The sequence below is a fragment of the Manduca sexta genome, chromosome 22 (assembly GCF_014839805.1).
Source record: "Manduca sexta isolate Smith_Timp_Sample1 chromosome 22, JHU_Msex_v1.0, whole genome shotgun sequence".
Lineage (NCBI taxonomy): Eukaryota > Metazoa > Arthropoda > Insecta > Lepidoptera > Sphingidae > Manduca > Manduca sexta.
In genome coordinates, this window is record NC_051136.1 from 2,307,879 (window position 1) to 2,379,967 (window position 72,089).

At 36.1% G+C, this 72,089-nt stretch overlaps 3 protein-coding genes across 3 annotated transcripts; all 3 read right to left on the reverse strand.

Moving 5' to 3' along the window:
* Positions 1-20,263: 20,263 nt before the first annotated feature.
* LOC115448782 (fatty acyl-CoA reductase wat) lies at positions 20,264-28,777 on the reverse strand. Its single transcript, XM_030176349.2, has 10 exons — positions 28,590-28,777; positions 27,766-27,856; positions 27,029-27,151; positions 25,146-25,270; positions 24,182-24,340; positions 23,936-24,045; positions 23,272-23,339; positions 22,577-22,766; positions 20,835-21,033; positions 20,264-20,688 (listed from the first exon to the last, which is right to left on the reverse strand). Exons 1-10 carry the CDS (start codon positions 28,757-28,759, stop codon positions 20,334-20,336), a joined length of 1,590 nt encoding a protein of 529 aa, XP_030032209.2. The 5' UTR covers positions 28,760-28,777; the 3' UTR covers positions 20,264-20,333.
* A 1,163-nt stretch (positions 28,778-29,940) lies between these two features.
* On the reverse strand, positions 29,941-40,824 carry LOC119190174 (fatty acyl-CoA reductase wat-like). Its single transcript, XM_037441454.1, has 11 exons — positions 40,741-40,824; positions 37,673-37,853; positions 37,455-37,545; positions 36,717-36,839; positions 36,372-36,496; positions 35,265-35,423; positions 35,034-35,143; positions 34,391-34,458; positions 33,365-33,554; positions 32,531-32,729; positions 29,941-30,316 (listed from the first exon to the last, which is right to left on the reverse strand). The coding sequence occupies exons 2-11, from the start codon at positions 37,840-37,842 to the stop codon at positions 29,959-29,961; spliced, it is 1,593 nt and encodes a 530-aa protein (XP_037297351.1). The 5' UTR covers positions 37,843-37,853; positions 40,741-40,824; the 3' UTR covers positions 29,941-29,958.
* A 7,785-nt stretch (positions 40,825-48,609) lies between these two features.
* On the reverse strand, positions 48,610-53,160 carry LOC115448781 (fatty acyl-CoA reductase 1-like). The gene is made up of 6 exons (XM_037441479.1): positions 52,911-53,160; positions 52,670-52,760; positions 51,891-52,013; positions 51,195-51,319; positions 49,094-49,498; positions 48,610-48,674 (listed from the first exon to the last, which is right to left on the reverse strand). The coding sequence occupies exons 1-5, from the start codon at positions 53,078-53,080 to the stop codon at positions 49,336-49,338; spliced, it is 672 nt and encodes a 223-aa protein (XP_037297376.1). The 5' UTR covers positions 53,081-53,160; the 3' UTR covers positions 48,610-48,674; positions 49,094-49,335.
* Between the last annotated feature and the right edge of the window lie 18,929 nt (positions 53,161-72,089).

Genomic DNA, 72,089 nt, shown 5'->3' on the forward strand with positions numbered 1-72,089 from the left:
AGTTCTTTACACATACGACACAGTCAGACTTGCAAGCTTCAAATTTTGCAGAAATCTTACCATGATTGTTTACACGGTACAAATTGCAGAAGTCGATATGAAAGTTTTCTCGCTAATCTACACCTCGCTTTAGAAGCAAAATTCCTTCGCACTTCAAAAACGAAAACTACTCGAAGATTCCAGAACGTTCGAACATCGATAAGGCCGATGTCACACGCTCTCGTTCAATAAATTTCTCGGATAACATTTTCATATTCATAAAGTGCAACCAAATCCTTTATGACGAAAGTTTAAAAATCTCCCGTCTCTGAAGTTCGCTTATGCCTCAACTTTTAAATTTACACGCGCTGTATCCGCTCTGTTATTAGTTTAGTAGTTTGAAGTCATTATAGCGTCCGTTGTTATATGATTTTTATATCCATTTATTATCTTTACATTCTAGCATGTACATACTTGATATAATACTTCTTGAATCATAATTACGGCTGTAGTGATGCTGTCAAAACGTTGCTGAAAAACCTTACTATGAAACTAATTGCTTCGGAAAAGCAGGTATTGTCAGTTTCATGGTGTTTCTCGGTAACTACAGCGTCTGTGCGATGCCTTCAGAAATAGTTAAATACTTTTTAAGTTATTTACAAAACAATATTGAATAGGATATCTCTTTATTGGGTAAAAATTATAAACACTATTAAACAGGATTTTCTCAATTTTATTTATTATTTTCTAAGCATTTCGTGACGTTCTTCTACGCTTGGCACCATGAGACAATGTTATGATAGCTGGTAAACAACTTGAGCATATTACCGCGTAGTGAGCCAGGAGCTATACTAATATTTTTTTTATTGCTTTGAATGACGAGAGAGCTTGCCATTCGCCTGATAAAACCACTGACACGACCGCTCATAAATAGTAGAAACACCATCCAATATATTCAATTACAAAGTATCGTTTGGTATTCTACTGCGCTCGCCATCCTGAGACATGCGTTAAGTCTAAATATGCCCAGTAGTTACACTGGCAAATATTACAAAAAATCTCCCTAACTATTAGTGTCTTCAAGATTTATTGGCCATCCTATTCTCACAATATCAGCTTAACCTTCCACTCAATACAAAATGCGTATCCCAAAAACCTCGTGTTAACAAAGGAACATCGCAGTGCGGCCGGTGTCAGTGAATTTTAAACTCATGATCGCGCCTCGCATAATCCATCATGGAGATACAGTAAAAAGTGATTTAATACCAGCTCTCGTTATCGATTGGAACACGCGGATACACTGTCGACGCCTGTGCGATTTATAAATTCACTTGAAAAAGTTGAATTGAGCGTTTGGTCGATGCTTCCAGCGATAATATTGTTGCTTTTGAGTTCATGTCGACGGGTATTTTTTAGTTTATACAACAGAGTATTAAATGTGATTTTAAGGTTAAAAATTAGTAAGGTATTTCATTCTACGCATAATTAATTAGAAAATGCGTTGACGCTACAAAAAGTTGTTTTTTTACCAGTTAATACGGTTCAGATTTGGTTTAGTATAGGTAATCCACTCCGAAATCCTTGTCATTTTAGAATTTTGACGTAGAGTTAATTAAGAAATAGGTTAATATATTGATTAGTCGGTTATAGGTTATAGTGATCTTAGTGTGTATGTTGCTTTTAGAAAATCTCTAATATTAAAAACTACCGATTGACTCTGTGCTTGACTATCTCGGTAACGTAGTTATACTGCATGCGCAGTACGGCAGTTCTTTGAGGTCCTGGGTTCGAATTCCGGGCGGGAAAAGTGATATTTGGGTTTTTCTGCTCAGTATCAAGTCGGTGTCTGAAATTAGTGCCCAATATGATAATAGGCTCGCCCCCTATCACCCAATTGGACGGAACACATTTGACAAAAAGTGGGTACTCTGTTTGCGCCTCTACATAGCTCTTTGGCGAAAAATGCGTGATGACGTGTGTGTGTGTAATACTAATAATATTATTTTTTTATTAAATAACGTATGCACATTGCCTAAAATAAAATGCGCAGACCGAACGCTCGTCACAAAGCGGCGTATCGTGTTTATGTTCATAATTTATTGTGGATCGTTGTTGCCATCACTACTTATAATTTATCTGTGGCTGTCGGCTTTGTTCCACTCTGCGCTGGATTGTATTGTGGTGTATTCGAGCTTGCTGTTACAGTATTATATCATTTCTTGCTTCTTTTATGCCTATAATAAGAGTACAATAGCATCTTTGTACTGAAACTTAATTGGCTTGTGATTTTTGCTAGTAATGTCGTTAAATTCTGGGTAGGTTGATGCAATATTATTGTGTTTCATAGGTTACGCATTTTATTACTAGACATATAAGATTTCTGAGAATAGCACAATGATAGTATATTCAGGCGATAAAAAGTAGTCAATACCCTGCAGGATAATGTCATCATAATCGGATCAGAATTTTCAAAAGTACATTCGATTCAATCTTATGAATGGTATTTGCGTATGGTATTATTTTTATGTGAAGTCACAATAGTGTATTTCTTTCATTATTTGTTGTGATTGAGATATGAAGAGTGTTTGGGGATAGGGGGAGCTTTAGCTATTTAGTACGCAGGACGCCCAAATGTTTTTTTTTATCCGAGCATGGCAATGTGTCCAAAATAATGTCGATTAACGAAAGATGATTACCCCTCGGAAATCGACACAATTATACTGGCTTGGCTGGCTGATTCCAGAGCGCGACACACTTATGTGGGCCACTATGGCGGGTTTTGACACCTCGTGTACGCTGATCGCTATCTGATGTAAAATATACTACCAGCAAAAAAATATTAACAAAACAAGTTATTTATCCAGTATAAAATATAGACCTTAGTTAAGACTTAGTGCATATTGTATTAGTATAAAAAAACACTCAATAATTCAACATTAACGTCACAAAAGGAGCGCACCAGCCGTCTCGCCATAATGCAGTGCAACTCCAGCGTGCATGTTACCGCCGCTCGGTGGACGTGCAGTGACGCTCGCTGAGTGCCACTACCAGAATCAACGGACATTTTTGTTCAAATAATGCATGGTTATTAAATGTCGCTAATGGATATTTTAATTTATAAATAAAACTCATGCGCATGCTGTCAAGTTATTGCAGGGAAACACAACGACTATGAAACTGATAGTTGATGAATCGGTCCTTTCCAATCGCTCAATAGGCCTATAGTTAAAGTATGTTTTAAAACAAATTTTATCTGATTATTTCCGTAATACTTTCAAAAACCCGTAAAAAGGGTACCAGTTTCCAGCAACAAATTAATCATATCATAACTTTAACACGTTCGAGGACAGAACGTGATTATACGTCATAATTTGAAATTTTGATATGACACAACGTATAATGACGTTCAAATGAAAAATAGTATTTATGACAGGACGTTCATTTCCGATGAACTTTCAAGTTAAAATCCTATTGGATGTACCATGTGTCACAACATGTAAAATAGCCGACACTCTACAGTCACGTGAGCAAGTTTTAGAGCATTCGAATGAGTGTCGATGATAGTGTGCGGTAACAGGTACGCACACCCGCACACAAAGAAAAACAAACCACATAATAATTACAGACGTATAATAAAGAATACTTCTAAGCATCCTTTATAGACAAAAATCCCCTACTCATGCCCAGAGCGTCTCCAATGTCCTCATCCCCAGGGTAAAGTATAAAGGCGCGTAATAAATTCAATTGAACGAGTGTCGCCGGCAGACATAGCTTGCGTCCCGGTTCCGCCCGCACGCCCGATTTCCTTGCTACAGATTTCTTTAAAGAGGCAATGTTGGGGGTTTGTCCATTGATGGAGGAAACGCTGGCGTTATTTTATACGCTCAAAAACAATTCAACTTAATACGAAGACAAAGTTTGTCGTATAGATATTGTGATCAGTGTAATAACTGAACATTGTTATGTAGCATGCATTGTGTCTCTGTTGAGGTCAATAAATGTACATAGAGTTGGTCATGGTGCATTACGAATAATTTAATACACTGGGATATTGTTCCTATATTTTTGAAACTGTTACACGTGAGGGTGCTCTTTATTTTACAATATGCAGTGGTAATGATCTCTAAAATGTACGCGAATGTTAGACATAAAACTATTTTTCCGCATTTTATCACAGTTTTTTATATTATAATTTTTTCCCGACGTTTCGAAGACTACAGCCTTCATGGTCACGGGGGGGTCTGAGGTGTTGGTTGTCCGAAAAGTCAGTTACAATATTTGTCTAAATTTTACAAAAATATAAAATTATAAAATAAAATCCGCTGTAAAATCCGGAAACAATTTTATTTAATGTAAAGCATTGATGTTTTTTACTTTCATTTTACAGTTAAATAAAATTATAACTTAAAAACAGCAATAAAATTTGGAAAATTTGTTTTATTTCAATGTAAATGCAGTGATGTTTGTAACATTGTTCATTCAATTTTAAGAAATAAATAGATTTCTCATTCGGACAAGTCGGATACATTGGTCCGAGCTTATTAGGGCGAATTTTATTCTTAAAATTTTTAGCAATAAGACCGTTGCCTCACGTATGGACAAGCCCCTTAAATTTTGAAACGGCGGAAGCATTTTATATAAAAGTTTGCGTTCGTATTATTTCTCGTTTTCGCTGAAGCAGTAAATCTGGGTTCATGACAATTTGTAAGCAACGGTTTTAATAACTTGTTACTAAATCGCTTTATTGGTCTAGTAAGGGACAAATAGTGGAACGGAGAGATGTGGGTTCGATTCCCGGAATTGCAGAGATTTTAGATTCCAAAAATCATCACCAATATAGTTAATCTAACTGCTGCTAATAACCTCACTGCTCTCATAAGTGAGAGTCCACCTGGGTAAGTAAGATGGTAATGTCTATTTCAGCCGCCAAACATCAGTGTTTAGTCACTGTTGTGTTCCGGTTTGAAGGTCATTGTAGCCAGTGTACTGGACATAATAAGACTAAACATCTCATGTCTTAATATAACGAGCGTAGAGGAATATCAAACAATACTTTGTAATTCCAGGTGTTGAATCGTTTTTACTATTTATGAGCGGTCGTATCGCTTAACATCAGGTGAACGGCAAACTCGTCTCGTCATTCAAAGCAATAAAAAAAAAATCATATTTTAAAGACAGAGTTCCAAGTACATTGTACTATGCTATTCTAGGATGAATAACACCTACACCTCATATGTGAGATAGACCAATATTGTATCCATTTATACAGAAAGACTTGTTATAAAGATATTTGATTAGGGCCGGCAAAGTCATGTCACGCATCAATACCGTTTCCGACTTTCTGCTGAGACGAAGGTATTTTGTCCTTTGCTTGAGTTCTTTTTTTGTGATTGTTGAAATACCTTATGTAGAGATGGTTTGAAGAGGCCAGTACTACTACTACCTTAGCAATGATAAGGTTACACCTTTTACTCTTAAGGTATAGGTAGATTCGTAAATAACATTGAGTTTTCTTATCGTACTCATACACGTGCATTGCAGATATGTGATTGAGGAATAAAACCCAAAACTTCACGGTTCTTCCCAATTATGGTAAAGCCAGGCTAAGAAGGCGTTGAAAAATATTTTATAAAGACATAATAATTAACTCTACATTTCATATGCAGCTTCATATTTATTTCATTCATTTTTGTGTCACTACCAATGAATTATGCATAAGACCGTCATATAATTATTGTATGTACAAGACAATAATATCACAAACTAATACCCATCATGGAATAAAGAAATGATTCCCGAATTTCTCGCTCAAAATATGCTCCATACTTCAAAATAGCCCTATTTTCTAAAACCATCCGCAATAAGGTTAAAGCGTTTCGAGCGTGGTTGTCAACACGGCGGCTGATAGATTGGCTCCACGTGCCGTCCTTTACCGGTAATTACCGGAATAATTAGTTATTTCGCGTACGTAACGCTGGCCGTTCGCCAGATTTGGGAAATATCGGCCACTTCAGTTTCTGATGGTATTCGAGAGATAGGTTTTTTTATTGCTATGAATGAGGACAAGCTTGCCGTTCGCCTGATGGTAAGCGATACGACCTCCCATAAACAGTACAAACACCATTCAACACCTTGAATTGCAAAGTGTTGTTTGATATTCCACTGAGCTCGCCATCCTGAGATATGAGATGTTATGTCCAGTAGTTACACCAGCTACAATGTCCTTAAAACCGGAACAGAACAGTGACTACGCAGTGCTGCTTGGCGGCAGAAATAGACATTGCGGTTGTACCCACTCAGGCGGAGTCACATATGAGAGACCTACCGTCAGTAAGGTGTATAATAATACTAATAATAATATCAGCCCTGTATTACATACTTGCCCACTGCTGAGCACGGGCCTCCTCTACTACTGAGAGGGAATAGGCCTTAGTCCACCACGCTGGCCTAGTGCGGATTGGTAGACTTCACACATCTTCGAAATTCCTATAGAGAACTTCTCAAATGTCCAGGTTTCCTCACGATGTTTTCGTTCACCGTTAAAGCGAACGATAAAGCGGCGATAGCCTAGTTGGGTGTGGAACGGACTGCCAAGACAAATGTCCGCAGGTTCAAATCCCAAACGCACACACCTCTGACTTTTCTGACAAAAATCATGTGTGTATTCAGTAAGGTGTAAGGTTAAGTCATTACTTTATACCACTTATGGTCGACTGGTGTGTCCCGCAATCAGTAGGATCTCCATGGATTTTAACAAGGCATTGTGTGCGGCTACGCTCGGCACGCTATAACAAAAAATCTTATTTATGAACGCCATTTTGCGTTTCCGTTTTAAAGTTAACGTTGTCAATCAAAGAAATTACATGACGAGGCATTTATTTTACTGGTCAGGCTATACATGTTATTAGGAATTAAAAAGTGTTTACAATTTTAATTTTGTATCACGTATATCAAGGTTTTGATTAATCAATGAGATTTAAGATTTATTAATCAAATAATAAGACTGCAGATAAAACTGTATACACTATACACCAACTTCATACCCAATGGGTATGAAGTGTTTGATTTCAATTTTTACTTATTAGATATAAGCGTTGTTGTTTTATGACATCATTACATCGTAATTGTCAAGTCATTATGTATAAATCTCTATTTTCTATGACACCTCCTTTGTTACACTTCAAAACATAACAAGTATATTTAACGAACGAAATATCTAATTAGTTGTAATAATAACCAACAATTGTTCAAATTCACCTGCGATAGCAATAAAACAGGAGATCTTAGTAGTTCACGATTATAATTTCATAATTTTGTATGGTTACAGCACACCCTGGGACACTAATAACAAATTTAGTAACTATTATATTTCGTTGCCTGCCTAATCCAGCCTTGCAAAGGTCGTTCAATTAATAAACAAACCTGTGCTGTACGTAGTGCAAACTTGCGTTACATCCTCAGCGAGTTTATCTTCTCAACAGCTGTGTAAGATAACTTTGTGAAGGTCATTGTAGCCAGTGTAACTACTGGACATAATAAGACTTAACATCTCACGTCTCAGGCTGGCGAGCGCAGTGAAATACCAAACAACAATTTGTAATTCAAGGTGCTGGATGGAGTTTCAATTGTTTATGGGCGGTCGTATCGGTTACCGCCAGGCGAACGGCAAGCTCGTCTCGTCATTCAAAGCAATAAAAAAAGACATTGCAATGTAAGTTGACTTATAGTTAACATTATTTTACTTTATACAATTTAATTTAATATTCCATAATTTGTATGTATTTTATTATTTATTGTATATATTTTAGGTTTAGTTTCTATCGATCTTGTTTAGTGTAATCGTAATTAGCAATTTATTTTTGTTTTTATTACTATTAGTTACCGCTTACCGTCTTTTCGTATGTATAAGTTTTGGTGGAATTTTTGTTGGATTTTTATTTATATTTCAAAGATTTCGCCATTGGATCCTTTGATCTACGTAAACAGAACAAGAATCCCTCGCCGCAATATTCAGACTAATTTAGTCCAGATACCAAATACTTTTGCAAACTACGAAATACCTCTTCAACAATCCTGTTAATTAATCAAGCCGGTCTATTTGATAAATTGAAACTTGCAGCAAACATTTTCGACGAATTTGCTTCTTATTTCGTTTCAACAAACTTCTAAATAGCTTTGGTATTCGTTTAATTAAATTGAGTCGTGAAGGATGGACTTATGACCTGGAGATGTAGTCAATATGCCTTTCAACGTGTTGTATGGTGTGTACCATACAGTCTTTCAATATTGTGGAGGTGGAGTTGAAGTCAAAGACGATCACTTAGCGATCACGTTGCTTATTTGAGTTCACAAAAGTTGATTGTTAAAACATTTAAAATGTAAGTAATATTGATTGCATGATGGCGTTAGGTGAACTGAAGCGAATACATTGATATAATGATGCAACTATGGGTACACGGCGAGTTAGAATGTGTGGTTTGTATAGCATAAACCGTACAATCGTCGCTAACTTTATCTATGTGAATGACGTATTTAATATCGTAGCGATGGATTTATAAAGTCCCGTAATATATTTTCCTGGAATAGAAAGTAGCCTATGTCCATTACAGGGTCTCAGACTATCTCCATACTAAATTTCATCGAAATCTGTTGAACAGTTTTGAGTTTATTTTATGTTTATGACTTTTCTTATAATATATTTTTTTGAACTGTTTAAGAGGAACAATTCCGTCATACTTGACTGTTGCGTAACTGTAACCGTTTACGCAGCGCACGCAATGAAAGCCTTTATAAGGAATGTTTTTTTCCCGCCTTGCAACATTTTTCATTACTGCTCCGCTCTTATTGATCATAGCGTGATGTTATATAGCCTATAGCCTTCCTCCATAAATGAGCTATCCAACATTAAAATTATTTTTAATTCGAACCAGTAGTTCCTGAGATTAGCGCGTTCAAACTCTTCAACTTTATATAATAGTATAGATTAGATATAGGTATAGCGATTATTACGCCGAAGTAATTATCGTAAATAGTCCTACCTACAGCCCATATTGAAATGGCAGACTAATTGAATTTACCTACGACTGCTGGAACGGTTATTGATATTGTAAATGGTGTTAGTATTCGATGTTAATTAATCTCTATGAAGTTATTCCAGTAGACAGCCGATAGCTGAAGACTTGATTTATTTATACATCTTTATATTATACTATACTAGGGGCCGTGACAGACGTTGTCCTGCCTTAAAAGGAGATAAAGTATAGAACCCGAATACAGCGCCATCTATCGCGTTCAATTGTGAATCTAAACCATCTAGAAAAGCACATAAAAATCATGAAAGGCAAACTGATATTGGGTTTTCTACTCAAAATCGCCTCCTATCACATCATTCGACGGAATACACGCGGCAGAAAGTAGGTGCACCAGTTACACTTCTACCTACCCTTTCGAGGTTTCAAGGCGTGATAAGTGTGTTTTAGGTAGCTCCGTTTTTGCTTGATTTTATACTTTAAATTTTCGCGAAACGCATGACTGGCTAATAAACGAAGAACCATGGCGATAATAAAAAAGCAATCATCCCCGTAGACTACTCAACTTCACACTTGCAACGGCTTACTAGGATTAATATTCGCTTCACTATCATAATTCCGAACTCTGTCAAGGGAGACCACAAATCTAGAGCTTGCATGCCAAGCATTTGCATCCATGCATATGCATATATTGATATATGTGGCATTATGTTATTAGCCGATTGTGATTAGTTCGCGGCGCATCTGGTGCGATTGATACAAGGTGCTTATTGTTAATTAGCATTATCTTAACGCCTGTTTGATAACTGTTCTTTGCAGAGCAAGTATGGCCATTTTACTAAAACTTCTTGGACAAGGCGCCTTTCACCGAGCCATTTATATTAAAAATGAGGTGCATGCCAAAGCAGATGTTTTGATGTCACTTATCTATTGGAGTCAGGCACGTGGAAGTTGCGAAACTTGCCAACGTATGATACCAAAGTGCAACTAGCTCATGTTCCCACAGAGTAAATCAAATTAGTTTTGTAAGTGTTTAGGACTTGACACATAGACTGTATATACCTGTCTATAGTCATAATTATCGACAAGTCAAAACTAAGGGCCGTATTCACTAATGTTATTTTTTTTTTGTGTATGGGACCCTGTACTCAACACCGGGGGAATCTGCGAAAGGGATACTGGAATCCCCGGCTTAGTGACTCCAAGGTCCTGGAGGAAAGTTAGGAGGGGATATCCAGGGAAGAAGAAGGAACCTTCTTAGTTTGGGAGAAGGGGAGAAAGCCAGGGAATGTTCGCGAGCTCTCATAGGACTCAATGTGACTTGGCAACATGAGGTATAGACAGATATACTGTGTGCCTAAGGCCGTGATAAATATCCCTTCTTGCATAAGTGTGCACTCGGCGTGGAGTCCTAGCGCACAAGAATTGGCTCGGGGGACTAATTCTACTTATCTAAGTACAGAGTAATGGATGGAATAAAAACTGTTTCTCAGTGCTTTCGGTTTAAAAGCTTTCGCAGTGCGCAGACATAAGATAGAACTCTGCGCTATGATTGGGTAATACATCTTAAATTCAGTTGGCTGTCAGATAAGCGAATGTGAACGAATCCAAAGAAAAATATTAAATTGCCAACATTTTGACTTCACCCTTCACAATAAGTTACTCGAACTTTATAAGTAATTTAAAAAAGTGTTACGTTTCCAATAACATAAATATCAATAAAAAGTAACTTTAATATTGTAACACGTCGTTATGCCACTATTAATACAATACTACTAATCTAAAAGAATTACATGGAGCGGCGACATCATACTTTCAGTCAGGAATACACTGACGCATACGCCATATTCGCACTAAACTATAGAATCATCCAAAAATCAGAAAAATAAAACCGAGATATTTGATGAAAATAAATGTTATTCATGGGTTTTTTTGCACAATGTCAACAGAGGTACAGACGTATAATATGTGGTTTCATTTATTAACAATAAAAATAAACAATAATATATCAGCCCTGTATTCTATACTGTCCCAATGTTGGGCATGGGCCTCCTCTGCTACTGAGAGAGATTAGGTTAAGACCTAGGACCTAGGAGGACCAAAGTCCACCACGCTGGTTTAGTGCGGATTAGTACTCTTCACACATCTTCGAAATTCCTGTAGAGAACTTCTCAGATGTGCAGGTTTCCTCACGATGTTTTCCTTCACCGTTAAAGCAGTGTGCGCAGTGGAAGCGTGCTGGGCCTATTTATTAACGCAATGTCGAAATGAATCTGTTTAGTATGGAATCATAATATTATATAAATATACTGAATCCCTAGTAGAAATTTCTCTCATGCAACACGATATAACATAATAACAACCCTATTCGACATCAAAGACATTGCCACTTCCTGTCTCTCATCAGGGCGTAATTAGGGTCTAGCAAAAAAGGGCTACATGATTGGGGTTTAATCAGGGCCCGTGGCCCAAGGGTCCTATCGACCTCTGTCCCTAATGAACGATCGCTTCCAAGCCTCGGAGCGTCTTTGTCGCGCATTATGCTCTTTATGTGAACATGGTTGGAGGTAGAAGCTGTGGCGTTTTTTAATTTTTTTAATTTACATTTGGATACTGATAGTATAAATTCTCTGGATTTGTATATATATTTTAAAGGTTAGTATACAGATTTTTAGAACATTATTTATTATTATTTATTTTACTCTTTATTGTACAAACACACACAAAAACAAAACAAACAAACAAAAAAAAAAACGGCACATGTACAAATGGCGGTCTTATCGCTCTAGGCAATGTCTTCCAGACAACCATGGGATGGATATAAAAACGAGAAATAGAAAGAGAGGGTAGTGCAGTAGATTATATTATATTAATAAATAAAAAAAAAACAAACAATTTATAAACATTACATACATAAATACACATATAATATATACCTACATATTACATACATACAAAAGAAAAATAATAATGATAGTAAAAATAAAAACACATGTATAATACATACATACACATCAATGTATCTGTTGAACATGTGATGAAAGATATGAATGAAGAAGGAAAGAAATGGTGTTGAACCTTTGCTACAGTAACGAGAAGGTCGTGACGTAAGTTAGTTTTCTTTGACTGTTATTTTTTTCCCTTTCGCGTCATTTTGGCATTATGCCAGGGTGTATCTTCTTGTTAAGTATTATCTACTTCCTCTGTCTTTCCAGTGAGCCTATTAGGTTGCATGTCTTACAAATATTTGGTGAATTCTCACACATGTATAATTTTGCAAGGAAAAGAAACTCATGATGGTATGCATTGGACCCTCTAACTATTTACAAAGAAAGGAATTCTGCAGGTTAGTACGAAAACAAATTATCATACTATAGAAAGAGACACACATTACATTTATGAAGAATTGTCATGAATTTATATACTATGTAATACATTTCGTGGTTTATAATATTCATACCACTATAAGCACGATATCTTATAAAAAAGGAATAGACGATTAAAAATAATTCCAACAATATATCTATAAGTTGCCGAACTCTTATCACTTACACCACGACGAATATTAAAATGTCTTTGTGATACAAATTACTTGGTTTCATGCGAGTGAGTGCAGAGCGAGTAGCGTTGCGGCGCGTTGATTGTAAGTGACAACGAGTCACTCTGTCACACCGTCACATTTCTATGTCACTGACACGTTATATAAACACTAACATTATCTATATAGTCTATATTGCGATATGCTTTGATGAGCTTACTCAGCCCGTGGCCATATTCTGTATGTTTCTATGCATGATGTTTATCTTGAGTTCCGTCTTCTATTTCTATTTCATTTCAATGTGGGGTCAGCATAATACTTTTGCAAGCACGTTGCAGTTGGTTTATTTATTATGACCTGCCGCCTTCCTGGCGCGTAAAATCCCGAGGAAGTTCCACTTGGTTTCCAATAATCTTGCCGTAGGTATATGGATCACAAAGCCTAGTGTGACGTAGCAGTTGCGTTTTCGGATTCTGATTCATAAAAAAAAAACAGCTTGTTTCAGGTTCGATTATTCTGTACATAGCCAGGGATCGTAGCTCAATTGCCTTTATATAATCATTAACGCTAATATACATAAAACATGTATAGGAATGATATATCCAAGCGATAGACTTTTCCACCGATAGGATAGGTTAATTCCATACATATTTTTGTTTTCTATTAACCTAATTCCAAAATAATTGTGACTGGGTTTTTCTATCATAAAAAATAATTACTCAGTTACAGCACGGAGTCAGGAAGTTGGCGGTGTGATACCCCGTGCCTGGGAAAGCCGTTGCTCCTGCGGTGATCTCTCTCCGGTCATTTCGAATTGTTTCACCGGACTATGAGAGTGAAGGAACAGAGAGTGCTTGTGTATTGCGCACACACTGCACTATAATATCTCCTGCGTACGTGGCTGACCTCCGTTGAGATTAGCTGTCGTGTCCGAAATTTGGTTAGGAAGAATCATCATCATAACGTAATCGATTGTGGAAAGGCGTCGTGGCTCTACCCTCTGATCAGTTTTGTTTTATTGCTTTGACTGACGGGGCGAGCTTGCTGTTCGCCTGATGGTAAGCGGTACGACCGCCCATAAACAGTAGAAACACCATCCAACACCTTGAATTACAAAGTATTGTTTGGTATTCTACTGCGCTCGCCATCCTGAGACATGTGATGTTAAGTCTTATTATGTCCGGTAGTTACACTGGCTACAATGTCTTTCAAACCGGAACACAATAGTAACTACATAATGCTACTTAGCGGCAGAAATAGACATTGCGGTGGTACCTACCCGGGCGAACTTTCACATTTGAGAGACCTAGCACCAGTAAGGTTAATCTGACGTATACAGTTCAGTTTGGTCTTTATGTGTATAGCTTAAAGCAAAAAGTTACATTAACACGAGAACAGTTTCTCTTGCCCCTCAGTTTATAACACATGTCCAAAAAGGGGTTGTTAATTTGTAATAGCCTTAATTACTTTATGAATAACATAATTTACGTGAAAGTTTCGAATCTGTATACCCCGGCCTAATTAGAAACGCTGCGGTAAAAGTATAAACAAAACATTGGCCAAGTCAAATTCGAAATCTGCCCAACGGGCCAGATGGTTTGAAAACGTCGCTAAGACTTAATTAAACGAAGTTTGTGAAGTTTCCTAAATATAATGTGAATGTAAATCGTGAATTGTATCAGTTAATGAAATATACTAACTCATTGTCGTTAAAGTTCATATTTGTTACTTTAGAATGTTTCCAATGTGGTTTTAATTGACAAATTAATGGCAATAAAGCAGATAATGGAATTCTTATATGTTTGGGTTCTTATTCCTTACTTACAAGTCTTATTAATAACCTTCTAACTGATGTCTCAAGAACTGACTTGTTTGAGTCCGTTCATACAAGTACATTTTGAAGAGTCACAATTTTCATCTTAGCCTTGTGCATCCTTACTTCCTGTAAGCTAATCAGGTCGCCTATTCATCTGATTTTCCGGTTTTAGTGTTGAAAGGCATTTCTTTTCAAAGGTTTCCTGTATATTAGAGGCTAAATCCACTGATGAGCTTGTGAAATCATTGTATTGTTTATCCTTTCTATGGATGGCGCAATGTGACCCACAAGACCCGATAGTTAGCCGAATGGGGTTCAGATAGAGTATCTGACGAGAGACAATTGACTCTCGCTATAATTATGCCGGCTTGTTTAGAACCAAATATTAACAGATTGCGGAATGCGACACAATTAACTGAGCCATTATGGCTGTTATATAACTAGTGTACGAAAGTCGAAAGTACTTCTAAATAGAATTTCTAAGTGGTGTTATCGGAATGTAGGCATAAACCTTGTGGAACCAAACTTCATGCTATTGTCGGTCAAAATTACTTATTCCTTTGTAACTGTCTTTCATTATAACTTGGAATTATTACAAATCGTATTTTATTTATTACAACAGTTGTCTCTTTGGTCAATCGTAGTTTTAAGTCATGGCTTGTCCGATATCACTCCTCTTCGAAGCAATTATATTCTTTTGTTTCGACAGCGTCTTAAGTTATGTTTATAAAAATGCGATTTCCGCAGAAACATTGCAGTCTACGTTATTATTGATGGTAAGTATGACAATATATATCTAAATCATAGTACAAGGAGAGAAATGCCGTATCTGAACGATCGAAATAAGAACTCGTGGATGCACGTGTGAAAATCATCGGAATAAGCAACTATGGGTTTATTACCCTTTAGAAAATACAAATAATTCTCGTCTATATAATGGGTAAGTGTAAACGACATGGAAATATTTCAAGCACAATTGTTTTATCAGCGTAAAGTAACATACATCGCGTGTTGAACAAAGATATTATCATTTCGCTAAATGTCAAAGCACTCCGTACAGAGAGAGTACTGTTGAATTTCCAACTAGACTCACATCCGAATGTAAACCTTAAGGCAGGTTGTTTACGTTTAATTTAGCGTGTACGAGCGTGTAAGTTTAGTTTCTGAACGAATATCGCGAGGCGTTACGATCTTTGCCGGGTGTAAAGTACTGGGCAAACATTTTAATAAACAGAGTGGACAGACGTTCTGGGAACAATTTGGACGGTAGTTATATGTAGAAGAGAAGAGAATGTTCTAGAAGATGTTCGTTCATATTTATTATTATCAAAACATGTATCTATGGCTGCATTCGCATAAACGTCAGCGTTATAATTACCGTATTCAGGTCACGGTTCGATCCTCGGGCCGGCTAAATGGAGTTAGATCTCTGCCTACATGTGAAGAAGGAAATAAGCGTGATGATATATGTGTATTCATGTTTACTAATCATACTCAACAGGTATTACTTATATGAAAATTCTTCAGTCAGAACTTACGCTTACGTTCTGTTCGAATTTATTCTATGATAATGGCAGAGTTAAAGAATTGCACCGTTCGGAAATGTACAGTGTTACACAAACATTCGCTTATTGCGAATACCAATGTGGGCATGTGGGTTCGGCTGCGTTTCAAACTAATATTTGAAAGACGTCACTTAAATCTTTAGTATTTGCTTCATGTAACCGAGGGTTTTGCATTCACGCATTCTCATTTTAGACAAGACGGCCGAGAAGTTTCTCTGATGGTAAGCGTCGAAACCTTTATATAGTAAATATAATTTATATTTTAAATTGCGCTCGTCATCTCAAGATATAAGAAGAAGTCCCACCATGACTAGTGTTGGATACAAGCTTTTAAATCCTGAATATAGTCCGTCTGCGAGCTCTGAGGAATCGTATGGAATGTTGATGTGTATATAACGCATTGATTTTGTCGATATTATGTTATCAATGTATTCAATTAATTTCGCACTTTCAGTGCCTGAAATTATCTACATCAATAATGTAACATTGGTATAAACAATGTATTAAATCATTAAGTCAACATTTCATAACATTGCTCGAAACTTGTGTGCGGACTGCAATAGTCATTGAACTATGCTTCCAAATTTAGAACGTGGTGGCAACTGGACACTTCCTTACATGTACTACGAGAGTTCGTAGTTTTAATTATTACGTATTGAGGACCGCTTTAATACAATGTAGAACTTTGTAATTAAAAGCTCTGAAAGGATTTGCTATATGGTTACTATTTTCAATATTTTATTGCATTTACGTATTTTTTTTAAGTAATATTATCATAATTGCTATAAGTGGAATGCCATTGTCATTATTAGTTCATATTTCTTGAGGTCATTCGGTACGAAACGTAACTTTTCGTAGATTTGTTGCAATATCTGTCTCAGCGTACTCCATTCCGCGGAAAATTTCGTTTCAATTTTAATAGAATCTGTTATTAGTGGGACTATTTGCTATGTTATAATGGGTTTTCATTTAAATACACCTCGACTAATTAATACAAAATACACCCTACACCTCAGTGATAAAGTGTAAATTTTGGTAATTAACCAAATTGATTGTAAATTTCCATGCAAAATTTTGTAACAGCGAAGATTGGTAAATGAAAATTTTTGACGCTGTTCTCTGACGCCGTTGTTTTGTTAATGTAATTTTGTAAATTTTAATTATATCCACGAAAGATGTATAGCCAGGCTCCTCTTGTTTTTAGAGATTTTATACGTCTGCTTTTATCATTTATATGTTCAGATTTGTTAAACGTTTGCATAAAATAGATATTTCTAAAAAAAACTCAAATTTATTACAATCATGCCTTTTGGAATGAAAGTGATTTATAGTAAATAGATTTTACAGTATGTTTTTTCTTTTTCAATTCACTACGTTATCAGTGTCTCTTCTATCAATCTAAATAACAACCAAAAGCTTTTTTGACATAACCCTACATTTTTTAGCTTGGCAAGGGCCGGCTTATACAAATACACCGGACGTGTGGGTGAGCGCTTTAGGCGCTCGCAACCCTTGAACATTAAGCGACCTTGCTGAGGACAATCCACTAACAAGTTACGAACCTGGGCTCAGGACGGTCACTGGGAGAGGATGAGACATTAACGTTTATGTCAACCTGCAGCGGGACATGTCGACCATAGGAGCAATAGTTGTGATGCTGCTTGACTCTTGAGGGCATAAAGATGTGAGCGTATGTATTTAATAGATCTTTCGTATGACAGAACAGTCTACAAGTAAAAAATCAATTATTTTTACTCCGGGCCGGACAAAGTGATATTAGGTTTCTCTGCTTAGTATTAGCCCAGAGTTTGGGATTTGTGCCCAATGCGGGGTTAGTATCGCGATCTTCACATTATGGGATGGAACACAGAGGCGAAAAGTGGATGCCCCGGTTGCACCTCTGCTTACCCCTTTGGAGTTTAAAGGCGTGATCTGTGCATGTGTATAATATTTATTAAAACAAAGATAACTAACCAATTACGTCTTATAGCTACTTAATGACAAAATAATACACCATTTTACTCAGTCTGAAATGTATAGCGAACACAAATAAACTCAAAAGATACCTCAGACCGTTCTCACTTACCCCCTTCCTTATTCGGGAATGGGGAACAAAACGACACTGGCGCCAATATACCAAGACCTTCGATACACCACGCATCCCCTCCTATAACATCTACAAATCCAACTCAGAAGAGACGAGCGGTAGATCAAGCAAAATGGACAGCTCCGTACAAGGTGCGGAATTCGAAAAATTCAATTTCCTAACTGTGAATTTAGTACAGAATGTAAGAAATAAGCGGCTTTCTGCCGGAACGCTCCCTGGGGTGCGAGGGGAATGTAAAACATAGTGAAAAGAGAAAAATTACATGTGCCAGGGTAGACGAGTGTCTATCGTCTGTCTTCGAGTGTTTAAATTTTCGTGTCAAGTCATGGCAGGGAAAAATTACGTAGATAATGTTGGACAAGGAATTTAATTTTTGGGTTCTATTAATTATTTTATGATTCATTTCGTATCTAACATTCAGATATGGGTGTGCAGTTAAATATTTATTGGGAATGGAAATTCCGATTTACAGAATAGAGACGTGGTTATTAATTTAGCTATTTTCTACTGTTTAATAAACGAAGGTATTAAATTATAATCCAATATTGATGAATGAATTACTTTAATAATGAAACTAGTTATTGCTCGCGGCTTCGTCTGCGTGAACGATTTTTCTGGGATAAAAGTCCCGCTATATATTTTCCTGTGAATGAAAGTAAGCTATAACTTTTCCAGGGTTTAACTATCTCCATACCAAATTTCATAAAAATCCGTGCAGTAGATATTGAGAAAATCGATAACAGACAGACAGAAAAGGGGACTTTGTTTAATAATGTGTATAGATTTGAGTACCATCAAATGCTATAGATATCTAACCTTCACGTTTTGGCATTTATATAATATTGTTATGGAATCGAAGACGTTACGTGTCATTAGAATCACGAAAGGGGAGAAAAGAAAAAGTTGGCTTTAATATTGGCGAAACTGATCATCCGTACAAAACATAAAGGGGGTGGCCAATCCATATTTATAGCTGCAGTGAAAAAAAGGCATTGCTGACATCGAACATTCGGAATTTTTAAAGGAATTTAATTAAGAGCCTATATCAATCGGGATTTCTGACGTTTACTTTTATATCGAAAACGAAAAAATTAGTAACAGTAATTGCAAGTGCAACTAAAAATGTTATGTTAACAAAATATTTTAGACTAGACGTTTTAAGTAACGAAGAATTTGGTAACCCAGATGTATGTAACGGAATTCTATAGTTTCTGAGTTAATTTTTGGTGGAAATGTGCATGCTGGATAGATATACACGTTAAAGGTCGCTTGTTTGGCTTTGTCTTTGATATTCGACTTGAGTCTAGGCTTTCAGATTATATCACTATTATAAAAGATTGTTAAATAAAATATTTTTAGTAAAATTTTGTGCAGCAAGACGTATAAGAGGTTTTCAAACACACTGTCACAGAGTGTCAGGAGTTAAAAAAGTGTTATTTTAACTCGCTGATTTTAACTCATAGTCGTCGACAATACAGTGTATTTTGTTCTAACTGTAAGTATTTTAGAACTGGAAATATTAACTCCAAAATGGAAGTCTATACCATTGTTTAAAATCTATTTTCTTAGACATTTTACAATTATCAGGTAAGAGTTATCCTTAGGATTACACAACTCCGATGAAATCAAATTACACCTGTAAATTAATAAAGTATAATTATTCGATATTTTATATTTAGCCCTTTTTCAGAACTTGCTTTTATGATAAAGATGCTCAGCGCAAATTGACGTGGTTTGGCGTCAAATCCAAAAACCGGGTCTGCATTGATTTATTCGTCTCGGTAATGCAGAAAATTTATGTATGGTAGTTACATAATCTGTGAACGAAAACCAGCATTTAAACCGCATTGCTGGGCGTGGGCTTCCTCTATTATCAAAAGGGATAAGGCTTAGTCCACCACGCTGTCCTAGTAAGATTTGGCAGACTTCACATACCCTCAAAATTCTTTGAGAATTTCTCAGGTATGCAGGATTCCTCACGATATTTTCCTTTACTATTAAAGCAAGCGATAATCTACAAAGTGTACACACAACTTTATCTAAAGTCAAAGGTGGGTGCCATTACGTTTTGGACCTGCGGACATTCATCTCGGCAGTCCATTTTACACCCAACTTGGCTATCGCCACTTTTAAGTATAAGTCTATCATATAATAAAATAAATCTATCTTAAAATATGCGTATTTACGCGGGGAATTATATTTAATTTTAGAAATAAACACACTGCTTGCTTCGAACGTTAAAAACAATTTATTCTTTAGGTATCTAGATGAAGATACAAATCAGCATTTTGGTCGTAAATCACATGACGTATAGTATAGTGTGGTATATAGTACAAAATATTTTAAACGCGATATACGCATAGACAACAAAGAATATGAAATTGGCGATCTTAAGTTTGGATTGCAATCTGACGCCTTTTTCAGTATCCTTCAACCCGTCTTTGATGATGAACTTTCGAATACCGAGGCCATAGATGATGATGTATTCCTCAAAGACAATAGATTTAATATTAAAGTTGAACAGGACTTTATCTGTTGTGGACAGCCTGTTGTACAAGTCGACGGTGTTGTCATCCTTGAAGGTCCACTCGTTGATCAAAAAATACGACAGCACTAAAGTTGACTTGTACATTTTAGTGTACACTCTCACAACCCTGGAAATGAGCATTTTAATACTTTAAAAAGTGTTTTTGGAATTAAAATTGTTTATATTTGATAGTAAATGACTTTCCGATGCTTTTTATGTATTTTAAAATTGAATTACTTTACTAGAAGGCGTTTAGTTTTTAATAAAACTTACGAAGGTATTCCCTCAGGCAGTTTCAGTCGCAATAAAAACAACAATGTGTCAACAATATAACCAGGTATATAGTGCAGTATCCAGAAAAGAAGCCAAAAGATGAATTTGTTGCTGGTTTCCACACCCCAACAATACCAAACGGCTTTGGGAGAGACGAGCGATCTGCATTTTTCTGAGCGTATGAATTTATTATGATTACCTGGAAAACAGTTATCGTTAGCAATATCTATAATGACTTAAAATGGAATCACATCTCGTTCCAACAGTTACTAATAATTAAAATATATTAATATCAGCCATATATTATATACTGTCTCACTGCTGGGCATCGGCCTTTTCTACTTCTGAGAGGTATTAGGCCTCAGTAGACTTTACACACCCTCAAAATTCGGTAGTCCAATCCACACCTAACTAGGCTATTGCCGCTCTAAAAAATATTTATGAGTAATTCATGACAAAAGGCATGTTATTCATAAAGGATTTTTTATAGTTTAAATCGTGAATTATAAAGAAATTTAAAACAAACGTGGTATCGACATTCTATACGACAATGTGAAGACAATTTTGGTCTGTAACAACCTACGGTGAGACGTTTGTCTCTGGTTAGATCGAGCTGCTTCATTTTTTTAATTTTTATTAGTACAAGGAATAAACAAACAGTAACATACATGTATACAGTTCTTAGTCTAAGTTTACACGTTAATAACATAGGCTACGTATAACATTTTCCACAACCTACAATTAAAAATTAATTCAATCTAATTAGAAAGGGAAATTTTGCCTCTATAGAGTGAGACAACAACAAATAATTAACTTGTCTTCAATTAGGTTAATCAGGTCAGTGCGTACAGTATGGCCTTGAATATTTCCTCTATTACGTAGGTAACGATAATGTATGGATTACATAAGTAGAACATCATAAATATGTATATTGATTCAAAATTCAATAGAGAAAAAAATAATTAATTACAAAGTTAACGTCAAATACACAATGCGATAAAATATTCACTTTTAACTGTGTTTTGGGTCAATGTCTTGCAAATGGCAAATCAACATCGGCCCTCATTCTCTATGAGTCGGTATGTTTAACTCACATTATGTGAATTTAAATCAATATAATCTCTTTCTCAATCTGATTTTCATCATCATCATCATCTCAGCCACAGGAAGTCCACTGCTGAACATAGGCCTCCCCCAAGGACCTCCACGTCGACCTGTTGGAAGCGGCCTGCATCCAGCGACTTCCTGCGACCTTAGCCAGGTCGTCCGTCCACCTTGTAGGCGGGCGTCCGACATTTCGCTTGCCTCTACGTGGGCTCCACTTTAGAACCTTTCGACCTCAACGGCCATCCGAGAACCGAATCTGATTTTATCCATCCACAATAAAGAAATGTACCTTCGTGTGGGTTTTTATGATTATCTACTATAGGATCTTAACGAGAAACAAACGGCCAGACGTAAAAACTATAAAAAATCATTTCTGAATAAGGCTCAAAATGGGTTTCGTCAAACTCACATAGGAGGCGAATGACGGTACGAAGAAGAATTCTGTGGGTATCATTAGAATCTAATTTTAGTTATATATCCATTTATAAGCGGCAAAAAACTTGAGCATACTGCAGCGCGGTAGAAGATTGTGAAGGAACATTTACATATAACATACATCCACGCGGTGTGCCCAAGATGTTTGCCGGCTAGTATATTCACCTTAAGCTCATTTGATTCATTATAATTAGCCATACCAAAACTAAGCTTCGATCCGCTGCTCATAGTGTAAATCTTTAGTTTCTTATCACTGTTGTCGTGTCTATTGCGAGTTTCTGCAGCAGATGCGATGATAGCGTTGGTGACGTAATCAGCTGGCGCGACGCAAGCCCGCACATTGCTTTTCATGATCACGTGGGATATTCCAATAATAATTGATAAAAACCACTGAAATTTAATTTAATAAGTAAATATACGGTCAAAATTATATATATGTTAACTAAATAAATAAACTGGAGTAGATTCTTGGGTATCAGGTTTTACAGAAATTCATTTTTACATCTAATTAGAAGATGAGCAAATCGCTCGCCTAACAGTTATTTTACATAATATATAATAATGTCAGCCCTGTATTATATACTGCCTCACTGCTCACGGGCCCTCTCTACTGCTGATAAGGACTACTAGTATTAGTCCACCATGCTGGCCTAGTGCGGATTGGTAGACTTCACATCCTCAAAATTCCAATAGAGATTTACTTGGGTTATAGGTTCGTGGTTTTACAACACTTTATTTTATTAACAAAATTATTTAGGCTATAAATTTAACTTTTTATTGTTGCCACTTTTCGGCGTGAGTATTCCCTATCCGTTTGCTATGTGATATTAAAGCTTAATTTATTCGATTCAATATAATTTTCTATTAAATGTGAATATTATGTTGATTTACTAACCCCACTAGCACCATATATGCAGGATGGGTCAAGCCATCCAGGCGATGGTTCAGCATACGAACCTAAAACTGAAAATGAAATAGTCGAAATTAGTCGTTGATTAATATATGGTTACACTATATCAACCAGCACCCGCGTTGTATTACTTTATTTAATAAAATTAAGACGCAAAACAGATTACAAACAAAATTAAAGCAAATTATAAAATATACAAGTATAAAAACTAGACTGTATTCCTAAACATTGCGCCCTTATACTAGTTAATTACTTAAAGTGCGGACTAAGATAAATTATGACTATTGAGTACTGAGTATAGTTAAACATTGAAGAAGAAAGTAGTATAAGTGTAACTTAAAAATATGTGTAAATATTAATTGTTTTAGACTTCTTGAGAATGATCCAAATCTGCCATTCATAATTATTCATGCCATTCATGCCATGTATTGTACGCATACTTTTAAATACCATTTGTTTAGATATATATATATATTTTTAGTTGCTTGCCTGCATTAGATTATGAAGCTTAAATTCATTTGGCTAAGTACAAAATTATGTACTTGAGTAAAATTATTGTGATTTTTTAATATATCTACATATAATTTGAATAAAAATGCTGCTTATTTTTTATTACTAACACAAAGAAATGAAAATCAAGGATATTTACCGATAGGCGGCCTTACTACACAAGCTGGTAGATCTCCGAGGTTGCTGCGTACAAGTTCCTCCGCCACTGCTTTTGTGAACGTGTAAGTATTCGGCCAACCGTCAATTAACCTGCAAACAGATTGCATTACGGCGCATGTACACGATTGTAAAACTTCCTTTGGCTTGGCCGGTAATCTCTTACCACTAGGTAACCTGCTTTCATTTGTTGTTTTAACCACAAATACATATGTATTTATCCACTTACTCCTTCGTGATGCAGACCAGCCTCTCATCTGCCATGCTCTCTGCCATGCCTATCAAGGCATCCGGGTGTATTGCGCTGGGGTAGAACTGTTCCAACACTTCCGAGTTGATCCTGTCACGGGTCGCTTGGCAGTATGCTGTCGATACATACACGAATGATCTGGAAGTGTTTATATGTATAAAATTATCCAATTAAATTGTACTTGTACACTTAAATGGACTTATTTTTTTTGTAGCCTAAAAGGGTCGCGACAAATCAGTTTTTTTTAAAAAAATCTCTTTCATATTTTCATTTAGAAGCATTGCTTATAAACTAAAAAGTTACTTAGCATACGTATTAGAATTCTTTCTATCATGTTGGACTTCAATATGCTCCACATGAGTTGTAATTAATTGTAATGCGTTTAAGGTGTTTTTTTCACCTTAAATAAAATTATTCGCGTAGCGATCACCTTATATTTATGTTAATGGGCCGTTACTTAAATACCTATCGTAAATTCTATTAACAGTCTATAAGTATGGACTAATTAATTTATTGACATACATAAGTACTGAGTATTAGGTTTATTCAAATTTCCGTGATCGTCAATTATGTATGTACATTTTATGAATTGCAAGTCATGCTTGTGAATGCATTTGTGGTCGATATTAGAATGTAAATTATTTAGTTAGGTACATCTTTCCTAGTGGAAAAATACAGAGTTGGTAAATTTAGTTGCCCCTCTCCAACCACGTTGTTATAATTGTGAACAGCTCGAATAAGCTGTTTCACTTTGGGAGTCTTACTGAAGATTTATTTGTAGTACGGTAAAAAATTCGGTGGCTTAAACTATTAATTAATTTCTTTCTATGTTCTACTTTTAAGTTCGAAAATGTCTGTTTTTTTCGTATTCTGTTTAGGTGAACTATTAAATCGTTTATTGGAATTCTAATCTCTGTTGTAATCTTGTATAGGAATGACATACCTTAGGTTTTTACACTGCTTAGCTAGACTCAATATTTCCCTGGTACCACGCAGGTTGATAAGAGTTGCTTTGCGTAAAGTCTCGTCGAATCTAGTGGTAGCTGCCATGTGGAATATAACATCAACCTGAACAGAATAATATACTATAATAAAATTCGGAGGAATGGTAGGTAAAAGACAAAGTTATCTGTTGCTTTTACTTCCACATCATATTCATGTTAAGCATTTACTATATCTTATTGTCGTTCTTTAAATAATCGTTTCCTACGCCCATACCTGAGCGTTTACAATATACAAATCAAATCTTAATTCTCGTATCCGATTCCAAGAGTATTTTATTTATTTATTGTCAGACAAGCACTTATAACAAACTGATAAGCGCCTGTATCTTGTTAATCACTAATTATTTTTTAAATTCGCAATGTAGCTGTCAAGTCTGTACTTGAATATATTGATATATCGAGCTGTCACTACATGTTTGTAATTTTGCGTGTGAATGCCCAAATTCTTTTGCATGATATAATTATTTCTAATATAGGTTCGCCTAACCTTCTAAGCAGAGTCATTCTTAATTAATGTCCCCGTATTTTCACGCAAAACAAAAACTCATTCCAGCTGATTACCGCATGTACTCATTATTATTCTATTAAATTTATGTATAGATCATAACTATAATATTTTTTTCTCTGATATTGATATGTTTGCAGTCACGACTCGATTTAAGAACGCAGTTTAGGCTAAACATTTATTTTAATGGTGGTAGGCCTGTCATATGTAAAAGTTCGTTTGGGTAGGTACCACCGCAATGTCTATTTCTGCCGCTAAGCAGCAGTGTGTAGCTACTGTTGTGTTCCAGTTTGAAGGACATTGTAGCCAGTGTAACTACTGGACATAATAAGACTTAACATCTCATGTCTCAGGATGGCGAGCGCAGTGGAATACCAAAAAATACTTTATAATCCAAGGTGTTGGATGGTGTTTCTACTGTTTATGGGCGGTCGTATCGCTTACCATCAGGCGAACGGCAAGCTCGTTTCGTCATTCAAAGCAATAAAAAAAAAGACATTACAATGTAAGTTGAGTAATAGTTAACATTATTTTACTTTATATAATTTAATATTCCATAATGTGTATGTAATATGTTTAAGTTAAGGTTCTATCGATCTTGTTTAGTGTAATTGTAATCAGTAATTTATTTTTTGTATTTATTAGTATTTGTTTCCGTTTACTTTGTTTTATGTATAAGTTTTTGGTCGAAATGTTGTTGAATTTTTGTTTATATTTCATTGACTGTGTTTAATTATAATTATTCTTCGTATTTTCCAAATATAACATTAAAAACCGAAACACGATTTATGAAAATTTTAATTCACTATAGCTTTGTCATTAACATTTAAAAAAAAAATTATGTTTATTTATAATATTTTATAGATAGATAGATAGCACGCGGCGATAGCCTAGTTGGGTGTGGAACGGACTGCGAAGACCAATGTCCGCAGGTTCAAATCCCAAGGGAACACACCTCTGACTTTTCTAAAATCATGTGTGTATTCTTTGTGAATTTCTTTGTGAAAACATCGTGAGGAAACCTGCAAATCTGAGAAGTACTCTATAGGAATTTCGAAGGTGAGTGAAGTCTACCAATCCGCACTATGTAGGCCAGCGTGGTGGACTAAGGCCTAATCCCTCTCAGTAGTAGAGGAGGCCCGTGCTCAGCAGTGGGCAAGTATATAATACAGGGCTGATATTATTATATTTATTATAATATTTTACCTCTACACCCCATTTCTTTCAATTCGTAATTAAAATATTTGTATATAATGTTTTGTTACTTTAAAAAACTGCATATTTTTCAAATAGAAAAAGATACGATAAGCAGGTTACCTCTTCGGCTATCGTGACCCAACTTTGGACGCTAAGGCCGAGTTGTAATTCGGCCACATCTCCTTCGATTGGTGTTATTTTGTTCCCAAATTCTTGGTTCATCTCGCGAAGGGTATCAAACACCTGTAACCATATACTAGTCCGGTCAAAAGCGATTCAAGCTTACAAAAATTGCGTAATGCGGAAAATTGGTTCAAATGTTGCAAACACTATTGTAAAAAAAATGTTGAAGTTCACACCTACATATGCGTGTAAAAAAATCAAGGTCATAGTTTGTAAGTATCGGCTTCTTGTAATTTTCAGGTAAGTGGCTAGTTTATCATAAAAGTAGACATAGTAAAATTGTATGACATAAAATGATCTATAAAAATTGTTCTAGACCTCTTTTTCCGCAGAATCGCTATTTCTGAGATATTATTGCGATTGTAAAAGTGAACAAATTCGTATTCCATAGTATAAATTAAATCAAAATGCTCATAACTTGTAATATCTGATTTTAGACTTTAGCAATAGAATTTTTTCAATCTTAAATACCTATATTATAATTAATACGTCTACCAAATATAAAGTTTGAACTTGAAGGACCTTGCTGCGAATGTAAATTTTTCGGACTGACGTGCCCAATATAAAACCCTCCAGGACTTTGTATTTTGCCCTTTGTATGTATCATTCACTCGCATAAAGAATATTTCAAATATATCAATCTTGTTTATATTCATGTAACATAAAAAACTTACACTATCCTTCAGTAAAGCAGCTAATCTCTCCTCAATAGACATTCCTTTTTTCGACCTTATTATCACGTAAATTTTTTTCACGTTACAGGATCTGTGTAGAAATAACTTTATTAGTGACGTCATTTAGTTCTTCGTTCATGCATAATTTCAGTGTTATCGCCATTGATGTATATTTTATAGATACGAACGTGCATATAAACTATTTGTTCTAAATCTAAAGTAAAATGGCAACCAAAACGTTACTGTTATAACCTATTTATTCACTTGAACTACAAATAATGTTACTTATTTGACTAATATTTTTTATTCACATCCAGGATTACATTTAGACTCGAATTTTTATATGAGCGCCATTTCGTACACAACCACAAGGTATCAATATTGACCATACTAAAGTACGTTTGAATGGATTGCAGTTCAATTCAGTTGAATACAGTTAATGTTGGAAATGCCAACTCTAGAAGGTAGTAGATATATAAAGATGGTTATCGTAAAGCAGTTGTAACTTTAACAGGAAGAAAGATTAATTCTGTTCCAGATTAATAAGTTCTTTTTGCTAAATTATCTCATCAGTTCGAACTGTGTCTGCGGAGTAGTTGTATAGCGTGCGCGATACGACAACTGCTCTGCTAGTATTCGAATTCCGGGTCAGGCAAAGGGATAAACTGCTTAGTATCAGTATAGAGCTACAATTTTTAGCTGATGTGGAGATAGGCTTTCCTTCTACTACATTATGGAACGGAGAACACATGGCGAACAGCAACAGTAGGTGCCGAGGTTGTAGCTCTGGCTTCCCCTTTGGAAAAGACATTTGTTGTATTTACCTGATCAGTTTCTCAATGAGCAGTTTTCCTAGGAAGCCAGTGCCTCCAGTGATGAAGGACGTTGTGCCGGTGAAGAATCGCTGTATCTCCGAGTCGCCGCGGGCTGCCGCATCTAGGATCGGCTTCTGACGCGCTTTAGCTTCTTCCATTATAACTTCTGCAGGATCCATGTCTGCAACGACTTCGTAAATCACGTTGAAAAGTTGAATTTCATACAAAATAGAGTATCCACGAATGCGCTTTGGTTTTGTAAGCAAATTTAATGCTAACCACACCAAGTCAAACGAAAAGGGTTGGTCTATTTGCGCGGTCATTTAAAATGTATTGCAGAATTATTTGTCTATTTCATTAATTCTAGTATTATGAAACTTGTTTTTAATTTATGAGTTTTTAGTAAGTAGTTGCACGAAATGCGAAGAGATGAAGATTACCCAGTGTAGTCAATGCTTATAGTTGTAAAAAACGGTAAAGACTTTTTAATGTTAATAATATAAACCAAAACAAAAATAGCCCAACTGATTTGAAATCAAACCTTACAAACGATGATAAAAAGTGCTATAACTAATTACTTACATTTTTATTATAATTTTCTTCCTTTCTTTTATGAAATAATTTAAGAGTCAAGCAAAAAATCTCTAAATAAAATAAGTAATTGACTAACTATTCTTTGTACCTTACAGCAAAATATATACACGGTAAAGCAGTAGCTGCGAATGAATACTAGTACCTAAATACAAACAAACGTCTATTTCCTGCATAGTAAACTAATATATTTAACTTTAACTAAATAATGGTGTAATGCAATATGCATTACGAAGCACAGTACGATGCACAGTACGATGCATTTACTAACTTGGCGGTCAGAATATATCCAGTATGGACTTTAAGCTACATATAAATTTTGCTTGTTGTTTCTGTACGTATAAGCTTTATTTTTTGTAACTGCTTGCAGCTGAGACAACGTGAAAACCTCATCCTGAGGTAATATCCAAGATGCATTGTCCTAAATCAAAAATAGCCTTAATTCTGGTTTAATCTAAAAACAAAGTAATCTGTTAATCGAAGCTGTGAATGTCTACTCCAATACGGTAACCCGCAACTCCATAGTTTCTTACCGATTTATTCCTTCACTAGCTTTTGTTTGTTACTTTGTTCGCCTCTGTGGGATGGGATTTTTAAGACATTAAAAGTATATATTTTGGGTTTTAATGATCTATGTGTCGTTCACCAGCTATGGTTGTAGGAAATTGTCAGATTGAATTAAGATCCAGGACCCTAACCTATAACTCCTTATTGGCTTTTCTATATTAGAAAAGAAATGGGATCAGTGTTACTAAATAAAACAATAATATAGGTAATAGTAATGTATTTAGATCATTATATATTTGGTAGTGTTATATAAACTATAGAAGAATTTAAATAGAACATAGCCAAAGATAACGAAGTATAAGAAATTGGCAATTTTAAACCAAAATTGCATTCTCACGCCTTTTCTGGTGTTTTTTAAATCATCTTTGACGATGTATTTACGAAGGCCAAGGCAATAGGTCGTGAGGAAGTCCTCATAGGTAATAGGTTTAATATTAAAGTTGAACAGGACTTTATCCGTCGTGGACAGCCTGTTGTACAAGTCGACGGTGTTGTCATCTTTGAAGGTCCACTCGTTCATCAAAAAATACGACAGTACCAACGTTGACTTGTAAATTTTTGTGTATACTTTGACAACCCTGGAAATAAGAATTTGAATACTTTAAGAACTATTTTTGGAATTAAAAAAAATATATTTTTTAACAGTGTTTAAGTGAGCTAAGAAAAAAAAAAGAACATCCAAGACGTTCTATCTATAACTATCACGCCTATAAACCTTAGTATTTATTAACGGTACAATGTGCGCGAAGATATCATAATTTATTAATGCTATTGCAGTCATAGTAGCGCTCCAAACAACCGATTATAAGTTATCGATTTAGAAAACAATATGAATCGAATAGAAATTATTATTTTAAATGAAATTTTATGTGTAAACTCCTAAAACGCCTTTAAACACATAAAAACATGCAAACTATTGCTGCTAGTTAATTTGTAATTATAAGCAATATTGTTAGTTAAATACTATTTAATATCAACCTACACATGTTTTATCGAAGAAAATACAACAATATTCGGTATTAATCATCGATTTCAACATGCTCTTAATTCTAAAATACGGTACTTAGTCACTGTCACAGAGCTCATAGAAAATTTTACAAACTATAAATCGTCTTCTAACTTCTTCTAACTTCTAATTATGAGCATCTTTGCATAGAAATATATTATTATATAAGATGAAATCTAAGAACCATTTTAGAAATAAAAAGCACGAAATACAATTATGAAACATTTTTACCGCTGATAATTTTTTTTCTGAAATTAATATTGTCCATTAGTTTGCCATAATTACTACAGAGTATTATAAACGTTTCAGTTTACATACGTACCTACCTCATTCAATTATAAAATATTTATGGGAACGAAAAACATATACTAAGTCTGTTTTATATAATGCTCCATCTCTGATTTCGCAGATTTTTTTATTGCTTTCAATGACGAGACAAGCTTGCGGTTCGCCCATTCGTAAGCGATACGACCGCCCATAAACAGTAGAAACACCATCCCATACCTTGAAATACAAACTATTGTTTGGTATTCCACTGCGTTCGCCATCCTAAGACATGAGATGTTAAGTCTCATTATGTCCAGTAGTTACACTAGCTACAACGTCCTTCAAATCGGAATACAACAGCGACTACACACTGCTACTTGGCGGCAGAAATAGATATTCGGTGGTACCTATCCAGGCGGGCTCTCACATCTGAGGCACTTACCAACAGTAAAAAAATTCTTTCTGCCTTTCTTCTTCGGGAAGTCATCGCTTAGGTAGCTAGTGAAACGCTGGTAGGTTAGCTAAGTTAGGGCTTTTATCGTCCTCACCGGTGAGGATCGCGACGCGTTTCTCCCTTCATGATTATTAAGATTTTTTGCATCTTTTTTATTTCTTCTTTCCTGCCAGCCCGAGCTGGCTTCTTTATTTTATGTCCAATATAAAATGTCTTTAGTTACATATGCGACTTTATTTAAATAATAATTAAGTATTCTCATGTAATAATAATAATAATATCAGCCCTGTATTATAATACTTGCCCACTGCTGAGCACGGACCTCCTCTACTACTGAGAGGGATTAGGCCTTAATCCACCACGCTGGCCTAATGCGGATTGGTAGACTTCACACACCTTCGAAATTCCTTATAGAGAACTTCTCAGATGTGCAGGTTTCCTCACGATGTTTTCCTTCACCGTTAAAGCGAACGATAAATTCACAAAGAATACACACATGATTTTTTAAATAAGTCAGAGGTGTGTGCCCTTGGGATTTGAACCTGCCCACATTCGTCTTGGCAGTCCGTTCCATACCCAAGTAGGCTATCGCTGCTTATCATAGGTATTCTCATGTACCTTGACTTATCATAAGTGCAACTATGTCCGCCTACGTGATGAATAAAGTATTTTATTTTATTTGCTTTGCGTAAGTAGTTACATACACATTACCGAGATGGCACTATTGCGCCACAAGTAGTACTTTATATAGGTTTAGTTCGGCAAGGTGGGACCGAATGCGCGAGGTCATTTGCTGTTGGGAGCATCTTATTTTGGAATCGCTTTAGAAGAATATTGTAAATAGAATTAATCAAATATATATAATGCTTTTTTGAAGTAACGATTTTTGAACCAATGCTTCGTTTATGTTTATATTATCTACACTCTGTATATGAGTACGTCCACTGTAGTTATTTATAATCGCGATTTCGTTATTAATATTGATTTTTGACATAATATTTATAGAGTTCATAAAATTCATCTTTATTTATAACTATAAAGTGTTTATTGTTTTAACAAACTTACGAAGGTATTCCCTCAGGCAGTTTCAGTCGTAATAAAAATAACAATGTGTCAACAATATAAGCAGGTATATAGTGTAGTATCCAGTAAAGAAGCCAAAAGATGAATTTGTTGCTGGTTTCCACAGTCCAACAATACCAAACAGATTTAGGAGAGACGAGAGACTTCATTCGATCAGACTGGATGATTTTGCTGCCAACATCTAAAATATTATAAAAAATAATAAAATAAAATTGGCCAAATAATATGAGATGAATAGGGTATTTGACTATGTTTGATTTTGTGCATTTTTCAACATGTAAAAGCAATTAGTACAACAAAGTTCTGCTGTACAAAAAGAATTAAAACGCGATAAGAACTGCAGCAGTAATTCATATTTCAAATATTGCTACGTGCAGGAGTCGGCGGGAAGTAGGGACATCGCTCCATCTCTTTCTTTCGCACGCACCGTTATTCCCCATGACGTCACATGGAAATGTTTCGTCCCTTTTCTTATTTTTTGACACTCACCCCTACTACCTAATTTAAGTGGCTTGTAACTAGTATATTTTTCACCAGTATTCAAAGATGTCTTCTGGTGTAGAATTAATACGCCGTACATTTTTTCTAAAAGTTATAAATAAAAATAAGTAAGTGTTTTGAACAATAAAGAGTAATAAAATAAATAAATAAGTCAAATACCCTATTGTATTATTACTTTTGCAATTAATGCTCATTGTTATACATATGTGACCTATCCTACGGGGTTTAAGCCTGCACCAATCTTAATAATTTTGTTGGTTGTGTCAATAATAATATTTCACACTAAAGTATTTTAATTAAAATAATTAAGAATACCAGTATTGTACTTGGATCCGCTGCTGATAGTGTAGACTTTCAGTTGTTTTTCATCGTTGTCGTGTCTGTTGCGAGTCTCCACAGCAGATGCAATGACAGCATTGATGACGAAATCAGCTGGCACAATGCAAAAATCTATGTTTTCTCTGAGCATCACGTGGCAAAATCCAATTGAAGCGCTCAGGAACCACTGAAATTAATTAGTATTGGTTCTCAGTTTAGCTTTTTTTTATTGCTTTGAATGACGAGACGAGCTTGCCGATCGCCTGATGGTAGGCGATACGACCGCCCATAAACAGTAGTAACACCATCCAAGACCCTGAATTATAAAGTATTGTTTGGTATTCCACTGCGTTCGCCATCCTAAGATATGAGATGTTAAGTCTCATTATGTCCAGTAGTTACACTGGCTACAATGTCCTTCAAACCGGAACACAACAGTAATTATGCACTGCTGCTTGGTGGCCGAAATAGACATTGCGGTGGTATCTACCCAGGCGGACTTTCACATATGAGAGACCCACCACCAGTAGATCAATGATCAAAGGAGGCGCAAAGGCACAACTGCAGCACCCGAACATCAATGGAGTTATTGTTCGTTTATTATTCTAGGGTGATTAGGGATGAGTCTGCCACCATATTGGTTCAGATGTTTACATCTAAACGAACCTTGTAATCCGGAAATTTACATATTAATTACTCGAGATTGGTCTGAGCCAACTAGTTGGTGATAATCTCTCCCCAACATGTTATCATTTATTCGTACAATTTACTGAGCTCCACACAAACATTTGTGACATGGTACAAAAATAAGTAATATATAAAGGGTTCAGGAAACGTGCAATACATGATGATGTCGAAAAGGGTGTCAGTTCATCACAAAATGGCGGCTTAGCGTGCGTGACGCTGGTTTTCAACTGGAGCCTTCTTCAGTAGATGTTTATAGTCGAAGAATAAAAAAAATTAACAATAAAATAGCGGGAAAATGAAGCATACAGAAAATATGAATATCATTAAATGACCAACCCCAGTGGCTCCGTAGACGCAGGACGGGTCAATCCATCCGGGCGATGGTTCATTATACGCACCTAAAACTGAAATAAATTATATAAGTAGATGATCTATCAGCAATCTATTGCAGCCTTATGTTCTGCGGACAAAATGCGCAAGTGCGTTTAAACGCATGCCACGTTGACTGTGTATGTTTATAATATTAAGGTTGGAAAGCATTAATGGCAATGGAATAAGTGCCACCTTAAACGTCCCGGTTACGGGATGACCGTACAAATTTGTATAGCACTTACACTTAGACTGTTTGTTATAACTATACAATTGTTTATGATTTGATAGCGAAAAACCGATCTGAACTACTCGGTCACGGTGTTTCCTTTGGTCACGGCATCACGCGTGAACGGCTGGACCGATTTCACTATTTTTTTTTGTGTGTTTGTTATCGTCAGGAGAAGGTCTTATGAAAGAAAAAAATCAAAAAATTGCGTAGATAATTAGAAAACTTAACGAATACATTAATTGTATATAACTGTTAATTGTTTGAAATAACTGTCAGCGATTGACAGAATGCGCGCTGCAAAATCATAGTTAAGATGGGACAACGTCTGTCAGGTCAACTTGTTATGAATACAATGAAATGAAAATCAAGCGTATTTACCGATAGGTGGCCTTACTACACAAGCTGGTAGATTTCCGACGTTGCTGCGTACAAGTTCCTCCGCCACTGCTTTAGTGAACGTGTAAGTGTTCGGCCAACGGTCAATTAACCTGCAAATATATTGCATTACGGCGCATGTGCACGATGGTAATACTTCCTTTCCCTTACCATGGTAAGGGACCACCAGCCAAGCATAAACCAGCCAAACAACAAATGTGTATCTCTACTTACTCCTTCGTGATCGAGACCAGCCTCTCATCTGCCATGCTCTCTGCCATGCCTATCAAGGCATCGGGGTGTATTGGGCTGGTGTAGAACTGTTCCAACACTTCTGATTTGATTCTGTCTCGAGTCGCTTGACAATATGCTGTCGATACGTACACTAAGGACCTGGAAGCATTTACACGAGCTCATCTCAGTTTATTTGAAGAAATACGTAGATTCAATTACATTCGCCGAGTTTATTTCTACCCTAAAACGTGCGTGTTACTCAAGATGAGAAGTGAACTGATTTTTGGGACGAAGATCGGGAGCAAATCCAGTCGTAATGCACATATGACTGAATTTTGGAAGTGACATGTACTACATTGTGTATCGATGTCGTTCGCTATAACGGGGAAGTAAAATATCGCGATGTCCTTTTCTCTTTTCGACATGTAATTATAAGTAACATTCGATAATTGTTTTCTGTTGAAGTAAGTCCACCTTATTATTAGTAATTTTCATTAGACGGTAAATATGGACATGGTTTTTTCCTTGATGCCATTGAAAGGTTCATATTCAATGACTTAACACCTAAGCAAAGCCATCAGGCATTTTTGTAACAACCATATTTTACATATCGAAATAAAATTAGTTTTCTGACTTCCAGACTCTGGGCTGATACAGAGCAGAAAACCTATTATCACTTTGTCTGACCCTGGGCTCGAACTGAAGACCATAGAGCGGTGTTGTACCGCACTCGCAATACAAATACGCTACCGAGGTAGTCTCGATAATATGGTAACACCTCGTATACTAATAATGTAAATGTACCAATAATTCTTGAAGTTTTCGTCAATTACGACTAATTCGTTAATACAAATTTCAACAGTCAACACATATAAGTAGAAAGCAGAATAACAACACACATAATTGAGCATATATAATTAGAAATATACATTATTAAAGACTTTTGTGACGCATATTTTTCCTATAACCTTTTAAATTATTCGTCATGTTTTAGAATTAATTACACATTTATTCAGTAAAACAAGAGTGCCTGATTATCTACAATAGTATCAGCTCTGCATTATTTTAGCTGAAAGCTATTCTATTACAAAAATAATTGCAACATACCTTAGGTTTTTACACTGCTTCGCTAGAGCAAGTATTTCCCTGGTACCACGCACATTGATCAGAGTCGCTTTACGTAAAGTCTCGTCGAATCTAGTGGTAGCTGCCATGTGGAATATAACATCTACCTGAACAGAAAAATATGCTGTAATAATATACTATCAGACATTGATAAATGATGTTGTGAAGTGAATATAGATGTTGGAGCATCTGATGAAGACATGCACTTTAATGGTAATGTGAGTCTTGTACGGTAGAATTTTGAAGTAAAAGTCTAATAATGTAAATCGCATACTACCATTGTCCGAAACCTAAGCTATATTGTAAAGGCTATGAGAAGCAGGTTACCTCTTCGGCTATGGTGACCCAACTTTGGACGCTAAGGCCGAGTTGTAATTCGGCCACATCTCCTTCGACTGGTTCTATTTTATTCCCAAAATCTGGATTTGTTTCGCGAAGGGTATCAAATACCTGAAAACATAGTATCATTTTTCATTATTACTTCATTGGATAGAAATTCATGGTTTTAATGCTTCATGTTTGTTTACTTTTAATATCATTCCTGGCATCCGATTTTAATTTGGATTAATCAGCACTTTTATTGTTTCAAACAACGCTAATCACACTGCAGACTGGATAGTGAATTTTTTTTAAATATTCAACCAAAATCTATGGTATTTTTAAGCGACGCGAACAAAAAAGATTCCCCATTTCGTAAATTTCGTAAGATGCTAGTGATGCGATGTTTAACAGTGTGGTGACTTAAAAAAAAATAAGTTCTTCAATTGGACATCGCGTGAGATCTTTGGTCTAAGCGTGAGGCCTCTAATGTCCAAAATACTGCTGCGGTGGCGTAGTTGTACAGCACGCGCAGCACGATTATCGCTTTGAAGGTTTGTGTTCGAATCCGTATCAACAGGTCATCATATTGAGTTTTTCTGCTTAATTTCAAACCGTAATTAAGCATTTGTACTCTAAACCAAAATATTTAGAATATCCTATATAGTCTAAAGTCACTTAAAACCTTTGATATCTTACGTGGTCTATTAGAGCACGATTGTTTAAGTATCTAATTTAAGTACTTACACAATCTTTTAGTAAAGCACTGATTCTTTCTTTACTTGACATTGCCTTTTTCGGTCTTGATAAGACATAAATCTTTTTCACATCACATGATCTGGAAATAAATTGAGACTACTGTAATATTTTATTTCTCAAAGTTATGGTTTATCGACTGTCATTTTATACTTTCAGAGTGGAACTATGATGCTTTTGGATGAATTAGGTTGTTTTTGCTTTATTACCTGATCAGTTTCTCGATGAGCAGTTTCCCGAGAAAGCCGGTGCCTCCAGTGACGAAGGCCGTCGTGCCGCTGAAGAACCGCTGTATCTCCGAGTCACCGCGAGCTGCTGCTTCCAGGATCGGCTTTTGACGCGCTTTCGCTTCTTCCATTAAAACTTCTGCGGGATCCATTACTGCGATTTCTTGGAAAATCGAATCAAAAAGTTGATTTTGAATGCAGAATAGAGTGCCTATATTCTACAGATCGACGGTCCCTACGCATATACGGTTATGTTGGAAATTGCTAGAGCGTATCGCTACGCACATATACATTTACAAAAAATTAAAAATGTGAAGCTGTTTAATAGATATTCAAGACTTATACTGGTGTGTATAGCTTATATTGTATGTCTGCGGTATTACAATACCGCAGAATTTGAAAGCTACAGCTCTCAAACGATAGGACCGATTTTGATGCGTTTTTTTTTTGTCAAAAATGTATGTGTTCGATATGGTTCTTAGCTATAATTTATAAAGATCAATGTAAGTGTGGGAAGATCATCTGTTCATTTCTCTTCCACTTCCACAAGTTTAATTGATTTGAAAATTGCTGTACCGATACTTCGATGATATTTACAACAGACGGCAACTTTGCCATTAATTTATGGTAAGATGAAATGAGACACGAGATGGTATTTGGTCTGATTTATTCTATGTACAAATGGTGCTTATATACTAATGTGGTACGTGAGTTAACACTCATCCAAGCATCTAAGTGATACTATGTGCGACGCTGCTGCTACAGCAACCTTGTGCTGATGCTGGAGCATCAAGTAGTGTGCCGTCCCTATACTATAATCAATTTCGCGGAATCCTGCGATATACTGGACTGGATAGAGACGCGGGATCCCAGAATATCAGGATATCGGTATAGTGCGATTAGAAACCCTACACGCAACGTTATTAAGGCTCATTATTTATTTAAATTGAGGACAATAATTCACAAACAGTTTAGCATAATTTGAATCATATTAAAACTGTACTGCAATCAGTTTATAAACAAACTGCCTCAGGGCCGTAGTTGAATTACAATACGACTACAGTGCTGAGGTCTCGGGTTTGATTCCCGGATCAGGCAAAGGGAAATTAGGTTTTTCTACCCAGTATCAGTATTTCCATACTTCCGTATGTAAATCGTGCCCGATATGGTGGTAGGTATGCTCCCAAGAACTGGTGATAGAAACCGGGGCAGGCTTTCAATGTGGTGGACCAACGACCTGGTCCACGTGTCGGGACGAAGCTGGACAGAACAACCTGGCGTGCATTGCAAGAGGCCTACACTCAGCATTGGGTGATTATATGGGCTGAAGAAGAAGAATATGCTCCCTATCATATCATTGAATACGCGTGGCATAAAGTGAATGCAGCAGTTGCGCTTCCGCCTACTCCTTCGGGGATAAAAGTGAGTTTGCGTTCGTTGTGTGTGTTCATAAAAACAACTCTTTGTTTTCATGCGATGACTGTTTTTACTAGAAATAATTTAACGATCCAACTTCAAAATGGCTTTATCTCTGGCCACGGTTGTGCTTGTCTAGGCCAATAATTATTTGAGAAATGGTATTGTTGGTCACAAGCTTATGATGCTATAATCGCTCGTTTAAGAAATGCGTTTAATATTATATTTAACGGAAGACTCGCTGTATGTTCGTTATCATCCTCCTCCTCCTTAGTTTCAATTAGGGGAAATGAGAGAAAATTTTTGTTTTTGAAAGTTTTGGTGGGAAATGTAAATAATTAAAAGAAAACGTGCTATAACTCTTTATTGAGATTGAACTTTGCCTGTAAAATGTGGTACGTGAGTGTACCTGCCAAAGCCACTGTAGCCCAAACTTCATAATGGCCTATAGTTGTTACCTGTGTTGGGAGCATGCGCTGACAAACTTTCAACTTTTACAAAATAACGAAGGTCTGGGGTTCACGGTGCTCTATTACGGCAAATCTAAAGAAAACGGGGCAATTGTTCAACCTAAATATTATTTTAATTTAAACTTGGGTTTGGGAGTATATTAAATCAATAAGTAAAAAATATATATATATGAATCACCACCATCTATTTACAGTCATTACCGTCTCATTAAAAAGTGAAGATAAACTATGATTAAATGACAAAATGGTAATTATTTCAGTTATTTTCCGAGTTATTTTCAACGACTTATATATTAACGTAATAATAGTCTTCAATATAAAGTTCTAGAGGTAAAAATAAAATATATATATCGATTTATTTATTATAAAATTTTTAACGTTATAGCGAAGACCGCTAACATGTGACAAACGTAAATATCAACGATAACTTCGTGAAAATATTTTTCAGATAAGAGCGCTGGTGCATGTTTCAAGACCTCTAGACTCACTGAGTGCTAAAGCATAAGCATTTGACAAATAACCTTTTATTTCGGTTAGGTAAGAAAATATTTAAGAGTTAATAAACATCTATAAGAAAAAAAAAACAACGAAAATGTTATCAATGTCGCATCTCAAGAGTGAGCGTGTGCGCGCGCGCATGTTCGTACATACGTACGTGTGTGCGTAATATTACTCTGTATCTACATGTTCAATGTATAATATATAATGATACCGTCGGAAATTTTCCAAGTCATTATTGACAATAAGATGTTATTAGTCACAAAGAACAGAAACCAGCCAAAGATCTTACGCTTGAATATTTTCGACGAATGGTTTCTATTGTTCTAGAATAACATTAGCCCAAGTTAGCACCTGCCAGAGGGCGATAGAAAGGGCATCAAACTAAAAAAAATTAGAAGCACTGCAGATAAAAAAAAAAAATTGAAGTCCAACTCATTTGAAGTTAAAACTCACCGTCTAATCAGTATTATAAAATAATCACTTATTACTTTATTAAAGATTTTTCACTTTCCTCTATAAAATAATTTAAGAATCAAGCTATGTAGCTTGAAAGATCCCGAAACTAAATGCGTAATTGACTTACTATTTTTTATTTAATAACGATTGTAAACGTAACTTACAGCAAAATAAAAAAATAAAATAAAATAATATAAAATTACTTACAGCACGACGTAGCTGTGTACGAATGGCCAATGCTAGTACCTAATTATGAAAAAACGTGAATTTCCTTATTAGTATATTGAACGTAATGTATATTTATTAGCATACATTTAATAATTTTGACGGTCAGAATATATTGAGTATCGACCTGTAACCTACAAATAAACTTTTACCGTTTCTGTGCGTTACAACATAATAAATATTATTTGATTAGTTTTCATGTAGCTCTTGTCTGGTAATATAATGTACATTGTCTGCTTTGCTTTTTATTATGTATTCATGATTAGTGAACGCATGTGAGAAAAAAATGTTTGGACTCGAAACTGATATTTTATGGCGGAAATTTAGTTTGGAGTTGCTTTGGAACCGCATTGTTATTAGAATTAAGCAAAGATATAATTTTTCTGTGAGGTTACGTTTTTTAAATAAGTTGCTCATATATAATTGTTTTTTTTTTAAATGATTGTTATGAACTGTACATATTGATTAGTTTTTGTCATGCCAATATTAAAATTGGATCTGCTGCTGATAGTCTAGATTTTCAGTTGTGTGTCATGGAGTTCATTTATTTTCATTAATGTTCAAGTTTATTATTCCAGTGTGATTAGGGGCGAGGTTACCACCATATTGGTTCAGATTTACATCTAATCGAACCTTGCACTTTAAAAATTTACTCAGCAATTGCGAGATTGGTCTGAGCTGCCGAATTAGCGATAAAATCTCCCCAACATATAATAATAAGAGGGAAATAAGTTTGAATCATTGGCAGTTGCTTCTCTGCGAGTGATTAGCTATGAGCTTATAGAAGAATAATAAAGTGGGAAGACAAAATAAATATTATTTAATAACTATAGGTTATTCCAGTAATAATGGCGATAGTTTCAATATTACATTCGGCGATACCTGACGTCATCATGATAAGTAGTTTTTAATATAAAATATACGTCACAGTTAACCTTTTGCACCGTATTCAGCCTAAATTAAGTATCGATATCTATATGTATAAAAGAAAGTTGTGTTCGTTACACTATTCATAACTCAAGAACGGCTGAACCGATTTGGCTGAAAATTGGTGGAGAGGTAGCTTAGAACCAGGAAACGGACATAGGACACTTTACAATTATATAAAGCTGAAGAGTTTGTTTGTTTGTTTGAACGCGCAAATCTCAGGCACTACTGGTTAGAACTGAAAAAATATTTTAGTGTTGGATAGCTCACTTATCAAGGAAGGCTATACGTCATGACGCTGTGATCAAAAGGAGTGGAGCAGTAATAAAAACTGTTGTGAAAACGGGGAAAATTTATAACTTTTGAGAGATTATAACGGAAAACTTTATCCTGAAAAACTCTATCACGCGGGCGGAGTTGCGGCCAAAAGCTAGTGTTATATAAAGCTGAAGAGTTTGTTTGAACACACAAGGACAACTAGTACGAATTGAAAAATTCGAAATTACTGAATTTACTGTTGGATTGCCCATTTATAGAGGGAGACTATAGGTTGCATACCATCACGCTATGACCAATAGGAGCAGAGCATCACTGTAGATGTTGCAGAAACGGGGGAAAATTATTACCCTTCCTTTTGTGTTATTGCTTGCTGTTGCGTGCGCTGCGTAAACGATTAAAGTTACGCAACAATCATGTATGACGGAACTGTTCCTGTTAATTTGTTATTGTATATATTACAAAATATAGTCCCCTGTCACATCTCGTTGTCGTCTAAACGCGATAAACTTTAAAACTACACAACGGATTTCGATGAAATTTGCTATGGAGATAGTTTAATGCCCTGTGGAGGACATAGGCTACTTTGTATTTCGGGAATTATTATTCTGGAAAACTCTTTCATGCGGGCGATACCGAGACCAAAGCTAGAGTCGACATAACGCTTTAATAAATATATTGTATATAATAATTAGCTGACCCGGCGAACTTCGTACCGCCTACAGTTGATTCTTTAATTTTTAATTTTTTTTTAATACATATTCTGCTATTCGGGACTCCGGGTCAGCGAGTAAGATAAAAAAAGAAAGTTGATAAGTCAACAATTACATTATGTCAAAAAAAAAAATTAAACAATTAAAATCTTTCCATTGGCATTAATTAACAATATTGACATTAATATTTATACGTTACTAACGTTACTCAATTGTTTTACCTTCCCGGAACCCCACCACTAACACTTAAATTTTATAATATGGTATTAAAGTTCAAATTGACTTTTAAGTATTATTACGAATCTTTTGTATGGGAATGTAGAAAATGTTGATTTTAGACTTTTTCAGGCAATTTTTTTAAATTTTCTCTCCGTAAGAACTATCTTCGTACTTCAAGGAATATTATAAAAAAAGAATTAGCGAAATCAGTTCAACTGCTCTCGAGATTTGCGGTTAGCAACACATTCAGCGATTCATTTTTATATTATAGATATAAGGTCATTTTGATAGTGAGTTAATAAATGAAACCATTTATTCTTCAAAATATCACAACAATAAGATGAACTAACTATAGATGTAAAATAAAAAAGTGTAAGTTTCGAACAAAATAAATACCAACAAAAGTAATTTTAATTTTACATGCTTTAAGGCCACTATTACTACACGAAGAGAATTTGTAGGAAAAACATACTTTCAGTCAGCAATACACTTAACACACAGCGTATTTGTTATAAAGTACAAAATGAAAAAAAAAGAGAAATCTAAAACTGGGATTTTTATGGCGTAGATATTTATTATTTATGCATAATTTTCGGCGCAATGTTAAAGTTCAAATGGGGTTTCACTAACATCAATGTAAAAATGACCCTATATCGGATGCCCCAGAAAATAGTGTCAAGCGGAGGTCCAGAAATAGACCACTATTTGGGGTATCCGTATCACCCCCATGTATGTTCCGCGATTTTTCATAGTTTTCGAGTTATGAATATTTTTCTGAATTTTTGAGAATTTTCGATTTGAACAATTAAATGTTTTATTATTTTAAAAGTAGAAGAAATCTTCGAGATTTTTTTATTGCAACTAAATTTGCATTAGTTGTATTTTTTTGATAAAAACAAATCAGCTTCGTAACTTTAATGATAATTATGAAAATGTAGTGTAAAGTGAAAAACTTACGTTTTATGAATTATGAGTTAAATTTTCCACTTCAAGTTAAACATCTAAACAGGTGACTTCGTGGTTCTAAGATAGGTCAAAAACTTCTCCAAACTCTCAACGTTCATATTCATTAAAAAAACATAGTCCTTCATGTGGGCTACTTTGGCTAAAATCAGCCTTAAAAGACATCGAGGTGGAAATTTCCTAAAATTTGCCATTAGATTACAATTATTTTTACTCACGTCACATCATTCCTAAGGTTAATTAGTTTGTTAACCAACCGAAAATGACTACAAGAAAGCTATGAGTTAAACATTTGGCATCTTTTATGTCTAAGTTCCATTAATTTTGCACGATTCGTTCTCGCGGTTTAAGAGTTGCAAACGTGAGTGCACATCTTTTACCTGCAATTACAATGGGCCGAGGGGATAATAAAAATAGCACAGCGCCTGATTATGGTTGACCGCAATATTTCCCTTTAAGTATTCACTGTAGTAAACTCATAACATAAAAAGTAAGGAGTAATAAAACTGAATACACACAGTGTTTGTGTGGTGTATACTGCACACTTGAACAGCAGTACGTGATGAAGAGGGAGACGCCAAATAAAAAACCTAAAACTTTTGTTGCCTCGCGCCCAATGCCAACATGCTGTCAACGTTGAAATCATACTAAATTCAGGTGTGGCGATTGCAGTACAGATGAGTCGAACACAATGAGTGTATGGAACGCCAGATCTAATACTTAGTACATAAATATCGAAGCATGAGCCAGTCTAGTTGATGCTAATATAGATTTCAATAAACGTGGACAACATTTGAAGGTTAATAATATGAACCAAACAAAAATAGTTCAACTCACTTGAATTCAAACCATAAAGACTATTGTGAAATAATACGAAAAACAAAGCAACAAATCCATAAGCAAACAATAAGTAATTGACTGATTATTGTTTCCTTAACAAAGATTGTAAACAACGTACCTTACAGCAAAATATTAACACGGCGGAGCACTAGCTGCGTACGAAAGACCAATGCTAGCTAGTATTATATCTAAATATGAACAAACGCTAATTTATCGAATAGTAAACTTACATTTAACTTTTACGAAGTAATGAGGTAATGTAAATTTATTTTAAATGTAATAATTTTGACAATCTGAATATTTCGAGTGTCGATTTGTAAATGTACAAATAAAATTTTCTTGTTTCTCTGCGTTATATTAGGTATCTCTTCTTGTGACTGCTTGCAGCTCAAACAGCGTGAATATCTGTTCCTAGAGATTACCAGAAAAATGCATAATATCCATTATGCGTTTTTCTGGAATATCAAAATATCCTTAATCTAGGTTGCATTTACAATATAAAGTGATCTGTTAAATAACCTTGTAAATGTATACTCCAACACGGACCTTCCCTTTAATCATAGTTTCTTACCGATTTATTCCTTTACTAGTTTTTGTATGTTACTTTGTTCGCCTCTGTGGGATGGTATTTATAACACTGAAAATATACATTTTTTTTAATGATACATGCGCAGCTTGCCAGGTATGGGTGTAGGAAGTTGTCCGATTGAATTAGGATCCAGGACCCTAACCTATAACTCCTTATTGGCGTTTCTATATTGGAAAAGAAATGTGATCAGTGTTACTAAATAAAACAACAATATAGACAACAGGAATGTATTTAGATCATACTATATTGGATAATGTTGTATAAAGTATAGAAGAATTTAAATACAATATAACCAAAGATAGCGAAGTATAAGAAATTAGCAATTTTAAACCAAAATTGCATCCTCATGCCTTTTTTCGTATTTTTTAAATTGTCTTTGATGATGTATTTACGAAGGCCAAGGCAATATGTCAAGAAGTAGTCCTCAAGGAGAAGAGGTTTCATATTAAAGTTGAACAGGACTTTATCTGTTGTGGACAGCCTGTTGTACAAGTCGACGGTGTTGTCATCCTTGAAGGTCCACTCGTTGGTTAAAAAGTACGACAGAATCAACGTCATCTTGTACATTTTTGTGTATAATTTCACAACCCTGAAAATAAGCATTTAATAATAATAACAATAAATGAAATTTACACTGCAAACAAGGTAAAGGTAACTAATTGAAATGGAGACGCAATTTAAAAGTAAACTGTGAGGGCCGCTTCCTGGGGCGATCGCCGGAGCACACCTGGAGCTGACGCTGCGTATCACAGCAAACGATCCGCAGAATACGATCCGAAGATATAACCAAACAATCACAAAGTGAAGAAGATTTAGGATTTCATATTAATACTATAAACTCAACAGAAAATTCACTACCTAACATACCCATATTTGAAGAAGACAGTAGTGAAGTAAATTACTTGCTATCATCAAATCAGGAAATACACTCACGCGCATCACACGTTACCACACAAACCTCAGAACCATTACTCATCTCACTAGCTCACCTAAATGAATACGATACACGAGTCTTAGACTACTTAACTCCGAATTACGCTGTAGAGAAATTGAGGATCAACTGCAAACTTACGTAACACTGTATATTGGAACTGACCCTACATCTAGCCCAAAATTACCTGGATGAAAAGAAACTAAAAAAATATGCGTGTTTGCTAGATATGTTTAACAGCGATATATAAAGAAATTTTACAGTATTCATAGTGATTTAGTACATTTACATACATTAATATATTGCAGTGCGTTAATAATTTGAAAAACTCTAGGCTTTAAAATTCAAAATAATATCAAAAGTATAGTTCATAAATCCAAATCAGAGAAATCGGCGTGCCAAAGAAGAATAGAGAGAGACATAAACAAACTACGAGGGGATATAGGAGTTTTAACACAATAAATAAATATTTTTTTTATTGCTGTGAATGACGAGATGTGCTTGCCGTTCGCCTGATCGTAAGCGATACGACATAAACAGTAGAAACACCATCCAACACCTTGAATTACAAATTGTTGTTTGGTATTTCACTTAAATTGTTTCTATTTAAATTGTTGTTAAAGCTCATTATGTCCAGTAGTTACATTGGCTACAAAGTCCTTCAAACCGGAACACAACAGCGACTACACACTGCTGTGTACCTACTGTGGTACCTACCCAGGCGGACTCTCACATATGAGAGGCCTACCATCTGCCAATTAACAAATTACAAACATACACTTAAAGATATAATACTACGCTGTTATGAAGTTAACGAATCAGACTATAGGTTTAAATTTAAATTTGTATAGGAAGTTTGAATACTAGGTTAAAATGTTTATTTCAAAGGTGTCTTGAACATTGATGCAGTTTATGACTCCGACAGTGTACATCCATGTAATTAAATTTGGACAAAAAGAGTGATTCAGTCAGTTTTATACGCATCTGAGTGTTTTAATAATTCCCTAATTTGATACAACACTTTTAGTCTATAAAAGCAATTACCCGCGACACTTATAACTTGAGAGTCAAAACAAAGTAGCTTATCCATAATTAAACCTAAATTTCTAGCCTTATGAATCCACTCCAGCAGAATACATTTAGAAGCACATTGTAATTAGAAGTAAGCAAAGATTTAATTATTTTATGAAGTTACGATTTTTTAACCAATACTTGACTACTCATGAAAATTTAGTTATGAAAATAGATTTTCGACATAATATTTATAGAGTCCATATTCGATTTCATTTATAACTATGAAGTGGTTATTTTTTTTTAAACTTACGAAGGTATTCCCTCAGGCAGTTTCAGTCGTAATAAAAAGAACAATAAGTCAATAATATACGCAGGTATATAGTGCAGCATCCAGTATAGAAGCCAAAAGATGAATTTGTTGCTGGTTTCCACACACCAACAATACCAAACAGATTTAGGAGAGACGAGAGACTTCATTCGGTCAGAGTGGATTATTTTGCTGGTAGTATCTGGAATTTAATACAAAAATAATTTTGGCTACATTACATGGTTGAATTATTCTATTTATCTGTGTAATTTATGCTCTTGATTGTAAGTTTAGACCCATCCTATGAGGTTTAAGCCTGCATCAATTTAAATGAGTTAATTCGTTGAGTAGATCATAATTATTAACACTAAACTATGTATTTAAGAAAAATAATTAACGATACCTGTATTAAAACTGGATCCGCTGCTGATAGTGTAGACTTTCAGTTGTTTGTCATCGTTGTCGTGTCTGTTGTGAGTCTCCACAGCAGATGCGATGACAGCATTAGTGACGAAATCAGCTGGCGCTATGCATGCGTCCATGTTTTCTTTGAGAATCACGTGGGCTGCTCCAATTAAACCGGTTAAGAGCCACTGAAATCACATAACATTGGAAAGAACCAATCAAGTAATAGCTTTAACCATCAAAGGCGACGCAAAGTCACAACTGCAGCAAGCGAACATCAATGGAGTTATTGTTCGTTTATGATTTGAGTGTGATTTTTTTATCGAATCGAAACTTGCACTCCCGAAATTTACATAGTAATTACTCGAAATTGGTCTGAGCTGCCTAGTTGGCGATAAACTCTCCCCAACATGTCATTTATTCTGAGCAATATGCTGAGCCTCACATAAACAAGGGTTCAGGCAACGTGCATCACATGATAGTGTCGAAAAGGTTTCAGTTCATCACAAACTGCCAGCTTAGGCGTGCCTGATACGGATTTTAAACTGGAACTTTCTTTTAGTAGATGGTTACTCACGGATTATAATGGAGGAATAAAAAAATGAAAAATAACATACTGGGAAAAGGAAGCAAGCATAAATTATGAATATCATAAATGACCAACCCCAGTGGCTCCGTAGACGCAGGACGGGTCAATCCATCCCGGCGATGGTTCATTATACGCACCTAAAACTGAAATAAATTATATAAATCGATGATCTATTGCAGAGCTCAGAGCGAAAGCGCGCATGAATGCACACCATGCTGACTGTATGTTTATAATATTAAGGTTGCAAAGCATTGATAGCATCGGAATAAGTGCCATTTTATACGTTCCGGTTACAGAATAAGCGTAGAAATTTGTGTCGCATCCACACTTACATGGACTGCTTTTTATAGCGATACAATTCTATACAATATGATGTCGGCTACTCGGTAAATAGAATTTGTGAAAAGACACCCAGAGATTCATTGCATAGATGGTAAGCTATTTGGAAGCTCAAACCCATTTTCTATTATATATTTTTATCAGGGAAGTATTATATTTATTTTCTAATTTTAATAAAAAAAAAAAACTTTTATATAAAGAAATGGAAACCCAGCGTATTTACCGATAGGCGGCCTTACTACACAAGCTGGTAGATCTCCGAGGTAGCTGCGTACAATTTCCTCCGCTACTGCTTTTGTGAACGTGTAAGTGTTGGGCCAACCATCAATTAACCTGCAAACAGGTTGCATTATTTGCGGTGCATGTGCATGATGGTAAAACTTCCTTTGGCTTTGTTAGTGATCCGTTACCACCAAGTAACCTGTTTTCATTTGTTGTTTTAACCACAAATATGAATATCTCTACTTACTCCTTCGTGATGGAGACCAGCCTCTCATCCCCCATACTCTCTGCCATGCCTATCAATGCATCCGGGTATATTGGGCTGGGGTAGAACTGTTCCAACACTTCTGATTTGATTCTGTCTCGAGTCGCTTGACAGTATGCTGTCGATACGTACACGAATGACCTGGAAGCATTTACATGAGCTCATCTCAGTTTATTTGAAGAAGTACACAGTGATGTGATTACATTCATTGAGTTTATTTCTACCCCAAAAAGTGCGTGTTAGCCTAAAGAAGAATAGAACTGATTGTCGGGAGATTCGCGGCAAAATCCAATCCTAAGACACACACCACTGAGTTTTGAAGTTATATATGTATTGTCTGTCGATATCATACGCTTTAACAGGGATGTAGAGTAAAATATCGCGAAAAAACCTACACATCTAAGAATACTCCATAACTATTACGAAGGTATGTGAAGTCTGCCAACCCGCACGACGTCAGCGTGGTTTATATTATAATAGTAAAATTGTATTAATCTACTAACGTCTTAGAAGCGTAATTGATGTATACAAATACGCTAGAATTGTTATCCAGGAAGAAAAAGGTTGACTCAAAAGGTAAACGTGTCCTATTTTCTTCTCGACATGCAAATATAAGTAACATTCGAGAATTGCTCTCTGTTGAAGTAAGTCCACTTTACTATATATTAGTCATTTTCATTAGAAGGTAAATATTTATATGGCCTATTCCTTGAAGCCACTGACAGGAACATATTCAATAGTTTAACACGCAAGCAAAGCCACCAGGCATTTTTGTAGCAACCGTATATTAGATATCGAAATAAAATTAGTTTTCTGACTTCCAGACTCCAGGCTATTACTGAGCAGAAAACCTACTATCACTTTGTCTGACCCTGGGTTCGAACTCGAGACCATAGAGCGGTGTTGTACCGCACTCGCAATACAACTACATGTGTACATATCATGTAAATGTATCAATAATTCTTGAATTTTTCGTAAATTACGATTAGTTCGTTAATACAAATTCCAACAATGAGCATATGGAGGCACTGGTTATTAATTAAATTTGTTCACTGTATTTGTGGGGAAAAGAATATACCTTGACACGACACGCACTAAACATGGGACTAGAGCTGCATAAGGGATACAAAATGAAAATATAGGCAACAGAAACAGTATGGAAGCACATTACCTTATGGCGTCTGCGGCGGCGGTTCGGCTGATATGATGCTGGCAGCTTCGTATGTATGCTTGCGGCGACTACTTAAACTGAACTTCACTCTCCTATCTATCATGTGCACATTCACACGAAGTTAATTAAGAAATAAGCATCAAAGACCGATAATTAAATAAATTATGCGAGCGACGTCATCGTGCCTATTTCTTTTGCGGAGCGCGAACAAGAGTGTAGCACCCCGCACCCCGTACGGCGCGCGGGCGCAGGCGGAAATATTTACAGCGCAGCGCTCTCGCTCTTGCTCACTGGGAAGGTATGTACCGGAAAGGGATGCGGAAAGGAAGTGCACGTGTCGTGTCACTAAATTATAATAAAATAATATTTTGATTAATGCGGCCGCAAATGCAAAGTAAAATGTATACAATAATGATTATGAAATATGGCGCAACCAGCATATATGATAAGAAAGAGGGCTTAAAATTATATTATTGTAAAATATGCCTATACAGTGTTAAAGACTTTGGCGACGCATATTTATGTATCCTCTTAAATTATTCATCATGTTTTAGAATGAATTACACATTTATTCAGAAACACTAGTGCCTGATTATCTATAATAACATCAGCTCTGTTTTATTTTAGCTGGAGAGCTATTCTATTACAAGAATAATTGCAACATACCTTAGGTTTTTACACTGCTCCGCTAGAGCAAGTATTTCCCTGGTACCACGCACATTGATCAGAGTCGCTTTACGTAAAGTCTCGTCGAATCTAGTGGTAGCTGCCATGTGGAATATAACATCGACCTGAACAGAAAAATATACTGTAATAATATACTGTCTGAGGTTAACAAAAAAAAAGCGGCGATAGCCTAGTTGGATGTGGAACGGACTGCCAAGACGAATGTGCGCAGGTTCAAATCCCAAGGGCACACCTCTGAATTTTCTAAAATCATGTGTGTATTCTTTGTGAATTTATCGTTCGCTTTAACGGTGAAGGAAAACATCGTGAGGAAACCTGCACATCTAAGAAGTTATCTATAGGAATTTCGAAGGTGTGTGAAGTCTACCAATCTGCACTTGGCCAGCGTGGTGGACTAAAACCTTATCCCTCTCAGTAGTAGAGGAGGCCCGTGTTCAGCTGTGGGACAGTATATAATACAGGGCTGATATTATTAATATTATAGAGATTAATAAACGACGTGGGTCTTTTGAGACTGTAGTGAATATGGATGTTGGAGCATCTGATGGAGACATGCATTTAAATTGTAATATGAGTCTTGTACGGTAGAATTTTGAAGTAAAAGTCATATAATGTAAATGGCATTCTACCATTGACCGAAACTTAAGCCATATTGTAACACAAGAAGCAGGTTACCTCTTCGGCTATGGTGACCCAACTTTGGACGCTAAGGCCGAGTTGTAATTCGGCCACATCTCCTTCGACTGGTTCTATTTTATTCCCAAAATCTGGATTAGTTTCGCGAAGGTTATCAAATACCTGAAATCATAATAATATCATTTTTCATTGTTCATAATTATTGGATAGAAATTCGTGGTTTTAATGCTTTATGTTTGTTTACTTTTAATATTATTCCTGATATCAGCCTTTAATTTGAATTAATCTGTACTTCTATAGTTTCAACCAACGCTAATCCAACATCAGGCTCCATAGAGACATTATATTTTTTCTTAAACATTTAACCAAAATCAATGGTAACTTTAAGCGACGTGAATAAAATAAAAGTTTCCCGATTTTGTAAATTTAGTAAGATGCTAGAGTGTGTTGTGTAACAGTGTGGTGACCGAAAAGAAATAAGTTCTTCAATTGGACATCGCGTGAGATCCTTGGTCTAAGTGCGAGGTCCCTAATGTCTAAAATACTACTGCCGTGACGTAGTTGTATAGCATGCGCACCACAACTATCGCTTTGAAGGCTTGGGTTCGAATCTGTATTAATAGTTCTGGCATTTAATATTGAGGTCAAGGCATTGTGATATTGAGGTTTCCTGCTTAATTTTAGTCCATAATTAGGCGTTTGTGGCTGTACAACAAACATATTTAGAATATCAACGATAGTCTTAAGTCAATTCAAACTTTGATATCTTACGTGATCTACTAGAGCACGTTGTATAAGTATCTAATTTAAGTACTTACACAATCTTTTAGTAAAGCACTAATTCTCTCTTTACTTGACATTCCCTTTTTCGGTCTTAATATGACGTAAATTTTCTTTACATCACAAGATCTGGAAATAAATTAAAACATCTTCAGTGATAAAAGTTTATCCTACTATAATATTATATTTCTTAAAGTTATGGTTTATCGATTCTCACTTTATACTTTCAGAGTGGAACTATGATGCTTCTGGATGAATTACTTATTTTTGCTATATCACCTGATCAGTTTCTCGATGAGCAGTTTCCCGAGAAAGCCGGTGCCTCCAGTGACGAAGGCTGTCGTGCCGCTGAAGAATCGCTGTATCTCCGAGTCACCGCGAGTTGCCGCTTCCAGGATCGGCTTTTGACGCGCTTTCGCTTCTTCCATTAAAACTTCTGCGGGATCCATTACTGCGATTTCTTGGAAAATCGAATCAAAAAGTTGATTTTGAATGCAGAATAGAGTGCCTATATTCTACAGATCGACGGTCCCTACGCATATACGGTTATGATGGAAATTGCTAAAGCATATCGCTACACATATCTATTTACAAAAAATTAAAAATGTGACGCTGTTTATTAAATGTTCAAAACTTATATTGGTTTGTATAGCTTATATTGTATGTATGCGGTATTGTAGCTTCCAAACGATTGGACTGATTTTGATGCGTTTTTTTTGTTAAAAATAAATGTGCTCGTGATGGCTCTTAGCTATAATTAATGAAGATCAATGTAAGTGTTTGAAGATCATCTGTTCATTTCCTTTCCAATTTCGCAAGTTTAATTGATTTGAAAATTGCTGTACCGATACTTCGATGGTATTTACAACAGATGGCAACCTTGTGCTGATGCTGGAGTAGTGTGCCGTACCTATACTATAATCAATCCCGCGGAATCCTGCGACACGCGGGACTGGATAATGACGCGAGATCCCGGAATAACGGGATATCGGTAAAGTGCGAGTAGAAACCCTACAGCAAAGTCATTAAGGCTGATTAGAAATGGTATGGTCGGTCATAAACTTATGATGCTATAATCACTCGTTTAAGCAACGCGTTTAATATAATATTTAATGGAAGACCCGCTGAATGTTGGTAATCATCCTCCACAGCTAGTTACAGCTAAGTATCGGGGGCGTATGCGGGGATATGTCTGAGCAAATAACAAAGTCAAGATTTAGCGGTTATAGTTTTAAACAATTGTAATTAGTCAGTCTGTTGGGCTAACTAGCTACGGACCGCGAGACAGTCTCCACGCACTCACAGCAGTATTAGATGATGTCATTCGCACTGCTAGCTCGCCGTCCGTTGAGGTATTGCCTGACATTCCCACTTCACTGTGTAGCGTAGTTTCTGTCGACTGCCGATAGTTGGCGTTGGCATTCCGTTTAAAACTCAGAGTTTAAAAAAAACAAGCCGATGACTCTGTCAAACGCCAATAAACTCGATGTCGACGACATAATATTGTTTTAGCTCTTTATATTTGTAATAACACACCCTCAACAACAAATAGTTGGATTCATAGTTACCCGCTGGTTGCCAACAATTCCATGCGTATGGATTGCTAATGATTCTGCGTTTCAATTCGGGTAAAATGAAAGAAAATATTAGTTTTTAAAAGTTTTGGTGGAAAATTAAAATAATTAAAAGAAAACGCGAAAAAAAGCGGCGAAAGCATAAGCGAAAATAAAAGCGGGATCGTTCTGCTCATGATCCCGCTCGGCTCCTTCCGCGAGATGACTTACTTGCAGAAGGAGGAGCCTAAGTTAGCACATGCCAGAGGGCGATAGAAAGGACATCTAACTAAAAAAGAAATTAGAAGCACTGCAAAAAAAAACAAAGCTGAAGTCTAACTCATTTGAAGTTAAAACTTATCGACTAATAGTATTATAAATAATAACTGATAAATTTATTAAAGAATTTTCACTTTCTTCTGTAAAATTATTAAAAAATCAAGTTCTATACATCGAAACCAAATGAGTAATTGACTCACTATTATTATTAAATAACGATTGTAAAGAACGTAACTTACACCAAAATATATATGCGGCGGAGCACTAACTGCGTACGGCTGACCAATATAATTATATAATATAATATAATTATATAATATCGGCCCTGTATTATATACTGTCCCACTGTTAGGCACGGGCCTCCTCTACTACTGAGAGCGAATGGGAACAAACGTGAATTTTCTGAATAGTAAACTAATATATTGAACTTATGTATATTTATTAGTTTGCATTTAATAATTTTGAAGGTTAGAATATATTGAGTATCGACCTGTAACCTACAAATAAAATTTTCTGTGCGTTACAACACAATAAATATTATTTGATTCGTTTTCATGTAGCTCTTGACTGGTAATATAATGTACATTGTCTGCTTTGCTTTTTATTGTGTATTTATAATTATACAACGCATGTGAGAAAAAAATGTTTGGACTCGAAAATTATATTTTATGGCGGAATTTTGTTTGGAGTTGCTTTGGAAGCACATTGTTATTAGATTTAAGTAAATATATAATTTTTCTATGAAGTTACGATTTCTAAATCAGCCGCTCAGATATAATTGCTTTTTTAAGATGATCGTAATAAACAGGATATCCAGGTACTGCTTTGTTTTTCCATACCTGTATTAAAACTGGATCCGCTGCTGATAGTGTAGACTTTGTCAGCGTTGTCGTGTCTGTTGCGAGTCTCCACAGCAGATGCGATGACAGCATTGGTGACAAAATCAGCTGGCGCTACGCATCAGCAGATGCTATGACAGCGTCTGTTTTCTCTAAGCATCACGTGGGATACTCCAATTATAATGCTTGGGAACCACTGAAATTAAATAGCATTGTCTCTCGCTTTAACCATCAAAGGAGACGCAGAGACACAACTGCAGCACCCGAATATCAATGGAGTTATTGTTCAAGTTTATTATTCTAGTGTGATTAGGGATGAGTTTACCACCATATTGGTTCAGATGTTTACATCTAATCGAAGCTTGCCCTTTAGAAATTTACACAGCAATTGCGAGATTGGTCTGAGCTGCCGAATTAGCGATAAAATCTCCTCAACATATAATAATAAGAGGGAAATAAGTTTTGTGAATCATTGGCAGTTGCTTCTCTGCGAGCTTATAGAAGAATAATAAAGTGGGAAGACAAAATAAATATTATTTAATAACTATCGGTAATCCCAGTGAGTTGAGCGGCGATAGCCTAATTGGTTGTGGAACGGACTGCCGAGACGAATATCCGCAGGTTCAAATCCCAAGGGCACACACCTCTGACTTTTCTAATAAAATATGTGTGTATTCTTTGTGAATTATTGCTTGCTTTAACGGTGAAGGAAAACAATAGGAATTTTGTGGTGGACTAAGACCTATTCCCTCTCAGTAGTAGAGGAAGGCCCGTGCCCAACAGTGGGACAGTATAATACAGGGCTGATGATATTATAATTCCAGTGATAATGTCCATAGTTTCAATATAACATTTGGCGATTTCTTAAGTCATTATGATAAGTAGTTTTGAATACAAAATATACACCACGGTTAACCTTTTGCACCGATTTCGGCTTAAATTAATTATGCATATATTATATAAAGCTGAAGAGTTTGTTTGTTCGAAAGCGTTAATCACAAGGACAACAGGTACGAATTGAAAAATTCAAACTTGAATTTGAATTTACTGTCAGATAGCCCATTTATCATACATACCATCACGCTATGGCCAATAGGAGCAGAGCATCACTGTAGATGTTGCAGAAACGGGAAAAATTATTACCCTTCCTTTTGTGTTATTGCTTGCTGTTGCGTGCGCGGCGTAAACGATTAAAGTTACGCAACAATCATGTATGACGGAACTGTTCCTGTTAATTTGTTATTGTATATATTACAAAATATAGTCCCCTGTCACATCTCGTTGTCGTCTAAACGCGATAAACTTTAAAACTACACAACGGATTTCGATGAAATTTGCTATGGAGATAGTTTAATGCCCTGTGGAGGACATTGGCTACTTTGTATTCCGGGAATTATATGACGGGACTTTCATCCCGGAAAACTCTTTCATGCGGGCAATACCGAGAACAAAGCTAGAGTTGACATAACGCTTTAATAAATACAATGTGTTCACACTATAATATATTATACAAAGTCATTTTGATAATAATAAATAAATATTCATTTTCATAGTGAGGTAATAAATTTAACTACTTATGTATCTATTTTTCAAAATAACACAACCACAAGATGAACTAACTATAGATGTAAAATAAAAAAGTGTGAGTTTCGAACAAAATAAATATCAACAAAAAGTAATTTTAATTTTACATGCTTTAAGGTCCGTACTACTATACGATGCGATTTTGTCACGCATTTACAGCACGCTTCCTCTGATATAGACGGTGGTATCTAATTACGTTACACCTTTTTATCTATGTTACGTGAAAAGCAAATGTAGCATATGTCTACAGTTAGCATTGAGAACAAAAAGCTACAAAATAATCGATTTATCGATTTTATTTTCCTAATGGCGATAGCCTAGTTGTTTGTGGAACGGACTGCCGAGACAAACGTCCGCAGGTTCAAAACCCAAGGGGGATACCTCTCACTTTTCTAAAAAAAATTATGTGTGTATTCTTTGTGAATTATCGCTTGCTATAGCGATGGAGGAAAACATCGTGAGTAAACCTGCATACCTGAGAAGTTCTCTATAGGAACTTCGTAGGTGTGTGAAGTACCTATGTTATGTGAAAAGCAAATGTTGCATATGTGTGAATAGTGAATTGTTGGGCCATCTCTCGTTAAAAGTAGGTGGTAGTAACAGAGTACAAAATCAGTTTTTTATACCATTTACCTCTAACAATGTTGCTCACAATAATTCTATGTTAAGCATGTGTAGAGCATATAATATCAGTAAAGACCTAGATATTTTCTCACTGTCTAAATATTTATATATGTAGATGTCTAACTAGAGTGATTGTATAACACTTAAAAATTGCTTTATTTGCAATTTAGTGTTTCAAACTGTAATGTGCGTAACTTTTATCGGAGTTTGAATTTAGCACTGCTAAATGCATCCTTTTTTGTATAACTATAATTTATATTTATTTAGGCATACCTACAGAGCTATGTCTAAATAAATAAAAATTAAAAAACAATAGTTTTTCCATATATATATAATAATTCTCTTTGCAATAGTTTATAGGGACGCTCGTGTCTATATACGTCAATGTAAGAAATTATTAAATAAGTAGTTTTGTGGATTTATAATAACCCATGTTGGCGACGTGCCGATCGTTGTCAGCTGCATGCCGACCCTTGACAACGACGATAAGTGGAACAGTAACTAAAAGTTCGCGTATATGATGTGGCGACCCTCTCATAGTGTTAGGGACATTATACTGACGATACGGACATTATGCTGAAGTGAATAGAGTTAGTGACAATCATAGGCAATAAGATTTGTTGTAGTTTTTGTCTATATTTTTATTTGTAACTTGTCTTAGTATTAATGTATATTTGAATGTATATAATTATATATTCCGATAGCGCTCTTTGTAGCCTTTGATTTAGTAAATAATCGTCGAAAACTTCAAGTGACTTAAAAAATTGTACTAGAAATAGGGTGAATAGATTGCGGGCCTCCCTATGGTATAGCCACGACCTAGGTAAGCTAACGCGCGATTACTTGTTACTATGTATTCAACTGAAGACGACGAGAAAGCGAAAAGCCTTAAGGAAACTAAATACTCCGCAAGACTGAAGACTCTTTAAGACTAAAGACTCCTCAAGACGGAAGATTCCTCAAAACTGAAGACTTCCTAAGAAGATTGAAAGAATGGAGTGGCTTAGGGACGATAGTGATGGCATTGGGCACAGCGCGTTAAGGTTTCTTACTTGTCGTCTCCCTCCACTACACCTTTAATTCATCTATCGCTGTTCAGGTGTGGAGTTTGCACCACACACACTGTGTTTATTCAGTTTTATTTCTCGTTACTTTATGTTATGAGTTTACTGAGGTGAATACTTAAAGGGGAACATTGCGGTCAACCATGGTCAGGCGCTGTGCTATTTTCAACCCAAGATAATGGACCTTCTAAATGAATATTGGATATATTGCAATGGAGGAGTTGTGATAAGATGATTTGAAGGACGATGGTGCGGCATACACTCGTGACTGACTGATTGACTAATTGTGCCTGACTAAATCATAACCTGCTGTTAACACTACACCATTGCTATTACACAAGATAAACCTAATTATTTTATATTCATCCTTACCTCCCTTATTATAATTGTCTCGTAACTTTATGTGCCTTCTTCAGCATTTATCGTTAAGAAAAAAATCTCGCTCCTCTCAGGCATATATTTTGAAAATAGTAATTATCGAAGTCAATTTATTTTACATGATCTGGGCCTATTCATTAATATTAGATGGTGTTTGATTTTTTTTTTATTAAATAGTCAACTATCAGTTTTAAAACAGCAGAAAGTTGTGAAATCTAGTATGAAGTACTTGGGTTTAGTTCTGGATAGCCGGTGGGATTTTCGAATCCATTTGAAGTTGTTACGGATGAAATTACCCCGGGCAGCGTGCGCGCTTTTCAGGCTGCTGCCCATCCTGCAGGGTTCTGGTATCCCTTGCCGAAGGTTGTACCATGGACTCCTGCAGTCCGTGGCACTATACGGCAATCCCGTTTTGTGTGACGCCCTGAGCAGCGGTGCATCGGGCGATTAAGTCGTACTGCACGGTTTCGTTCGAGGCGGCTTGCTTGTTGACCGGATTCCTGCTCCTGAATTTGGTCACCAAATCCCTGTTAATGAAAGACACCAAGTCTTTCATTAGCGCGAGGAGGTGTTCAGTCGCGAGCAACGCCCAGCCCCGAAGAAGGTAGAGGCCATGAGGGCCGCTACGTCGAGACGGCATGGAGTAGTGGCATTTCAGGCTGGAGGCCCCGGACCGTCGCGGCAGTGCGACCTGTCTTTGATGAATGGCTGAACAGATATCACGGTGCGGCAAATTTTCGGTTGACATAGGTATTCATCGGGCATGGCTGTTTGGGTGACTATCTGTGCCGGATCGTAGGTATGGAGATGTCGACCGTGTGTCATCCTTAAACTTCCCGCTGGGTAGGGCCCAACACACGTTAAAGTTTTACTCGGCCTGGGACGAAAAGCGTAGCGCTCTTAGGTTTGGGAGCGTGTTGATTCCTCCTGCCGTTAGAGGAGACGTAGGAGGCGTTTAGTCTAAAATACAAAGTAATCTGTTTAACAACCTTGTGAATGTATACACCAAAACGGTAACCAGCAACCTTCCTCTTAACTATAATTTATTACCGATTTATTCCTTCACTAGTTTTTGATTGTCAAAATAGCCTTAATCCAGGTTATGTCTCCAGTATAAAGTAATCTGTTAAATAACCTTGTGAATGTATACTCCAACACGGAACCTTCCTTTTAATCATAGTTTTTGTTTGTTACTTTGTTCGCCTCTGTGGGATGGGATTTATAACACTGAAAATATACATTTGGGTTTCAATGATATATGCGCAGCTTGCCAGGTATGGGTGTAGGAAGTTGTCAGATTGAATTAGGATCTAGGCTCCTTATCTATAACTCATTATTGGCGTTTTTTTATTGGAAAAGGAAATTGGATCACTGTTACTAAATAAAACAATAATATAGATAATAGTAATGTATTTAGATCATAATATATTGAATAGTGTTGTATAAAGTATAGAAGAATTTAAATACAACATAACCAAATATAGCGAAGTATAAGATATTACCAATTTTGAACCAAAATTGCATTTTCACGCCTTTTTTAGTGTTTTTTAAATTATCTTTGATGAGGTATTTACGAAGGCCAAGGCAATAGGTCATGAGGTAGTCCTCATGAAGAAGAGGTTTAATATTAAAGTTGAACAGGACTTTATCTGTTGTGGACAGCCTGTTGTACATGTCGACGGTGTTGTCATCCTTGAAGATCCACTCGTTGGTAAAAAAAAACGACAGGACCAACGTTGTCTTGTAAATTTTAGTATATACTTTCACAACCCTGGAATAAAACACATTGAACACTTTAAGAAGTATTTTTGGAATTAATAATCGAATTTTTCAGTGTTAGTGTGTCACTGTGATATTATTTAATAAATGTGTTTCTTAAAAATGAAGCAAATTTATGGCGGAGCATGCGCGCCGCACATTATAGCGAGCATGCTTCGCCACGTTACATATTAATAATTATATAAAATGCTATCTCGTTAATAATTTAATACAAACCAAGGATTTAGAAGAAGAAAACATAATGTGGTATCATTAGATATTAGGTGATAATAATAATGAAAATAACTAATGAAGTGCTTAGACAGTAGATTCGAGAAGTAATGAAGGAGTTCATAGTTCTTTCTTTTTTCTTGTGCTTTATTCTAAGTGATGATTTTTGATCAATTGCGTTGGTGGTATTTGGTGATATTTGTACATTATTATAAAACATGGCAATATCTATGCTGACGCAAGTGCCCGTATTACTACTTATTACTACTTTTCTTAATTACTAAGTTAGTGTAACATCATATTACATACTTAGTTTATATTATTTTTTACTTATTTCTATGCGTTACATCTTTTACTATTTTCTTACAGTATTCTATGAACTTATCTCTACTTTCCTTATTTTCTATTATTTTACTTAAGTTCTTAAGGCTAATTTCTTCATCTATCTCGCTTTCCAGGTCTGTTCGGCTGCGCAGATACACGGGGCACTCGGTCAGCAAGTGGGTCACATTCTCATTGTTCTCAGGGTCACAGATGCATGACGGGTTCTCTTTGCATTTAAATCGGTGAAAGTACTCGGAGAACCCGTCATGCCCCGTTAACACCTGCGTCATGAGTGGATCCGTCGGAATTTTCTTCACTAGCCGGTATGCCTCTGCAGCGCTCGGGAAAAAGAGTTTGGATCTCCCGTTCCATTCCTCAGCCGACTCAAACCGTATCTGTCGTTTGAGAAATGAGACAGGACAGCTGTCATAATTGGGCCTTATTTTAAGATGAAGTGCAGCTTCCTTCGCGAGCTCGTCTGCTCGTTCGTTTCCCTCCATTCCTGCGTGAGCTTTTATCCAGAATATTTGAATTATTTTGTTTTGTTCCTTGATAGTTCTTAAGTTTTTCCGTATTCTGAGCTCTAGGGGATGGAGGGAAACACTGTCTGAAACAGTCTCCAGTGCTGCTCTCGAGTTGCTCAGGATGATGCACTTCACTGTCGCGCTCTTAATCGCCTCTACCACCGCACGATTCAAGGCCAACAGCTCCGCTTGGTAGACCGTGCACGAGGAATCAAGCTTCATCTTCTTCGTTTTCGTCTCGGCGGCGTTTTCCCATATCGAGATTGCCGCTCCGACTTTGTCGTCAATTTTACTTCCATCCGTATATATGATGAGGCCTTGGTTGGTGGTCGCATGACTGACTTCTGTACGATCCGTGAAGCATCGGTACCTTATTGCGCTTCTCTGTGCCGGATGCTCAAGCTCTCCGAATGCCATAGATCGTTCCACCTCCCGATCTCCTATCACTCGCTGAGAGAAGCCCCTTTTCATTTCGTACAGGGAGACATTCACCCTTGCGGAATATCGAGGGGTAATATCCCAGCGAGTAGCAGGGCCGAGTTTAGTAAAACGGTCCTGTAGGCCCTCGTGAGCTTCTGCGTAAAACCTCTGTACGACAGCGAGCTGCTTCCTAACTCCGAGTTTTCGTGAGGCTGGGGCCCACACACTAGCACCGTATAAAATTACTCCACCACAGCCGTCTATAGCAGCTCTATAACTTTTGCCCCAGTCCCCACTGCAACCTTGCCGCCCGGAATAATTGGTTGTAGAAGGCGACTGCCTTTCTACAGACCTCGGAAATGTGGGTGTTAAAAGTCAGTCCGCTGTCGATGGTAACTCCCAGAATCTTTATTTCCTTTTCGAGGCCAATGTCAACGCCTCCCATGTGGAAGAAGGAGGATGGCCAGCAGTTGAGCCAGCGTTGGTGGCTGTGTTGATGGCAAGGAGTGCGTCTATTGAGATGAGGAGTAGGATGCAGGATGACTGGAAGGAGGATAAAGGAGTGTAGATAGTACCTAGTGTAATTGTTAGTGTTTCTTTTTTTTTTTTTTAAAACCTTTGGACGGTATACTGGTTCCTCCCAGCTTAACGACTGCAGGAAGCCAAGGGAAGTGAGGAGGGAAAAGAAGAGAGGACTAGGGAAGGGAAGGAAGGAGGATTGGAGAAGAGGGAATTGTGTTTTCACAATGTAAATCGGTGGTCACTGCAAATAATTTGTACATTATGCAAAGTTTGTTCTGTTTGTTTGAGCAAAGTAGAGTGCGTAGTGCAGCGTCCGTGGTACTAGTACTATGTTCCACAGTATGTACATAAATATAAAACATCGACAAAACTGGTGTAGTTCATTGGGACAGTAATAATTATTGCCAGTGATATGCTAGTTGGTTTGCACATATGCGAATGTGAATGTGTTATTATTAGTCACATTCGTAGAAGGTCTTATTCATGGCTTCAGTAGTGAGAAAAACATCCCGGGGCTAACGTAGCTCCGGGGGGCAGGGCCGAGGGGAGGTGAAATAGTACAGTGTTTGTCCAGGCGCTGGCGGCCAGCGTGCACGCTTGTATGGCACGTTTTTGTGCCAGTTCCGATAGTGCCTGGCTATATTAAAGTGTTTAATAACCCTACCACAAAGTATGCACTGAGTAATAGGTGTGTCTGATGTTGGTGTTGGCGTGTTAGTTGGAATTGGTGTTAGTGTACACGGAGGTGGTGCTTCGAGAGTTGGAGTGGGGTAAATGTTATCATTGTTAGCATTGTGGGTACGGCTGTCCCCGCAGTGCTTGTGGTGTCGCTGTCGCTGGTATCTCTTGTTGCTGCGGGGTGCAGCATGCCGGCATGTGGTATACTGGGTATGTGTGCAAGGGTGGTAGCGGTGTGATTATATTTGTACTGTATATACTTGTCTGTGATTGTGTTGTTACATGTTCAGAAAGAGGGTTAGCATTAGGGTAGTTTTCAGGGTGGATGATTCACTGGTGTGTGGCGGGGGAGAAGAGTTGTAACAGTCGTACTGTTCTCCGTACGGATTGGCCAGTAGTTCAGCCAGCGTTGATGGCTGTGTTCATGGCAAGGAGTGTGTCCATTGAGATATGGGGAAGGATGCAGTATGTCTGGATGGAGGGGCAGGAGTATAAGTAGTGCTTGGTTCGGGATATCTGGGAAAGTGGGGTGTACTAGTGAGGTTGTTAATTGTATTCTGTTGTTCTGTAACTATGTTCTCCAGTTGTGCCAGTCGGAGCTCCAGCTCATAAGTGTTAGAGTTTTTTTTTTCTCCTTGTTTGGTTCTGTATTGTTGGTGTGTGTGTCGCCGAGGAGTGAGAGTTGTATGAGTGTAAGCCGTTGGAGGAGGTTGGTCCTCGCATTGGTGCAACGCCTACCCCCTCCGCCTAATAGTGTAATAGTGTAGATGTGTGGGGATCTTCCGGACGGGCAAAGCTACGGCATAGCAATGTTTTCATTTGCCCGTCGTCGGTCCCCCCAAGTGGAGTGTACAGGTTATTATGTAGTGTGAGTTAGTGTGGTGAGTATAGTGTGCTAGTGGTCGAATAGTGTTGGTGTGTTCTTTATTTACAGATACAAGTTTTTTCACAATTAAGGTTTGTATACATTCTACTACAAGTGTTAGTGTTAGGTTCATTACAGCGTCAACGTAAAAGTTTATATTAATAATATTGTGTGACACTGCAGGAAAATCCTCAGAAAAAATTAGGGTGAGAATAATTTTCTCTGTATGGGTTTGAATAAGATGTGTTTTATAATTAACTAGTTGACCCGACAGACATTGTCCTGTCTTAACTATGTATGCACGCGCGCATTCTGTCGATCGCTGACAGTTATTTCAAAGCACTGACAGTTATGTTAAATTAATATTGTCGTTAAGATTTCTTAAATTTTCCCGCGCGATTTTGTGAATTTTTTCTATCATAAGAACCTTCTCCTGACAATAATAAACATAACAAAAAAAATATAGTGAAATCGGTTCAGCCGTTCACGCGTGATAGCGTGACCAAGAGAAATAGGGATTCATTTTTATATATATAGACAAGAACGGAACAAAATAATAACTTTTAACAAAAGAAAAACTGCCTCCAAAACCGTATACGTTTTAATAAGAAATAATTAAAACCCAAGCAACGTAACCTTCTATACAATTCGTGTTTTTATGTTTATATGCACATTTAATATTTTAGAATCGGTGCCCATTTTAAATTTCCAGCTAAGATAAGTAACAAACAAATAAACAGAAATAAATTCTCCAAAAAAATATTTAATGAGCATTTTACTTCTCACTTATATTCTTCCTTTGTAACTTATGTAGTTGAGTACATATGTTGTTGGCTTTTCTTGTGTTATATTATGTCAGTTTGAATTCTGCAATGATATTTAATGCCGGGAGTTTAAGGCGGTCCTATATTACGTTGTTGTTAGAAGCTATCCTGAAATACCTTATCTTGAATGTGGTTCTTTCATTTATTTTTTTTGATAAGTGGGAATCAAAAAATATGTAAGTACTAAGTGTATATCTCTGATTTTTAAGATCTGTAGTATATATTCGTAGTACGTAAGTAGTGACATCTAGTTACCTAGACTTCGCTAGTGCACCGCAAGTAGTATATTATAAAGGTGTAGTTCGGCGAGGTGGGACCGAATGCGCAAGGTCATTTGCTGTTGGGAGCGTCTTAATTTGGAATTGCTTTAGAAGAACATTGTAAATAGAATTAATCAAAAATATAATAATTTTTTCAAGTTATGATTTTTGAACCAATGCTTCGTTTATGTTTATATTATCTACACTCTGTATTCGAGTACTTCCATTGTGGTTAGTTATAATCCCATAAATGCTCATAGTGATTTCATTATGAATATTGATTTTCGATAGTAATATCTATAGCGTTCATATTAATTTTCATTCATAAAGTAGTTATTTTTTATCAAACTTACGAAGGTATTCCCTCAGGCAGTTTCAGTCGCAATAAAAAGACCAATTTGTGTCAACAATATAAGCAGGTATATAGTGCAGTATCCAGAAAAGAAGCCAGAACATGAATTTGTTACTGGTTTCCATACTCCAACAATACCAAACAGATTTAGGAGAGACGAGAGACTTCATTCGTTCAGAGCGGAGGATTTTGATGCCAGCATCTGGAATATAATAGAAAAAATCGGCTTCATTATATGGTTTAATTATTCCATTTATCCTTGTAACTAATGCTCTTGGTTATAAGTTTGGACCCATCCTACGGGGTTTAAGCTTGCATCAATCTTAATAATTTAATTGTTTGAGTCGATAATGATTTTTCACACTACACTATTTTAAGTGAAATAATTTACCATACCGATATTAAACTTGGATCCGCTGCTGATAGTGTAGACTTTGAGTTGTTTGTCGTCATTGTCGTGTCTGTTGCGAGTCTCCAAAGCAGATGCGATGACAACATTGGTGACGAAATCAGCTGGCGCCGTGCATGTATCTATGTTTCGTTTAAGGAGTACATGAGATAGTCCAATTATAGCGCATAAAGACCACTGAAATTAGAAAGCCATATGTCCCGCTTTAGCCATCAAAGGGGTGCAAAGGTACAACTGCAGCACCTGAACATCAATGAAGTTATTGTTTAAGATTATTATTCCAGTGTGAGTAGGGACGAGTCTACCACCATAGTGGTTTAGATTTTTAACAAATCGAAACTTACAATCCGGAAATTTACATAGTAATTAATTGAGATTGGTCTGAGCTGACTAGTTGGCGATAAGCTCTCCCTAAAATAATACTATTTATTCGTACAACATATTGAGCTCCACATTAACAATGCCACACAAAAATTAATGACAGGGTACAAAAATAAGTACTAAATAAAGGGTTCAGGCAACGAGCATCACATGATAGTGTCAAAAAGGTTTCAGTTTTATCACAGAATGGCGGCTAAGGTGTGTCTAAAACTGGCTGTCACCTGCAACCTCATTTAGTAGATGTTTACTCACGGATCATAATCGAAGAATAAAAAATCAATAATAAAATAGCGAGAAAAGGAAGCATACAGAAAATATGATTATCATTAAATGACTAACCCCAACGGCTCCGTAAACACAGGACGGGTCAATCCACCCGGGCGATGGTTCAGTATATGCACCTAAAACTAAAAAAAATTATATAAGTCCATGATCGATTGTAGACCTCAGTGTGAAAGTACGCTTGAACGCACGCCATGCTGACTGCATATGTTTATAAAATTAAAGTTGTAAAAGTAATAATGGCAACGGAATAAGTGCCCTATTTAATGTCTCGGTTACGGGATTATGTGAAATCATCCAGAGATTTCAGAGATTCATTTCATAGATGGTAAGCTATCCGGTGGCTTGAACTTCACCACTTTCTCTATTAGGGAAGTATCCACTTTATTTTCTATTTTAAATAAATAAATAAATATATATATATATATATATATATATATATATATATATATATATATATATATATATATATATATTTCGAATTAAGAATACAAAGAAATGAAAACTTTGCGTATTTACCGATGGGTGGCCTTACTACACAAGCTGGTATATCTCCGACGTTGCTGCGTACAAGTTCCTCCGTCACTGCTTTTGTGAACGTGTAAGTGTTCGGCCAACCGTCAATTAACCTGCAAACAGGTTGCATTCCGGTGCATGTGCATGATGGTAAAACTTCCTTTGGCTTTGCTAGTGGTCCGTTACCACCACGTAACTTGTTTTCATTTTTTGTCTTTGCCACAAATATGTATATCTCTACTCACTCCTTAGTGATCGAGACCAGCTTCTCATCTCCTACACTCTCTGCTATGCCTATTAAGGCATCCGGGTGTATTGGGCTGGTGTAGAACTGTTCCAACACTTCCGAGTTAATCCTGTCTCGAGTCGCTTGACAGAATGCGGTTGATACGTACGTCAATGATCTGGAAACATTTACATTAGCTCATCTTAGTTTATTTGAAGAAGTACTCAGAGATGTAATTACATTCAGCGAGTTTATTTCTACCCCAAAATGTACGTGTTAGTCAAGATGAGAACGGAAATGATTGCCGGGACGAAGATCGCCGGCAAATCCAATCTTAAGACACACACCACTAACTTTTTGAAGTAATATTTGTATTGTCTATTAATATTATTCGTTTTAACGGGGAAATAAAATAATTACGTTACTATAAAAGATACGGTATTAAAGATATTGGTGACGGATATTTTTGTTTCCTCGTAAATTACTGGTCATGTTTCAGAAAAACAATAGTGCTCGATTATCAACAATAGCACCAGCCTTGAATTATATTAGCTAGAGAGCTATAAAAATATTTGCACCATACCTTAGCTTTTTACACTGCTTCGCTAGAGCAAGTATTTCCCTGGTACCACGCACATTGATCAGAGTCGCTTTACGTAAAGTCTCGTCGAATCTAGTGGTAGCTGCCATGTGGAATATAACATCAACCTGAAGAGAAAGATCTATTGTAATAATATACTATCAGAGATTGATAAACGACGTGGGTCTTTTGGGACTGTGAAGTAAATATGGATGTTGGAGCATCTGATGGAGACATGCACTTCAATTGTAATGTGAGTCTTGTACGGTAGAATTTTGAAGTAAAAGTCTAATAATGTAAATCGCATACTACCATTGTCCGAAACCTAAGCTATATTGTAAAGGCTATGAGAAGCAGTTTACCTCTTCGGCTATGGTGACCCAACATTGGACGCTAAGGCCGAGTTGTAATTCGGCCACATCTCCTTCGACTGGTTCTATTTTATTCCCAAAATCTGGATTAGTTTCGCGAAGGGTATCAAATACCTGAAAACATAATATCATTTTTCATCATTACTTTATTGGATAGAAATCCGTGGTTTTAATGCTTCATGTTTGTTTACTTTTAATATCATTCCTGGTATCAGACTTTAATTTAAATTAATCAGCACTTTTATTGTTTCAAACAACGCTAATCACACTGCAGGCTGGATAATGATTTTTTTTTAAATATTAAACCAAAATCTATGGTATTTTTAAGCGACGCGAACAAAAAAGATTCCCCATTTCGTAAATTTCGTAAGATGCTAGTGATGCGATGTTTAACAGTGTGGTGACTTAAAAAAAAATAAGTTCTTCAATTGGACATCGCGTGAGATCTTTGGTCTAAGCGCGAGGCCTCTAATGTCCAAAATACTGCTGCGGTGGCGTAGCTGTACAGCACGCGCAGCACGATTATCGCTTTGAAGGTTTGTGTTCGAATCTGTATCAACAGGTCATCATATTGAGTTTTTCTGCTTAATTTCAAACCGTAACTAAGCATTTGTACTCTAAACCAAAATATTTAGAATATCCTATATAGTCTAAAGTCACTTAAAACCTTTGATATCTTACGTGGTCTATTAGAGCACGATTGTTTAAGTATCTAATTTAAGTACTTACACAATCTTTTAGTAAAGCACTGATTCTTTCTTTACTTGACATTCCCTTTTTCGGTCTTGATAAGACATAAATCTTTTTCACATCACAAGATCTGGAAATAAATTGACCTACTGTAATATTTTATTTCTCAAAGTTATGGTTTATCGACTGTCATTTTATACTATCAGAGTGGAACTATGATGCTTTTGGATGAATTAGGTTGTTTTTGCTTTATTACCTGATCAGTTTCTCGATGAGCAGTTTCCCGAGAAAGCCGGTGCCTCCAGTGACGAAGGCCGTCGTGCCGCTGAAGAACCGCTGTATCTCCGAGTCACCGCGAGCTGCCGCTTCCAGGATCGGCTTTTGACGCGCTTTCGCTTCTTCCATTAAAACTTCTGCGGGATCCATTACTGCGATTTCTTGGAAAATCGAATCAAAAAGTTGATTTTGAATGCAGAATAGAGTGCCTATATTCTACAGATCGACGGTCCCTACGCATATACGGTTATGTTGGAAATTGCTAGAGCGTATCGCTACGCACATATACATTTACAAAAAATTAAAAAATGTGAAGCTGTTTAATAGATATTCAAGACTTATACTGGTGTGTATAGCTTATAATGTATGTCTGCGGTATTACAATACCGCAGAATTTGAAAACTACAGCTCTCAAACGATAGGACCGATTTTGATGCGTTTTTTTTTGTCAAAAATGTATGTGCTCGATATGGTTCTTAGCTATAATTTATAAAGATCAATGTAAGTGTGGGAAGATCATCTGTTCATTTCTCTTCCACTTCCACAAGTTTAATTGATTTGAAAATTGCTGTACCGATACTTCGATGATATTTACAACAGACGGCAACTTTGCCATTAATTTATGGTAAGATGAAATGAGACACGAGATGGTATTTGGTCTGATTTATTCTATGTACAAATGGTGCTTATATACTAATGTGGTACGTGAGTTAACACTCATCCAAGCATCTAAGTGATATAATGTGCGACGCTGCTGCTACAGCAACCTTGTGCTGATGCTGGAGCATCAAGTACTTAGTGTGCCGTACCTATGCTATAATCAATTTCGCGGAATCCTGCGACATACTGGACTGGATAAAGACGCGGGATCCCAGAATATCAGGATATCGGTATAGTGCGATTAGAAACCCTACACGCAACGTTATTAAGGCTCATTATTTATATAAATTGAGGACAATAATTCACAAACAGTTTAGCATAATTTGAATCATATTAAAACTGTACTGAAATCAGTTTATAAACAAACTGCCTCGGGGGCGGAGTTGAATTACAATACGACTACAGTGCTGAGGTCTCGGGTTTGATTCCCGGATCAGGCAAAGTGAAATTAGGTTTTTCTACTCAGTATCAGTATTTCCATATATAGTACTTGGGTAATAAGTAAATAATGTTTCCTCGTTAGCCAGACGTTTTTGATACACACACACCTTTTACACACCTTTAGTACCGTGCACCTGCCAAAGCCACTGTAGCCCAAACTTCATAATGGCCCATCGTTGTTACCTGTGTTGGGAGCATGCGCTGACAAACTTTCAGTTTTTATAAAATAACGAAGGTCTGGAGTTCACGGTGCTCTATTACGGCAAATCTAAAGAAAACGGGGCAATTGTTCAACCTAAATATTATTTTAATTTAAACTTGGGTTTGGGAGTATATTAAATCAATAAGTAAAAAAATATATATATATATATATATATATATATATATATGAACCGTCATTACCGTCATTACCGTCTCATTAAAAAGTGAAGATAAACTATGATTAAATGACAAAATGGTAATTATTTCAGTTATTTTCCGAGTTATTTTCAACGACTTATATATTAACGTAATAATAGTCTTCAATATAAAGTTCTAGAGGTAAAAATAAAATATATATATCGATTTATTTATTATAAAATTTTTAACGTTATAGCGAAGACCGCTAACATGTGAAAAACGTAAATATCAACGATAACTTCGTGAAAATATTTTTCAGATAAGAGCGCTGGTGCATGTTTCAAGACCTCTAGACTTACTGAGTGCTAAAGCATAAGCATTTGACAAATAACCTTTTATTTCGGTTAGGTAAGAAAATATTTAAGAGTTAATAAACATCTATAAGAAAAAAAAAACAACGAAAATGTTATCAATGTCGCATCTCAAGAGTGACCGTGTGCGCGCGCGCATGTTCGTACATACGTACGTGTGTGCGTAATATTACTCTGTATCTACATGTTCAATGTATAATATATAATGATACCGTCGGAAATTTTCCAAGTCATTATTGACAATAAGATGTTATTAGTCACAAAGAACAGAAACCAGCCAAAGATCTTACGCTTGAATATTTTCGACGAATGGTTTCTATTGTTCTAGAATAACATTAGCCCAAGTTAGCACCTGCCAGAGGGCGATAGAAAGGGCATCAAACTAAAAAAAATTAGAAGCACTGCAGATAAAAAAAAATTGAAGTCCAACTTATTTGAAGTTAAAACTTACCATCTAATCAGTATTATAAATAATCACTTATTACTTTATTAAAGATTTTTCACTTTCCTCTATAAAATAATTTAAGAATCAAGCTATGTAGCTTGAAAGATTCCGAAACTAAATGAGTAATTGACTTACTATTTTTTATTTAATAACGATTGTAAACGTAACTTACAGCAAAATAAAAAAAATAAAATAAAATAATATAAAATTACTTACAGCACGACGTAGCTGTGTACGAATGGCCAATGCTAGTACCTAATTATGAAAAAACGTGAATTTCCTTATTAGTATATTGAACGTAATGTATATTTATTAGCATACATTTAATAATTTTGACGGTCAGAATATATTGAGTATCGACCTGTAACCTACAAATAAACTTTTACCGTTTC

What these genes read in the sequence shown, in the direction of transcription:
- LOC119190174 (XM_037441454.1), bottom strand. Translation starts at nt 37,842, where the DNA reads ATGGATCCCGCAGAAGTTTTAATGGAAGAAGCGAAAGCGCGTCAAAAG. An exon ending in CTGGTCTCGATCACGAAGGA is followed by an intron (nt 35,144 to 35,264) that starts GTAAGTAGAGAT and finishes ATATATTTGCAG; the next exon opens with GTTAATTGACCGTTGGCCGA. An exon ending in GCGTCTACGGAGCCACTGGG is followed by an intron (nt 33,555 to 34,390) that starts GTTGGTCATTTA and finishes AATTAATTTCAG; the next exon opens with TGGTTCCTGAGCGCTTCAAT.
- LOC115448781 (XM_037441479.1), bottom strand. Translation starts at nt 53,080, where the DNA reads ATGGATCCCGCAGAAGTTTTAATGGAAGAAGCGAAAGCGCGTCAAAAG. An exon ending in GGGTCACCATAGCCGAAGAG is followed by an intron (nt 51,320 to 51,890) that starts GTAACCTGCTTC and finishes TTTTCTGTTCAG; the next exon opens with GTCGATGTTATATTCCACAT. An exon ending in GAGCAGTGTAAAAACCTAAG is followed by an intron (nt 49,499 to 51,194) that starts GTATGTTGCAAT and finishes AAATGCTTCCAG; the next exon opens with GTCATTCGTGTACGTATCGA.
- LOC115448782 (XM_030176349.2), bottom strand. Translation starts at nt 28,759, where the DNA reads ATGGATCCTGCAGAAGTTATAATGGAAGAAGCTAAAGCGCGTCAGAAG. An exon ending in CTCATTGAGAAACTGATCAG is followed by an intron (nt 27,857 to 28,589) that starts GTAAATACAACA and finishes ATTTCTACACAG; the next exon opens with ATCCTGTAACGTGAAAAAAA. An exon ending in CTGGTCTGCATCACGAAGGA is followed by an intron (nt 24,046 to 24,181) that starts GTAAGTGGATAA and finishes ATCTGTTTGCAG; the next exon opens with GTTAATTGACGGTTGGCCGA.